Source organism: Anolis sagrei, chromosome Y, assembly GCF_037176765.1.
Source record: "Anolis sagrei isolate rAnoSag1 chromosome Y, rAnoSag1.mat, whole genome shotgun sequence".
NCBI classification, from domain to species: Eukaryota; Metazoa; Chordata; class Lepidosauria; order Squamata; family Dactyloidae; genus Anolis; species Anolis sagrei.
In genome coordinates, this window is record NC_090035.1 from 82,589,546 (window position 1) to 82,661,634 (window position 72,089).

General features: G+C 45.4%; 2 protein-coding genes across 2 annotated transcripts; both read left to right on the forward strand.

Annotated features, from left to right (window-relative positions):
- Positions 1–8,201: 8,201 nt before the first annotated feature.
- On the forward strand, positions 8,202–22,191 carry LOC137095678 (guanylate-binding protein 2-like; the record flags this gene model as incomplete). Its single annotated transcript, XM_067462454.1, has 4 exons — positions 8,202–8,234; positions 8,740–8,908; positions 13,116–13,243; positions 22,027–22,191. Coding segments are annotated over 4 exons (495 nt in total), but the record flags the coding sequence as incomplete, so codon positions are not given.
- Positions 22,192–22,301: 110 nt separating this feature from the next.
- Positions 22,302–46,448, forward strand: LOC137095679 (guanylate-binding protein 1-like). Its single transcript, XM_067462455.1, has 8 exons — positions 22,302–22,333; positions 24,583–24,788; positions 36,953–37,195; positions 37,422–37,702; positions 38,371–38,583; positions 40,226–40,328; positions 41,576–41,784; positions 46,257–46,448. The coding sequence occupies exons 1-8, from the start codon at positions 22,302–22,304 to the stop codon at positions 46,446–46,448; spliced, it is 1,479 nt and encodes a 492-aa protein (XP_067318556.1).
- Positions 46,449–72,089: the final 25,641 nt, after the last annotated feature.

A 72,089-nucleotide genomic window follows, 5' to 3' on the forward strand; every position in this document is an offset into this window, starting at 1 on the left:
CCCATGACTATCAGAAAATACTGTGTTTTCTTATGGTCTTTGGCGACCCCTCTGACACCCCCTCATGACCCCCTCAGGGGTCCCGACCCCCAGGTTGAGAAACACTGGTCTAGAGGCATTCTCTCCTGACATTTCGCCTGCATCTATGGCAAGCATCCTCAGAGGGAGTGAGGTCTGTTGGAACTAGGAAAAAGGCTTTATATATCTGTGGAATGACCAGGGTGGGACAAAGGACTCTTGTCTGTTGGAGCTAGGTGTGAATGTTTCAACTGACCACCTTGATTGAATTAAGGAACATGAAAGGCACTGCAGACTCCTTCAACCAGAGAAGTCAGCCATAGCAGAGCACCTGATGAATCAACCTGGACACAGCAGATTATTTGAGAACACAGAAATGCTGGACCACTCCAACAACCACCATGTCAGACTACACAGAGAAGCCACTGAAATCCACAAGGAGCAGGTGGACAATGTCAACAAAAAGGAGGAAACCATGAAAATGAACAAAATCTGGCTATCAGTATTAAAAAAAACCTCTAAAATTAGAACAGCACAACAGAGAGGAAACAAACAAGGACATCTAATCACCTCTCAACAAAAGTTTGCTCCAGGCACTGCCAGGCAATCAAATGCTAATCAAGGTGGTCAGTTGAAACATTCACACCCAGATCCAGCAAACAAGAGTCCTTTGTCCCACCCTGGTCATTCCACAGATATATATAAACCCATTTTCCTAGTTCCAACAGACCTCACTACCTCTGAGGATGCAGGTGAAACGTCAGGAGAAAATGCCTCTAGACCACGACCATATAGCCCGAAAAAAACCTACAACAACCCACCCCTTGGACTGCTTGCGGCTCAAGGCTATGGCATCCTAGAAGTTGTGGTTTTGCAAGTTCTTTTGCCTTCTCTGCCAAAGAGTGCCAGACTTCAGTTTCCAGGATTCCAAAGCATGGAGCCAAGGCAGTTAAGGTGGAATCAAACTGCAGTCCTTCTATGGTGTTAGATACACCTCCTAGCTTCTCTTCTATGTATTTGTATTTTGCAGTGTGTGCAAAATAATGACAATCGATATCTCTTCTGTGGGAAGGTAACAGCGCTCCATGTTGTCATGCTGGCCTCATGCCTAGGAGGTGCCTATGGACAACGCCGGCTCTTCAGCTTAGAAATGGAGATGAGCACACACACGCACACCCTCAAGAGTCCAACTCGACTAGACTTCATGTCGGGGAAAATCTTTACCTTTATCTTTTACTGCTACTATATCGCTTATTAATATCGATTTTAGTATGACGACTGACCACTGTAGTTTTAAATATATGTGCTTTTTTAATGTTTTATTGTATTGTGTATTTTGATATTTTACCGATTGTATGTGTTTTTAGGGTTGGAAACCGGGCTGAGTCCCTCTTATGAGGTGAGAAGCTCGGTATACAAAACTTAGAAATAAATAAATAAATAAATACGTCATTCTGGAACGCAAGAGGTGTGGACTAGTACTGATAACAGTTTGTGTGTTTGCAATGTTATGATTGGACGGTAAAGAAGCAAGTTTACAATGTGCTGAGTGTTAAGTAGCTTCTGATGTATATAGCTGTAAAATAAAGTAGTTTATAGCCTAAGGTGGCTGTGATTGATCTGTTCCTGCCTTGCTGTGCTGTCAATACCACTGACATATCCGTATCCAGGCCCTGCTTACCCTGCCAGCTCTGTTAACATCTTTGATAATAATCAACATTCCCTAAGGAATTTTGTCAGTTCTGGGAAACTGATGCTTCTGTTTGATGCTTTGCTCTATGTTGATATAATTTATCATGCCGCATTATCACAGGATGTCTGCACCCGACACCACTGGAGAAATTACACTGCTTAGCCGGGATTGCACCACCTGACATCCACCGGGAAGTGGCAGCCAATAGTGAAAGGACCAAGGCAGAGACATCTCCAGCCCATCCCCTGTTTGGGTATCAGCCAGCACACTGATGACTTAAATCTAGAAATAGTTTTCTAAGATCTACAGAGACACTCGCTGGAACACCCCAGCAAGCGAGAGTCCAAAAGTGGCAGGCTCAAACCCAGAACCTCAATCCATGGCTGATACCCAATGAGAGACTCCCCCCTGGGCACACAGAAGACTGGGCAACTTGGAAGGCGCTGAACAGACTGCGCTCTGGCACCACGAGATGCAGAGCCAACCTCAAGAAATGGGGCCACAAAGTGGAATCCACGACATGCGAGTGTGGAGAAGAGCAAACCACTGACCACCTGCTGCAATGCAACCTGAGCCCTGCCACATGATACACCATAGAGGACCTTCTTGCAGCAACACCAGAGGCACTCCAAGGGGCCAGGTACTGCTCAAAAGACATTTAATCAACTACCAAGCTTGCAAACTTTGTGTTTTGCCTGTCTGTCTGTCTGTTTGTTTGTTTTGTTAAAAATGTAATATAACTGTCTGGTTGCTCCTGACACGATAAATAAACTATGCGGATCTTTGTTGCCAGTGTGATGTCTCTACTCTTTACTATTTCATCGAGACTGGACATTGCTCTCCTCCCAAGAAGGAAGCGTCTTCTGATTTCCTGGCCTCAGTCTGCATCTGCACTCATCTTTGCGCCTAGAAATACAAACCCTGTCACGGCCTCCATGTTTTCTCCCTCTGTTTCCCAGTTGTCAATTATTCTTGTCGCCATAATCTTGTTTTTTTTTGTTTGTTTGTTTGTTTAGCTACAACTCAGCTTTTGCGCTTTTGCGCTCCTCAGCTCCTCCTCGCTTTTGGCCATCAAAATGGTATCATCTGCATATCTAAGGTTGTTAATGTTTCTTCCAGCAATTTTCACCCCAGCCTTGCATTCGTTGAGCCCTGCACATCGCATGATGTGTTCTGCATACAAGTTGAATAGGTTGGGGGAAAGTATACAACCCTGCCGCATGCTTTTCCCAATCTTGAACCCGTCTCCTGTTTCGTGGTCAGTTCTGACTGTGGCTCCTTGGTCCTTGTACAAATTTCTCAGGAGAGAGGGAAGAGGGCTTGGGATGCCCATCCCACCAAGAACTTGCCACCATTTATGATGATCCACACAGTCAAAGGCTTTAGAAGAGTCAATGAAGCAGAAGTAGATGTTTTTCTGAAACTCCCTGCCTTTCTCCATTCTCCAGCATCCGGATCTTGGCCATCTGGTCTCTGGTTCCTCTGCCTTTTCTAAACCCAGGTTGTCCATCTGGCCACTCTCTCTCCATGTCTTGCTGGAGTCTTCCTTATCAACTTGACAACTTGACAACTTCTAGATGTCAAGCTATAATTTGTTTTTATATGTTGGGTTATTATTTTTGGCTATTATATGTGTGTATTTGTTGTTATGTATTGGTTGTTGCGTTCAGACATTGAATGTTTGCCTTTTTTGTGATTGGAATCCATCCTGATTCCTTTCGGGGAGATAGGGCAGAATATAAATAAATTATTATGATTATTTTACTGACACAAAAGCACCGTACATCACAGCAAACGAGATCTCTCTGCTGGATTTCGTATGACAAAATCACAAGTCAAACCCTTTCCAAGCGTCTAGGACTGTGTGATGTATTTTTGAGTGATGCATGGAGATCCAAGACAGGTGACCTTTTTTGCTGTTGACAGATCGTGATTTTGTCAATGTTTATTGTTTCCAAATGCCGGCTGAGATCTTTTGGCATGGCACCCAGTGTGCCCATGACCACTGGGACTACCTGGACTGGTTGATGCCCTCAGAGCCTTTGCAGTTCGATTTTGAGGTCCTGAGAACAGCTGAGTTTTTCCTGTTGTTTTCCCTCAATGAGACCGTCACCTGGAATGGTGACATCAATCATCCAAACATTTTCCTTTTCCACAATCGTGATGTCTACCCTAGCTAGTAAAATTAACATAAAAATGGCTACTCTAAGTTTGGCTGATATCCGAACAGAGGGTGGGCCGGAGATGTCACAGCCTTTTTCTTTTCATTACTGGATGCTACTTCTGGTCGGATGTCAGGTGGGGCAATACCAGCTAAACAGTATAACTTCTCCAGTGGTGTAGGGTGTAGGCACCCCGTGATAATGCGACATGTCTCATTAAGAGCCATATCCACTGTTTTAGCATGGTGAGATGTGTTCCACACTGGGCATGCATACTCAGCAGCAGAATAGCAAAGCGCAAGTGCAGATGTCTTTACTGTGTCTGGTTGTGATCCCAGGTTGTGCCAGTCTGCTTTTGTATGATATTGTTTCTAGCACCCACTTTTTGCTTGATATTCAGGCAATGCTTCTTGTAGGTCAGAGCACGGTCCAAGAGTGACTCCCAGGTGTTTGGATGTGCTGCAATGCTTTGGCATTCAGTGGGATTCCTTCCCAGGTCATCCTAAGAGCTCGAGATGCTTGTCTCTTCTTGAGGTGAAAAGTGTCACTGGCATCGGCCGCACAGCAAGGCAGGAAACACACTCAATCACAGCCGGCTTAGGCTATAAACTACTTTATTTTACAACTATATACATTAGGAACCTACTTAACTCTAAGCACATCGTAAATCTGCTTCTACACCGCCCGATGGTCACATCGCGAACACATGAGCTGCTGTTATCAGTACTAGTCCACACCTCCTGCATTCCAGAGTAACGTATGACACACGACACACAATGCTGCATCCATTTGCTCTATACACTTGATTTATGACCTCTCTAGGAATGCCGCTCCCTCCATGGTTCAGTTAGCTCTTTCCACACAGGAATACACTATAGCACATAGCTACTGCATTTTAAACATACATACTTTGAAATCTGCATTATACATTGCAAACAGTTCCAACAAAAAGCACATGTCTGCATTTTTTATGGATTAGGAATCTGCTCGTTTCCTCTGTAATAGGCAGTAAGAGCACCTAAAGCAGTGTTCCTCAACGTGGGGGTTGGGACCCCTGGAGGGGTCATGAAGGGGTGTCAGAGGGGTCGTCAATGACCATCAGAAAACACAGTATTTGCTGTAGGTCATGTGGGTTCTGTGTGGGAAGTTTTACCCAATTCTATCATTAGTGGGGTGAACTATACATCCCAAAACTACTAAATCCCCAAACTCCACCATTATTCACATTTGGGCATATTGAGTATCCATGCACAGTTTGGTCCAGATCCATCATTGTTTGAGTCCGCAGTGCTCTCTGGATGTAGGTGAACTACAACTCCAAAACTCAAGGTCAATGCCCACCAAACCTTCCCAGTATTTTCTGTTGGTCAGGGGAGGTCTGTGTGCCAAGTTTGTTTCAATGCTATCGTTGGTGGAGTTCAGAATGCTTTTTGATTGTACATGAATTAAAATACATCCTGCATATCAGATATGCACATTACAATTCATAACAGCAGCACAATTACAGTTATGTAGCAACAAAATAATGTTATGGTTGGGGGTCACCACACCACAAGGAACTGTATTAAGGGGTCGCGGCATTAGGAAGGTTGAGAAACACTGACCTAAAGCTTCAGAAAGCTTCTGTTCAACCATGTCAAAGCTCACTGCATGAAGGTACAAGTGTAAAAGCATAATCATAGGCTTGGGCGATCAAGGAAAAATTTGGTTCTAAACTCGTTTCGTTTATAGGGAGCACTGGTGTTTCGGTTTTTTTTTACTTACAAAATTTCCAATTTCAAAAATTCAAAATTTACAAAATTTTGTTAATTACGAATCGATTCATTAATGAGGTGGGCGTGGCCTCACCGGCTCCTCCTGGAGGCCACGCCCACCTCATCCCCCTGTCACCCATCGCTCTTTGCAGGCAGCAGGGGCAGGGGAAATGTAAGATTTCTAAAGCAATCTTACAGTTCCCCTGCCCTTGCTGCCTGCAAAGGGCAATGGATGGCTGGGGGGCGTGGCCTCGCCGGCTCCTCCTGGAGGCCACGCCCACCTTGCAAAGCCGGCCTCGCAAAGCCAGCGGATGCAAAGAGGGAGGAGGTGGGGTGGGAAACAGCTGTTCCTCAAGGTCACGCCCCCTGCTTCTAATTACGATTCACTGGCGGATCGTAAGGAAGATGGCGGACACAACCTTCGATATGGGCAAAACACTTCCAGGTTGCTGAAACACGTCAATATCGCTTCTAATTATTAAAAAATAACGAAATTAAAACGAATAACGAAAATAACGACTTGGATCGCCCAAGCCTAATAATCAGGTGTTTTTATACACAAGAACTCTCATGCATTAACATGGTTACATTTTGAAAACTCCCTCCCTTCCCTTGATTGGCCAGCGCAGAGAAGCCAGCCGGTGTCCACAAAGGCACCATCAAGGCAAAGTCCCGTGAAACATGGAAAAGTCCTGAAACCATGAACATGAAAACATGAAAACTGTAAGATAATCCAGGCAAACAAATGCAAGCCCCTTGGCGAAGATGAGAAGTTGCTCTGACACAGGATTGCTCTCAGACATCCTGTTTAATGCCCTTTACAAACATGAAGGTGTTTGGTTCTTGTGGGTTTTTTCGGGCTATGGAGCCATGTTCTAGAGGCATTTCTCCTGACGTTTCGCCTGCATCTATGGCAAGCATCCTCAGAGGTTGTGAGGTCTGTTGGAATTAGGACAATGGGTTTATATATCTGTGGAATGGCTGGGGTGGGGCAAAGAGCTCTTGTCTGCTGGAGCTAGGTGTGAATGTTTCAGCTGATCACCTTGATTAGCATTTGAAGGCCTGCCTGAGCCTGGGAAAATCTGTTGCTGGGAGGTGTTAATCTGTGCCTGGTTTTTTCCTCTCTGTTGTTTAGCTGTTATAATTTTAGAGTTTTTTAATACTGGTAGCCAGATTTTGTTCATTTTCATTTAAAAAACTCTAAAAAATCTCACATTGTTGGCTCATGTTTAACTTGTTGTCCATGAGGACTCCAAGATCTTTTTCACATGTCCTTAAAAATTATTATTATTATTATTATTATTATTAAACTTTATTTGTATCCCGCTAGCATCTCCTGAAGGACTCGATGCAGCTTACATAGGCCAAGGCCTCAAAACACAACACAACAATACAACGCCTAAAGCAAATTAAAAACAGTTACGCAATATTAACAAGGAGTAATAAACAATACATCAAGACACTATAAAACTGGGCTGGGCCAGAGTAATGGGTACAAGATTAAAAGTGCTGATGTGGCAGGAGGTATACGAGGATTATAGGGCAAGTGCAATGTGCGGTGTGCAGCGATCTTATTTCTACTAAAGTGCTTCTGGGACTTGGTATTGGAGATTCCTAATCTGGGAAGGCACATCAGAACAGCCAGGTCTTCAAGCTCTTTCTAAAGACTGCCAGTGTAGGGGCCTGTCTAAGATCTTTGGGGAGGGTGTTCCAGAGTCGGGGGGCCACCACGGAAAAGGCCCTGTCTCGAGTCCCCACCAAGCGCGCCTGCGATGCAGGCGGAATCACAAGCAGGGCCTCTCCGGATGAACGAAGTGAACGTGTGGGTTCATAGATGGAGATGCGGTCACACAGATAGGATGGTCCCAAACCGTTTAGGACTTTGTAGGTGAGCACCTGCACCTTGAATTGGGCTCTGAAAATAAACGGCAGCCAGTGGAGCTCCTTGAACAGGAGGGTTGACCTCTCTCTGTAAGGGGCCCCAGTTAACATCCTGGCTGCTGCCCGTTGGACCAGTTGGAATTTCCAAGCCGTTTTCAAGGGCAACCCCACGTAGAGCGCATTGCAGTAGTCCAATCTAGAGGTGACCAAGGCATGGACCACCCCGGCCAGGTCAGCCTTTGCGAGGTACGGTCGCAGCTGGTGCACGAGTCTCAGAGGCTTTCTTAGAAACAGAGCTGTTTACTGTAAAAACCTGTGCAGGAAAGAAAACTAAGAGCAGGAAGCAAGGCCAACATAAAAATGGGCGTGGAGCAGAAACCCATAAAAGGCTTTGATGTTGGAAGCAGAAGAGCTGTGAGCTGCTTCAAGAGCCTCTCTGTCGACAAGGCAGAGCGGTCTGGGTGCCACGGGCAAACCACCAAGTGCCCAGCCCCTTCGTAGAGGGAACTAGGGCCATCTGTTTAAGAAGAAGGTAGGTGAGACCCAGAGGCGGCCCTAGGTAATTTTCAATGGCAAGCAAACAGTATTTTGCCCCCCCCCCCCCCCCCACCAATCACTGATATGTATTTTCTGTTTGTCGTGGGAGTTCTGTGTGCCATATTTGTTCAATTCCATCATTGGTGGAGTTCAGAATGCTCTTTGATTGTAGGTGAACTATACATCCCAGTAACTACAACTCGCATATGTCAAGGTCTATTTCCCCCCAAGAGCGCCTCAAGAGCACCCCTGGGCAAAATCAACTATACTGCGAATGCTTACTTTGCGTAATGGGTTGAGCCGCCCCTGGTGAGACCCATCCCAGCACTTGCTGACTTAGGTGGACGGGGAGCTCAGCAGCTTGTCTTCATATGGCATTGGGACTGCAATGTCCAGCAGCCCTCTTCCTGGCAGAGTCATCAACCAGGGGGACTCAATGCTCCCATCTGTTTGTTAAGGGGAGGATCTGGCTTTGAGGTCTGGATGCCAGAAATGAAAGAGAAAAGATAGACATATTTAATTTCCAAGCAGGTACTGCCAGCTGCGTGGGAGGTGGTTGTGGCTCCTGGGTCTTCATTCCAGAGACCAGAAGAGTCTCTGCTGCCAGCCCGGTAGGACATGACCCCCTTCCTCTTGTAGGTCCCTCGCCCTCAGCCAGCTCTTCCTCAGCCTTTCTTTGCCAAGTGCTATGGAGGCCCCAATGTGCCTGATAGAGAGCAATGACGGAGAGGAGCTTCGGATCAACCGGGAGGCCCTGCAGATTCTGCAGCGCATCCGTCATCCGGTGGTGGTGGTGTCCATCGTGGGGCTCTACCGGACGGGCAAGTCCTACCTCATGAACCGCCTGGCCGGGAAGAGAACAGGTGAGGAAATGGGGTAGGAGATCTTCACAGGGTGCCCTTGTGGCCCCTTGGTCCCCTTGGCATCGAGGTGCCTTCGTCAGAATTTAAGACACAACTACAGACCTCGTTTTTCCTGCAGTCAATTTTAACCGGCATTTTACACATATGTATTTCTTGTATGTATTTTAATTGTGCTTTGTTTTACCTCACTGTTTCAACAGTGTTGTAACTTGCCTCGAGTTACAAGGAGGGTTGTGTAATACATGAAAAGTACCATATATGCTCCAGTACAAGCCGAGTTTTTCAGCCCTTTTTTTAGACAGAAAAAGCTCCCCTCAGCTTATACTCAAGTCAAAGTTATTTATTATTTTATTCTGTTATTATTATTATATTTATTACTTCACTCTATTATTATTATTACATTTAAAATATTTTACTCCATTATTATATTGATTATTTTACTCTATTATTGTTATTATTACATTTCCATTATTTTACTCTATTATTATCACTATTACATTTTTTATTTTACTCATTTATTATTATTATTATTATTATTATTATTACATTTATTATTTTACTCTATTATTATCACTATTACATTTTTTATTTTTCTCATTTATTATTATTATTATTATTACATTTATTATTTTACTCTATTATTATCACTATTACATTTTTTATTTTTCTCATTTATTATTATTATTATTATTATTACATTTATTATTTTACTCTATTATTATCACTATTACATTTTTTATTTTACTCATTTATTATTATTATTATTATTATTATTACATTTCCATTATTTTACTCTATTATTATCACTATTACATTTTTTATTTTACTCCATTTATTATTGTTATTATTATTATTATTATTATTACATTTCCATTATTTTACTCTATTATTATCACTATTACATTTTTTATTTTACTCATTTAATATTATTATTATTATTACATTTATTATTTTACTCATTTATTATTATTATTATTATTATTATTATTATTATTACATTTCCATTATTTTACTCTATTATTATCACTATTACATTTTTTATTTTACTCATTTATTATTATTATTATTACATTTCCATTATTTTACTCTATTATTATCACTATTACATTTTTTATTTTACTCATTTATTATTATTATTATTATTATTATTATTACATTTTTTATTTTACTCATTTATTATTATTATTATTATTACATTTCCATTATTTTACTCTATTATTATCACTATTACATTTTTTATTTTACTCCATTTATTATTATTATTATTATTATTATTACATTTATTATTTTACTCTATTATTATTGGAAGGATACGTAAGCACATTGACATTGAAGAAGGTCAGAATAACAGTTTAATCAGAATTGGACCATCTTATCTTAAATTACAATGTTATGTAAATATTCAAAAACATTTAACCTACAGATGCCTCAGTTAATGCAATTTTATTGCCATCTATTTTCATTTTGAAATATACAGTACCAATAGCTGCTGCATTTCCCACCCTCGGCTTAGACTTGAGTCGATACGTTTTCCCAGTTTTTTGTGGTAAAAGTCACTATTTAACATTATTTAATCTTGAACAATCCCCCGTTCCTGGTTTGAAGGTGTTGCATTGTTCCCTCGCTACTTCGCGGTTCGCTTCTTGCGGACTCGCTGTTTCGCGTTTTTAAAAAAAATGAATTTAAAATATTTATTTATCATTTATTTCGTGCATTTCTACCCCGCCCTTCTCAACCCCCAAGGGGGGATTCAGGGCGGCTTACAAAGGCACAATTCGATGCCAGCATAAACATAACAATGGATAAAACATGTAAACAGCAATTATAACAATTGAGACAGTCAGTTTATACATCAAAATCAATAAAAACAATCTAATGCTCAGCGTTCGCCATCTCAGAGTCCGCAAATTCATTCCACATTGTCAAGTACTCTCAATTGTGGTCATCATTGTCCTTATCTAACCGCCAGATTGCCCGAAAGCCTGGTCCCACAACCATGTTTTTAATTTCCTTCTGAAAGAGAGGAAGGATGTCGATGACCTAATTTCCCCGGGGAGTGAATTCCACAGGTGAGGGGCCACCACTGAGAAGGCCCTGCTCCTCGTCCCCACCAATCTCACTTGTGATAGAGGTGGGATCGAGAGCAGGGCCTCCTCAGATGATCTCAAACTCTGGGGTGAGACGTAGAGGGAGATGCGTTCGGACAGATACGCTGGACCGGAGCCGTATAGGGTTTTGTAGGTAAAAACCAGCACTTTGAATTGTGCTCGGAACTGGATCGGCAGCCAGTGGAGCTGACATAACAGAGGGGTGGTATGCTCCCTGTATGATGCTCCGGTGAGTAATCTGACTGCTGCCCACAGGACTAATTGAAGTTTCCGAACAGTCTTCAAATACAGTACTGAGGGAAGTAGTGAGGAAACACTGGAGGAGGAAGGAGAGGCAGATTGATGGATGGATCTCTGTGTAGGCTCAGCTTCCTCAACATCTTCACCCTCTTCCTCCTTGGTGTGGCCTGGATCCAGCCCGAGCGGAAAGCCTGGGTTGGTGGCAGCAGTAGCAGCGTAGGCTCAGCCTCCTTGCCCTCTTTATCTTCTCCTCCTCCTCAGCACTGCCACGCAGGCTGGGTGCGAGCTTGAGGTGGAGGGAAAGCAGCATCCAGTCAATGGCCAATCCCAGCTTGAGATCATTGCCGGCCGGAGAGAAATCTCTCTCCCTCTCCTCTCTTTTTCTCTTTTTTGCCCACGCCTGGAAGGAACAGTGGGTGCGTGCTCCAAAGAGAGAGACTGATTGATTGAGAGAGGAGGGTGGATGGGGGGCATACGTATACGTATGTATACTGTACATATACCGTATAGCATCCCTACTTTGCGGATTTTCATTTATTGCAGGTGGTCCTGGAAAGCAACCCCCGCGATAAGTGAGAGAACACAGTATTTCCTGTTTAACTAAAAGGATTTGTTCTACTCCAGAAACTTTGTTTTTGTTGCTACTGCAAACTAGTTTGAATTGTTTGAGACCCAATGATGAGCTACTCCTCTCGACCTCCGAAGAGGGACTCAGGCCGGCTAACAGCAGAGGGTTAAAATACAATAAGATAAACCACAGTAAACATCATAATACAATAGTACAAAAATATATTAAAATACAATTATACAACTTACAAAAGTCAGTTCATTAGAATAAATCATAAATTTATCGCCATCTGCCCGTGTGGTCAGTAGGCCTGGGTAACAACGGAAAAATTTGTTTCTAAAATCAATTCGTTTTTTGGGGTTTTTTGCGTTTCGATATTTAAAATATTTCCGAAATTTTAATTTTAAAAAGTTCGATATTTACGAAATTTCGTAAATGTAAAAAAATTACAAAACAATAACGAATCGATTTCTGAAACAATAACGAATCGATTCGTTAATGGCGGACGCGACCGCGCAATACGCTAAAAAACCTCCAAATGGGACAGGGGGAACTTCTGAAGCTTAATTAAACCAAAAACAACTATAAAAACCCTTAGAAAACCAAAAACAACTATAAAACTTGCCCCAGACATGCGGAAATAATAACGAAATGACCTCAAAACGATAACGAAACGAATACAATAACGAAATACAAAACATTTACGAAACGATTTAAAAATTCGTTTTTTAAAAAAATTGATCCAGACTGGTTCGTTATTGTTTCGTAATTGGAAAATTAACGAATTTTTTAACGAATTACGAAATTAACGAATGAAACTGCCCAGCCCTAGTGGTCAGCAGTCATTGACTCAATCATCATTCTGCAAATGCAGTATTCCAAAGCCATGTTTTTTACCAGCTTTCTAAAAGTCAGGAGAGAAGGGACAGATCTAATCTCCATCAGGAGGGAGTTCCGGAGCCGAGGGGCCACCACCGAGAAGGCCCTGTCCCTCGTTCCCACCAATCGCGATTGCGAAAGAGGTGGGACCGAGAGCAGGGCCCCTCCAGAAGATCTTAGTAACTAGAGCTGAATATGCTACAGGATGATGTCCCTCATGCAAAAGCAAAGTTTTTGCAGTTGAACAAACTTTTCCCATGTTTTGGTGGTAGAATCAATTAGGAAATCATGACATTTATAACCCAGGAACAAAAATCATAGTGTTACATCTTGTAAAGTTGTTGTAGTAAGCCTTGCCCTGTATGGAGGGGAACCCTCCTTTTGTCTCTCGCCAATCTTCCTTCTGGCACAGGTTTCTCCCTGGGGTGTGAGATGCAGGCCAACACCAAGGGCATCTGGATGTGGTGCCTCCCGTATCCGGATCGGAAGGACCAGACTCTGGTGCTGCTGGACACGGAGGGCCTGGGCGACGTGGATAAGGTGGTCATGGAGGGGGGGCTGCGGGGAGTGTATGTGTGTGCTTTGAACCCTCTTGGAAACTACTGGCCACCAAGATCTGGCTCCCTGTGAGGAGGTCCTCAGGTAGACCCCAGCCCCTTAATGGGAGTTGTGTCAACGCTGGCAAACTCCTTGCAGGAATCGCTTCGCTCTTGATTGACAGCAGGTCTCTTTTATTACTATTATTAAACTTTATTTGTACCCCGCTAGCATCTCCCGAAGGACTCGATGTGGCTTAAAAGGCCAAGGCCTCAGCATAACAACAACAAACAATAACAATGCAAGCAAATTAAAAACGTAAGCAATAACAGAAACAAAACATTACATTATTACACAATAAAACCAGGGCCGGGCCAAGGATGGGTACAGGTTAAAAGTGTTGGGTGTGTGAGGTGGTATGTTGGAGTTCTGAGCAAGTGCAATGTGCCATGTGCCATGCATCAATAGGAGCATAGTGTCTAGATCTAAGGAAGTAATGCTCCCCATGCTCTATTCTGCTTTGGTTAGACCACTTTACCTGGAATATTGTGTCCAATTCTGGGCACCACAATTCAAGAGAGATATTGACTCTAAGCTGGAATGTGTCCAGAGGAGGGCGACTCAAATGATCAAGGGTCTGGAGAACAAGCCCTATGAGGAGCGGCTTAGGGAACTGGGCATGTTTAGCCTGAAGAAGAGAAGGCTGAGAGGAGATATGATAGCCATGTATAAATATGTGAGAGGAAGCCACAGGGAGGAGGAGGGAGCAAGCTTCCTTTCTGCTTCCTTGGAGACTAGGACGCAATGGAACAATGGCTTCAAACTACAAGAGAGGAGATTCCATCTGAACATTAGGAAGAACTTCCTGACTGTGAGAGCCGTTCAGCAGTGGAACTCTGTTGTTGACTGTTGGTGTGATAATTATATTTTTTTTCACTGATAAAACAAGCAACAACTATAAAACTTGCACCAGACATGCGGAAATAATAACGAAACGATTTCGAAACGATTTCGAAACAATTACGAAACAATTACGAAACAAATTAAAAAATTCGTTTCGATTTTTAGTTGCTCCTGAATGGTTCAATATCGCTTCGTTATCAAAAAAAATAACGAATTAATAATGAATTACGAAATTAACGAATGAAACCGCCCAGCCCTAGTAGTATGCTCCCTGTATCCCACTTGTGTTAGTATTCTGGCTGCCGCCCGCTGGACCAGTTGGAGCTTCCAGGCAGTCTTCAGAGGCAACCCCACGTAGAGAGCATTGCAGTAATCTAAACAGGATGTAACCAAAGCATGGACCACCGTGGCCAAGTCAGACTTCCCAAGGTACGGCCGCATAACACCAAAACATCAAAACACCAAAATGCCAAAACTTCTTTCCCTAAGCACAAAGCCAAGGACCAGATCTCTGTTTTCCATATAGCAGAACCTGACTTCCTGCACAAAATCTAAGACCCCAAAAGTGGACTTCTTCCTCTTCCCTTGAGAAAGAAGCCCCAAAGTGACCAGAACTATGCTTTCCCATAGCATATCTGTCACTCTCCTTAGGTACAGTATCTCTCTCCTTCCCATGGAGCAGAGCATGGCTGATGAACCAGACTCCTCAGGTCTGCCACACTTTGAGTATTATTAGACAGAGTCTTTTATAGGAATATTCTGCTGATGTCATCCCAAAGTTGTAAATTAATGATAGACGTCTTCCATCCTGGCTCCATCTCAGTTTCCTGGCCGGATGTTGATCTTCTTGATTGGTGTTGATCTGATGTTGACTTCCTTCTTAACATAAGGAAGGTTGCAACCATTTCTGTTATCACTGTCCCATTCTTATCAGAGATTACTTTTCAGATCTCATTAGCAGGTTTTATCCACATTCCAGTAAGCAGGTAGTTACTCATTGCAAGCCTTAATGTTATACTGATGTTTCCAAAATTATTAACTTCAACCACACATCCTTCCATTCATTCCCACGCATCATATTAAATTCATATTTGTCAAATCTGCACATTGAATTTCTTGTGACACACATACAGTACAACATAAGTCAAAATGAACCAGCTGTTAAAAAGTTTCCAATCCAGATCCAATACCTGCATCACCCCTACAGTTTACCTCAATCAACTTTAAATGTGCAATTCTCAGCTGTGTTGCTTTAAATAGGAAAAGGGCTGTTCTATATGTTATTTTAGCAATACAAATGTAGTTTTAATATACGGATCCCAATGTGTTTTTTTTAAAATAATGTATGGCCCAGGAGATTGGTTTCTCTCTTTCTTGTACAAGTCACAACTAAACAGTACATATGCAATATCTTCTACCTCTACCTGGGCACCACAATTCAAGAGAGATATTGAAAAGCTGGAATGTGTCCAGAGGAGGGCGACTAAAATGATCAAGGGTCTGGAGAACAAGCCCTATGAGGAGTGGCTTAGGGAACTGGGCATGTTTAGCCTGAAGAAGAGAAGGCTGAGAGGAGATATGATAGCCATGTATAAATATGTGAGAGGAAGCCACAGGGAGGAGGGAGCAAGCTTGTTTTCTGCTTCCTTGGAGACTAGGACGCAATGGAACAATGGCTTCAAACTACAAGAGAGGAGATTCCATCTGAACATTAGGAAGAACTTCCTGACTGTGAGAGCCGTTCAGCAGTGGAACTCTCTGCCCTGGAGTGTGGTGTAGGCTCCTTCTTTGGAGGCTTTTAAGCAGAGGCTGGATGGCCATCTGTCAGGGGTGATTTGAATGCAATATTCCTGCTTCTTGGCGGGGGGTTGGACTGGATGGCCCATGAGGTCTCTTCCAACTCTTTGATTCTATGATTCTATGATTCTATGATTCATGCCCCACAGATTAAAAAAAAAAGTTCATTCTATGGAATTTGGTTAAACCTTCTATGTTTGACCATTGTATCCAGCTGTTCAAATCTAGTTCTGGTAAATACCCTTCTGGGGTATTTAGACATTTCTGTCTTTAGATATTGGAAAAGTATGTTGAAAATGACTTAGCTGTTTCAATGAGCCAGCGTTAATGGGGGTGGCAATGTCTTTCTGGGCTTCTATAACCAGTATTCTGTAGCAAATAGATCATCGGAGTTGCGGAGTTCTGCAGCATCTGCAGCAAATAGATCATCGGAGTTGTTCCGGGTCGTTGGGGAACTCCTTCAGCCACCTGTGGTGGAGGAGATTTTTGACGACCCAGCAACGCGGTGTTGCGATTTTGCACACCATTTTGCAGACAAAGTCGCTCAGATACGCCTTGAGCTCGACTCCAATTTCATCACAGTGCCAGGGGAGGTGACTGAGGCATCTGCTTATCCGATTTTGTGGGATTCTTTTAGGCTTGTTCTTCCTGACACCGTGGAGGAGGTCCTTGGGGCTGTGAGGGCAATCACGTCGACTCTGGACCGTTGCGCATCTTGGCTAATTAAATCGGCCAGGGAGGGGTTGGTTGATTGGTTTGTGTTGATCATTAATGCATCGTTGGAGCAGGGGTTTTTTCCATCTCACCTGAAACAAGCTGTGGTTCGTCCACTCCTCAAAAAGGCTTCCCTTGACTCCATGGTGCTGAACAATTACAGACCGATCTCCAATCTCCCTTTCTTGGGCAAGGTGCTGGAGCGGGTGGTTGCCTCCCAGCTCCAGGGCTTTTTGGATGACATCAACTACCTAGATCAGTCCCAGTCTGGTTTCAGGCCTGGTCACGGTACCGAGACAGCCTTGGTCGCCTTGGTGGATGACCTCCGTAGAGAGCTGGACAGGGGAAGTGTGACCTTGTTGGTTCTCTTGGACATCTCAGCGGCTTTCGCTACCACCGATCATGGTATCCTTCTGGGACGACTCTCTGGGATGAGTCTCGGGGGCACGGTTCTGTCATGGCTCCAGTCCTTCCTGGAGGGCCGATCCCAGATGGTGAAGCTGGGAGACGTCTGCTCGGACCCCTGGCCTTTGACCTGTGGGGTCCTGCAAGGCTCTATTTTGTCTCCCATGCTTTTTAACATCTACATGAAACCGCTGGGAGAGGTCATCCGGAGATTTGGAGTTAGGTGCCATCTCTACGCAGATGACATGCAACTCTACTACTCATGTCCACCTAATTCCAAGGAGGCCTCTCGGGTGCTGGACGAGTGCCTGGCCGCTGTGTCTATCTGGATGAGGACGAACAAGCTGAAGATCAATCCTGACAAGACAGAGGTCCTCCTGGTTGATCGCAAACCGGATCGGGATATAGGGTGGCAACCTGTGCTGGACGGGGTTACACTCCCCCTGAAGCCACAGGTCCACAGTTTGGGAGTCCTCTTGGATTCATTGCTTACGCTTGAGGCTCAGGCGTCGGCGGTGTCTGGGAGGGCTTTCACACAATTGAGACTCGTGCGCCAGCTGCGACCGTACCTCACAAAGGCTGATTTGGCCAGGGTGGTCCATGCCTTGGTCACCTCCAGATTGGACTACTGTAATGCGCTCTACATGGGGCTGCCCTTGAAAACGGCTCGGAAGTTCCAACTGGTCCAACGGGCAGCAGCCAGGATGTTAACCGGGGCTCATTACAGAGAGAGGTCAACCCTCCTGTTCAAGGAGCTCCACTGGCTGCTGTTTATCTTCCGAGCCCAATTTAAGGTGCAGGTGCTTACCTACAAAGCCCTGAACGGTTTGGGACCAGCCTACCTGCGTGACCGCATCTCCATCTACGAACCCACGCGCTCACTTCGTTCATCCGGAGAGGCCCTGCTCATGATTCCGCCTGCGTCGCAAGCACATTTGGTGGGGACGCGAGACAGGGCCTTTTCTGTGGTGGCCCCCCGACTCTGGAACACCCTCCCCAAAAATCTTAGACAGGCCCCCACATTGGCAGTCTTCAGAAAGAACTTGAAGACCTGGCTGTTCCGATGTGCCTTTCCCGATTAGGAAATCTCCAATACCAAGTCCCAGAAGCACTTTAGTAGAACTAAGATTGCCGCACACTGCACACTGCACTTGCCCTATAAGCCTTATATACCACCTGTCACATCAGCACTTTTAACCTTGTACCCATTACTCTGGCCCAGCCCAGTTTTATTGTGTCTTAGTGTATTGTTTGTGGCTTGTTGTTTATATTGCTTTAATTGTTTTAATTTGCTTAGGTGTTGTATTGTTATGTTGTGTGTTGAGGCCTTGGCCTATGTAAGCTGCATCGAGTCCTTCGGGAGATGCTAGCAGGGTACAAATAAAGTTTAATAATAATAATAATAATAATAATAATATTCGCTGTGCTACCATTTTTGAATCTAGTTCTCCTATTTATTTTATTTATTTATTTCCTATATTTATACCTCGCCCTTCTTACCCCCGAGGGGGGGGGGGGCTTAGGGCAGCCTCACAAACACCATATGGCAGTGTTCCTCGACCTGGGGGTCGGGACCCCTGAGGGGGTCACAAGGGGGTGTCAGAGGGGTCGCCAAAGACCATCAGGAAACAGTATTTTCTATTGGTCATGTGGGTTCTGTATGGGAAGGTTGGCCCAATTCTATTGTTGGTGAGGTTCAGAATGCTCTTTGATTGTAAGTGAACTAAAAATCCCAGTGACTACAACTCCCAAATATCAAGTTCTATTTCCCCCAAACTCCATCAGAGTTTACATTTGGGCATATTGAGTATTTCTGCCAAGTTTGATCCAGATCCATCATTGTTTGAGTCCACAGTGCTCTCTGGATCTAGGTGAACTACAACTCCAAACTCAAGGTCAGTGTCCACCGAGCCCTTCCAGTATGTTCTGTTGGTCATGGGAGTTCTGTGTGCCAAGTTTGGTTCAAGTCTATTGTTAGTGGAGTTCAGAATGCTCTTTGATTGTAAGTGAACTAAAAATCCCAGTGACTACAACTCCCAAATATCAAGTTCTATTTCCCCCAAACTCCATCAGAGTTTACATTTGGGCATATTGAGTATTTCTGCCAAGTTTGATCCAGATCCATAATTGTTTGAGTCCACAGTGCTCTCTGGATGTCGGTGAACTACAACTCCAAACTCAAGGTCAGTGTCCACCGAACCCTTCCAGTATGTTCTGTTGGTCATGGGAGTTCTGTGTGCCAAGTTTGGTTCAAGTCTATTGTTAGTGGAGTTCAGAATGCTCTTTGATTGTAAGTGAACTAAAAATCCCAGTGACTACAACTCCCAAATATCAAGTTCTATTTCCCCCAAACTCCATCAGAGTTTACATTTGGGCATATTGAGTATTTCTGCCAAGTTTGATCCAGATCCATCATTGTTTGAGTCCACAGTGCTCTCTGGATGTAGGTGAACTACAACTCCAAAATTCAAGGTCAGTGTCCACCGAACCCTTCCAGTATGTTCTGTTGGTCATGGGAGTTCTGTGTGCCAAGTTTGGTTCAAGTCTATTGTTAGTGGAGTTCAGAATGTTCTTTGATTGCAGGTGAACTATAAATCCCAGCAAGTCTAACTCCCAAATGACAAAATTAATCCCTCCCCCCAACCCCACTAGTATTCAAATTGGGGCTTATTGGGTATTTGTGCCAAATGTGGTCCAGTGAATGGAAATATATCCTGCATATCAGATATTTCCATTATGATTCATAACAGGAGCAAAATTACAGTTATGAAGTAGCAACGAAAATAATTTTATGGTTGGGGGTCACCACAACATGAGGAACCGTATTAGGGGGTCATGGCATTAGGAAGGTTGAGAATCACTGCCATATGATGTCATCATAATAAAACAATTAACAATACATTGAAATATTAAAAATATTAAAACAATAATTAGAACAATTGATTAACATACGCCTATTAAAATCTGAGTCTAAATTCCAGTCTGAGTCAAATCATTGCCATAAGTGTTAAAATCTTCTTTTACTTGGTGCATATGGATGAGTGGCACTTGATTACAACACATGGTAGCTATTGTTATTATTACAGAATCCTAGAATCAAAGAGTTGGAAGAGACCTCCTGGGCCATCATCCAGTCCAACCCCCCTTCTGCCAAGAAATAGGAATATTGCATTCAAATCACCCCTGACAGATGGCCATCCAGCCTCTGTTTCAAAGCTTCCAAAGAAGGAGCCTCCACCACACTCCGGGGCAGAGAGTTCCACTGCTGAACAGCTCTCACAGTCAGGAAGTTCTTCCTAATGTTCAGATGGAATCTCCTCTCTTGTAGTTTGAAGCCATTGCTCCAATGTGTCCTAGTCTCCAATGAAGCAGAAAACAAGCTTGCTCCCTCCTCCTCCCTGTGCCTTCCTCTCACATATTTATACATGGCTATTATATCTCCTCTCAGCCTTCTCTTCTTCAGGCTAAACATGCCCAGCTCCTTAAGCCGCTCCTCATAGGGCTTCTTCTCTAGACCCTTGATCATTTTAGTCGCCCTCCTCTGGACACATCCCAGCTTAGAGTCAATATCTCCCTTCAATTGTGGTGCCCAGAATTGGACACAATATTCCAGGTCAAGTGGTCTAACCAAAGCAGAATAGAGGGGTAGCATGACTTCCCTAGATCTAGACACTAGGCTCCTCTTGATGCAGGACAAAATCCCATTGGCTTTTTTTTGCCACCTTATCACATTCCTGGCTCATGTTCTCCTTCCTCCCCACGAGGACTCCAAGATCTTTTTCACACGTCCTGCTCTCGAGCCAGGCCTCATCATCCCCCATTCTGTCTCTTTGCATTTCGTTTTTTCTGCCTAAGTGGAGTCTCTTGCATTTGTCCCTGTTGAACTTCATTGTGTTAGTTTTGGCCCATCCTCTCTCTCATCTGTCAAGATCCCTTTGAGTCCTGCTCCTGTCCTCTGGAGTCTTGGCTCTCCCTCCCAATTTGGTCCCTTCTGCAAACTTGATGATCCTGCCTTCTAGCCCTTCATCTCAGTCATTAATAGAGATATTGCACAGGACTGGGCCCATCATCATTTTTTTATTTGACTTGTATACCGCCACTCCCAATTTGGCTCGGAGCGGTAGATTAAAACAATACCATTAACTTTAAAATACAATAAAACAAGATGATGATGATCATCATCATGATCATCATCAAGGAAACTTACTCAATCTCAATCTGAACCTGAGCCAAGATTGTGATGCAGCAGAAAAGGCCAATGTAATCCCTAAGCTGCAGCCATAAGGGAATAGTAACCCTAATCGAATGCTTGGTCCCAAAGCTGTACCCAAATCTCCTAAGTGATTTGGAGACAGAATCAGAAGTCCACACCTCCTAATGGGGCCTCTTCAGGTGTTTTGGGCTTCAGCTCTGAACATTGAACAAGCTAGGGAGATCTCCTGGGGGTTGGAGGCCTGATGTGGAGGGTCCCCCGGGTTGCAAAAGACCCAAGCTCCTGGGTTACTGTAACTTTTGGGGGCTGTCTGACCATGTTCAGAAGTATTCTCTCCTGATGATTCGCCTGCATCTATGGCAGGCATCCTCAGAGGTGGTGAGGTCTGTTGGAAACTAGGACAATTGGGGCTTACTTATCTGTGGAATGATGTCTAGGGTGGGAGAAAGAACTCTTGCCTGTTGGAGGTAGGTGTGAATGGTTCAACTGGCCACCTTGATTAGCATTGAATGGCCTAGCAGTTTACAAGGTGTAACTTCCTACTGCCTAGGGGAATTCTTTGTTGAGAGGTGTGGCTTCTTACTGCCTGGAGGGCTCCTTCTTCTGGAACAGCCTCTGTGCTAGTCCTGCCTAGACCTGGCTGGGAGGGAGTGGAGGGTGCCTTGCAGCCTCAAGGGCCAGCAATCCATCGTTCAATTGACCGGACTTTGACCAGCCGCCGCCCTTTTTTGGCTCCCTCTCTCTCTCCTCTCAGGCTGACAAGCAGAATGACTCCTGGATCTTTGCCCTGTCTGTCCTCCTCAGCAGCACCCTGGTCTACAACAGCATGGGCACCATTGACCAGAGTGCCATAGACAAGCTCCAGTATCCTTCCTTCCGTTGTGCCCCCCCCAGTCCCCTCCCCCACTGCCAGACCTGAACCTAACCTTAGACAAAAGGAGGCTTAGAGCCACAAGCACAGGCCAGCCAGGTGACATGCGCGTCCATTCATGAAACACTAGGGCTCTAACAAATAGAGATAGATCGGACATGGACAAACTTTCTAACTTGGGGGCCTCCTGGTGGGCTGGGTGGGATTATCCCCAAGCCCCCTCCCTGCCCTTTCCTCCCCTTCCTCTGATCTTTCAGAGGCAGAAAGTGAAGGAAAGACGGGAAACGTTTGGATCCCAAAAGGGTTGGCCTTGGTCAGGATGAGACGATGGATGAGAGAGATATTGTCTATCCATGAGACCCCGTATTGCCTACTCCTGGGATAGAATCCTAGAGCTGGATGAGACCCCCAAAGGCCATCCAGTCCAACCCCTGCCATGCAGGAAGGCACAATCAAAGCACTCCCAATAGACAGACAGCCTCTGTGGAAAAGCCTCCAGAGAAGGATGCTCCACCACACTCCCAGGAAGGATGAAATGAGAAAGAGGGAAGGAAGGGTGAAAGGAGAAAGAGGGAAGGAGGGAGGAAAGATGGAAGGAAGGGTGAAAGGAGAAAGAGGGAAGGAGGGAGGAAAGATGGAAGGAAGGATGCAAGGAGAAAGAGGGAAGGGGGTAAGAGGGAAGGAAGGATGAAGGGAGAACGAGGGAAGGGGGAAGAAAGAGGGAAGAAAGGATGAAAGGAGAAAGAGGGAAGGAGGAAGAAAGAGGGAAGGAAGGATGAAAGGGTGGAGGGAAGGAAGAAAGGAAGGAGGAAGAGGGACAGAAGGATGAAAGGAGAAAGAGGGAAGTAGGGATGGAGGAAAAAGGGAAGGAAATATGAAAGAGGGAAGGAGGGAGGCAGGAAAGAGGGAAGGAGGGAGGAAGAGGGAAGGATGAAAGGAGAAAGAGGGAAGGAGGGAGGAAAGAGGGAAGGAAGGATGAAAGGAGAAAGAGGGAAGGAGGGAGGGAGGAAAGAGGGAAGGAAGGATGAAAGGAGAATGAGGGAAGGGGGGAGGGAAGAGGGAAGAAAGGATGAAAGGAGAAAGAGGGAAGGAGGGAGGAAAAGGAAGGAAGGATGAAAGGGTGGAGAGGAAGGAGGGAAGGAGGGAAGAGGGAAGGATGAAAGGAGAATGAGGGAAGGGGAGGAAAGAGGGAAGAAGGGATGAAAGGAGAAAGAGGGAAGGAGGGATGGAGGAAAGAGGTATGTAGGATGAAAGGAGAAATAGGGAAGGAGGGAGGAAGAGAAAGAGGGAAGAAGGGAGGGAGGAAAGAGGGAAGGAAGGATGAAATGAGAAAGAGGGAAGGAGGGAGGGAGGAAAGAGGGAAGGAGGGAGGAGGAGAAAGGGAAGAAAACATGAAAGAGGGAAGGAGGGAGGAAAGAGGGAAGGTAGGATGAAAGGAGAAAGAGGGAAGGAGGGAGGAAGAGGGAAGGAAGGATGAAAGGAGAAAGGGGGAAGGAGGGAGGGAGGAAAGAGGGAAGGAAGGATGAAAGGAGAACGAGGGAAGGGGGGAGGAAAGAAGTATGTAGGATGAAAGGAGAAAGAGGGAAGGAGGGAGGAAGAGGGAAGGAAGGATGAAATGAGAAAGAGGGAAGGAGGGAGGGAGGAAAGAGGGAGGGAAGGATGAAAGGAGAAACAGGGAAAGAGGGAGGGAGGAAAGAGGGAAGGAAGGTGAAAGGGTGGAGGGGAAGGAAGAAAGGAAGGAGAAAGAGGGAAGGAATGATGAAAGCAGAAAGAGGGAAGGAGGGAGAGAGGAGAGAGGGAAGAAAATATGAAAGAGGGAAGGAGGGAGGAAAGAGGGAAGGTAGGATGAAAAGAGAAAGAGGGAAGGAGGGAGGAAGAGGGAAGGAAGGATGAAAGGAGAAAGAGGGAAGGAGGGAGGAAGAGGGAAGGAAGGATTAAGGGAGAACGAGGGAAGGGGGGAGGAAAGAGGGAAGAAAGGATGAAAGGAGAAAGAGGGAAGGAGGGAGGGAGTAAAGAGGGAAGGGAGGATGAAAGGGTGGAGGGAGGGAAGAAAGGAAGGAGAAAGAGGGACAGAAGGAAAGAAGTGAAGGAGGCAAGGTGGAAGGAAAAGGAAGAGAAAGGATAGGATGGTGAGAGGTGGGGGGACTGAGAAAAAAGCCCAAGGGGTTCCCCATGCCAGGGACAGAAGGTTCTTCTCAGATGGAGAATTGGTCACCCTGGCCATCTCCAGGTAGACCAGAACCAAAGAGCACCCAGGGTATTGTGAACATAGGTGGTACACTTCCAGAGAGTAGGAGGAAAGAAAGAGAGATTGGCCCCATAAAAAAGATTCGCCCCATTCCGCCATCCCTGTGTTCCTTGTTCTGACATGGCCAGTGGGCCCTTGAGGGTGGTGGGGTTCAATGGGATCCCTTGATTCCTGAACCGGACCCCCTGTAGCTATGTGACAGAGCTGACGGAGCGCATCAAGGCCAAGGCCTCTCCCGGGGGCAGCGTAGACGGGGGCCTGGAGGACTCCATCGAATACTTGCGCTTCTTTCCCAGCTTTGTCTGGACCCTGAGGGACTTCACGCTGCAGCTGAAGCTGAACGGGAAGCCCATCACTGAGAACGAGTACCTGGAGAATGCCCTGAAGTTAAAGAAAGGTACCTTGCGCCCCACTGGGTACCACCTGATCCTGAAGGCCATGCAGGGGCGGCCCTGGTTGGGACTGGATGGGAGGCCGCAAGGAATCCCAGGAGCTGCAGGTTACGTTTTAGGGCGAGGGACCCAGAAAACCACCCCCGAGTGGTCCTTGCCTAAGAAAATCCTAAGGAATCCATGTGGTTGCCATAAGACAACAGGCAAGAGAAGTTTTGGATGGCCAAGTGCAGCTTGGGCCAAGCCAGTCATTCAAAGACAATTTTTTTAAAAAAAAATCCTCAAAGGCAGGGCTGTCCAAACTTTTGAAGCCAAAGGCCAGTTCACGGTCCCTCAGCCTGTTGGGGGTCCAGACTAAAGTCTGAAAAAGACATGGACGCATTCCTATGCACACTGCATTTGTAGTTCAAAAAACCGTGAAAGAACAATATCCTGTATATATTCGAGTATAAGCCTAGTTTTTGCAGCCCTTTTTATAGGCTGAAAAAGCCCGTCTTGGCTTATACTAGAGTCAAAGGTATTGATTACCTCTGTTATTAGTATCATTTTTATTACATTTATTATTTTACTCTATTTATTATTATTATTATTATTATTATTATTATTACATTTACATTATTTTACTCTATTATCATTATTACATTTATTATTTTACTCTATTTATTATCACATTTATTTTCTCTATTATTGAATTTTATTGCATTTGATTGTAATCTATTATTATTATTATTATTATTATTATTATTATTATTATTATACATTATATTAGAATCCTAGAATCAAAGAGTTGGAAGAGACCTGGTGGGCCATCACCTAGTCCAACCCCATTCTGCCAAGAAGCGGGAATATTGCATTCAAAGCACCCCTGACAGATGGCCATCCAGCCTCTGTTTAAAAGCTTCCAAAGAAGGAGCCTCCACCACACTCCCTCCGGGGCAGAGAGTTCCACTGCTGAACAGCTCTCACAGTCAGGAAGTTCTTCCTCAAGCCTTATGAGGAGAGGCTTAAGGAGCTGGGCATGTTTAGCCTGAAGAAGAGAAGGCTGAGAGGAGATATGATGAGAGCCATGTATAAATATGTGAGAGGAAGCCACAGGGAGGAGGAGGGAGCAAGCTTGTTTTCTGCTTCAATGGAGACTAGGGTCTGGAGAACAAGCCCTGTGAGGAGCGGCTTAAGGAGCTGGGCATGTTTAGCCTGAAGAAGAGAAGGCTGAGAGGAGATATGATGAGGGCCATGTATAAATATGTGAGAGGAAGCCACAGGGAGGAGGAGGAGGGAGCAAGCTTGTTTACTGCTGTCCTGGAGACTAGGACGCAATGGAGCCATGGCTTCAAACTACAAGAGAGGAGATTCCATCTGAACCTGAGGAAGAACTTCCTAACTGTGAGAGCTGTTCAGCAGTGGAACTCTCTGCCCCGGAGTGTGGTGGAGGCTCCTTCTTTGGAGGCTTTGAAACAGAGGCTGGATGGCCACCTGTCAGGGGTGATCTGAATGCAATATTCCTGCTTCTTGGCAGAATGGGGTTGGACTGGATGATGGCCCAGGAGGTCTCTTCCAACTCTAAGATTCTAGGATTCTATGATTCCTGAGTACCCCTTACGGGGTAGAGAAGAGACAGGGTAGAAATACCATAAATAAATAAATAAATAAATAAATAAATAAATAAAGGGCAACCTTTTTTGGAAAATGTGGAGCGGCAGCAGAGAAGGAGAGAAAGGAAGCCAGGCAGGTGCTCAGCCTCCCAATCATGAAGCAGCAGTGATGGCAGTGTGCACCTGGGGCAAGCCAGGCAAAGAAATAAAGAAAAGATTGTGGGGGAAGAGAGAGAGAGAGGGGGGGGGCCAATGGGATGGGAGGGACGAGGCCAGACCCACCTGGAGAGAAGACGACACTTAATCAGGGCCCATCCACCATTTTTGGTGACCTTATCCCCAAGAAGAAAGGAAGGAGTGAAGAGAGGAAGGAGGGACTTCATCACATTGAAGCAGGGAAGTGTTTGGTAGAGTAGAGCTCAGTCATACTCAGTAAGGCTGGGCAACCACGGAAAAATTTGTTTCTAAACTCGATTCGTTTTTAGGGGGTTTTTGCGTTTCGTTTTTTAAAAGAATTCCAAAATTTTTCTCTAAAAAAGTTTGATATTTACGAAATTTTGGAAATTACGAAACAAATACGAAACAATTACAAATCAATTCGTTAATGGCGGACGCGATTGTGCAATACGCTAAAAAAAAACCTCCAAATGGGACAGGGGGAACTTCTGAAGCTTCCCTCTCCCTCTGTTGTTGACTGTTGGTGTGATAAAACATACAACAACTATGAAACTTGCACCAGACATACGGGAATAATAACGAAACAATTTCGAAACGATTTCAAAACAATTACGAAACAAATACGAAACAATTACGAAACGAATTGAAAAATTCGTTTCGATTTTTAGTTGCTCCAGAACGGTTCAATATCGCTTCGTTATCAAAAAAAAAATAACGAATTAATAACGAATTACGAAATTAACGAACGAAACCGCCCAGCCCTAATACTCAGTTTAGAAATGAAACAAATGATTTCCCTACCTTCTTTGAAATGTCATCTGTCACGCGTCTTCAATTCCAGAAACAGAGAGGGTAGGAAAGTGGTGATGCACTCTCCTGCCTTCTCTCTCCCCGCTGGAAAACTGCATAGAATGGAGCTGTGGTATTTAAAGTGAGGTCCAGCTGCCTTCATTTTACAGAAGGTTTATGAAACTTGGGAAACTGCAGTTCCTAAGACCATCTCATGGAGACATGGCATTTAAAGTAAGGTCCAACTGCATGTATTCCACAGTGTAGATGCACCCAGAGAATGGTATGGACTTTGGGAAACAATAACTCCCAGGAGGACTCCATGACATTTAAAGCGGGGTGCAAGAGCATTCATTCCTTACTGTAAATGCAGCAAGAGAAGGGTATGGACCTTGGAAAACTATGACTCCCAGCACTGCACAGCATGGAGACATGGCATAATAATAATAATAATAATAATAATAATAATAATAATAATAAATGGAACTTTGGAACACAAATCGAACTTGGAAAAAGGAGACAAAGGAAGGCCTCATTCTGGCAGCCCAAGAACAAGCCATTAGAACCAATGCCATCAAAGCCAGAATTGAAAAGTTGGCGACAGATCCCAAATGTGGACCCTGCAAGGAAGCGGATGAAACAATGGATCCCATCCTCAGCTTCTGCAAGAAGACTGCGCAGACAGACTCCAAACAGAGGCACAACACCCTTGCTCAGATGATTCATTGGAACTTATGCCACAAACACCATCTGCCTGCCACAAAGAACTGGTGGGATCTCAAGCCATAAAAAAGTTACAGAAAATAAACACACCAAACTCCTCTGGGACTTCCAGATTCAGACAGACAAAGTTTTGGAGCACAACACTCCTGACCTCACGATCGTGTTAAAAAACAAAGTATGGATTGTCAATGTCACAATCCCAGGTGACAGCAGGATTGAAGAGAAACAACTGGAAAAGCTGACACGATGTGAGGATTTAAAGATTGAACTGCAAAGACTCTGTCACAAGCCAGTCAAGGGGGTCCCAGTGGTGATGGGCACACTGGGTGCAGTGCCTCAAGACCTTGGCGTGCACTTAAACATAATTGGTGCTGACAAAATTACCATCTGCCAGCTGCAAAAGGCCATCCTGCTCAGATCTGCACACATTATTCGCCAATACATCACACAGTCCTAGGCACTTGGGAAGTGTCCGATGTGTGATCCAATTCAACAGCCAGCAGAGTGATCTTGTCTGCTGTGGACTCATCTTGTTGTGTTTCAAATAATCATAATCATAATGACATTTAAAGTAAAAACTTGGTGAGCAAAAGGTAATGGCAGAACTTTCTCCAACAAGGGCACTTTTGTCTCCTCCCACAATTTCCTCTCTCACAAATCAGGGAATGTTTCATTTTAAACCTGAGAGCAACAAATGCTATCACATTACAGAATTGGCCAAATATTCAGATCATTACCAAAACTCCACTTCCCCACCACCTCATGAAGTGTTTGAAAAGAATGCTGTATCCCATGCTTAAGGTAGACAAAGAATGCTGTACTCTACACTTGAGCCCAACCTAATGTGATGAACACAATAGCTTCCCACATTTTAAGTGTAGTTGTAACGAAGCGTTAATCCCACCGCTTGTCAACCAAAAATGTAAAGAAGCAGCGCTAATCTCACTAAAATGCCACCAAAAATTATGTGAGGAACCTTCTTTTAAATATCAATTAAGCTGCCACCAATATGTTTAGAGACGCTGGTTTATGTCTCTGTTTATCTTTAGTTGGGTTGTGAGGTGATTTTGGTAGTGTGGAATGCACCAAGCATAACAGCAATGGAGGAGGCAGGTTTGAAATAAAAAGAGAACAAGTTTTATTGTTAACAGAACGTAATTGTTGCAGTTTTGAGAGTTTGAACTTGGCACAAGGCTTGATGTTACAAAATGGCTGGTTTGAGATACTTTCAGGCTTCTGAATGTTACAAATCTACAAACTCCTTCTTTAGTGAAGTGCTTATACTATTCCAGAGTTCCCTATTGTGAATGTCCACACTGTTTGCCCTATACTCGGAACAAACCACTGATCACCAGTCTTTCCTTACTGGCAATCCTGAAAACCCCCTCTGTTAGATTCCTTAACCTAAGTAATCTAACAAAGTAACACCTTCAGCTCTCTTGCTGAAGAAATATTCACAAATTCTAGGAACTACTGAATTCTCACAGCTTCACAACAGAGCCCTAACTAGCTCTGCTCTTCTCCGGGTCTCCTCCACCGGACTAAACTACTTTCCCCCAGAGTCCTTTCTTGACTCTGCTATTTCCCAGAGCCCTTAACTGGCTCTGCTCTTCTCCGGGTCTCCTCCACCGGACTGGAGCTTAACTGCCACTTTCCCACCTTTTTCTCCTTAAGCTCCGCCCACCTTCTCTGAGGCTTTGTCTTGTCACCATGGCAACCTATCCCTCACAGCTAGGCCATGGCAATAAATGTAATACATAAATGCAGTTTAAACACAGTACATTAAACACTCTATAATAAACATTATAAATAACACTTTATAATGAACACATCTCTACACCTTCCTCCCCAGAAATATTATTTTTGCATATTTCTTAATCCTAGAATAGCAAAAATAATCTCACATATTATTTAACAATATATACATATACATCAATTCTGAAAGGGAAACGCATCATAGTTAGGTACATTTCAACTATACATATATACAAACCTTTAACCTATGAAATTCTAGTATCATCTATGGATGTGGTATCAAAGTCTCACATTTTTATACTTATACATATATTCGTAAATATCTATTGCCTATTGTAAAACATATATACCTACCACACTTTATTATAATGGGATTATATCTTATATCTATGGTATGGAACATATACAGTTCACCACTGTAATAACATCATATATTTTATAAGTCTATAATAAAACAGTATACCCATTTTGTTTAAATATTACACTATACTATTTTATACTATATTACACATACATTAGATTTTAAAAGCTAAATCCTTTTCCATGGAATCAGTATTGATGAAACACCTTCCAATGAAACTAACAGGCTAACACTAAACCTATATCTATATAACTTACCTGAATAAAACTATCCTTGTCTAAATGTGTTTCTATCCCATTAACATATATAATTGACTTTCTACCTAGTCTGGTCAATTTATAAGACATTTATCTATTTACCATACCACAACTTTTTTCCATACATATGGTCCCACTTTGTTAATAGCCCACACAATAGTTAAACTCCCACATTTGATCATTGACATGTCTTAGTGTCCAATGTCCCATGGTTCAAACACAACCTCTGTTGTATTGGACCAACTGTCCACAGCAATGTCTCTTTATGATGATCTTTTAGCTTCTTTCTTCCACTTCTTCGTTTCTTCTTTTTAGGTTTCTTCTTTTGTCTGACCTTCCAATTATCAGGAACAGTTTTGTTTCCATCGATTTTCAGGGCTTGAACAATGGCTTGCTTCCATGAAGCATCAGGTTGCGGTGAACAATCTGGAATTCCTCGAGCATCCCTTCTTGGCACTGAAGAGAACTCACTGTCCTTGGAAGAACGAACACGAATATTGTCCTTCTTCATGGCAAGCTCATCACTGCTATCTGGACAAACTTCCAAAGCTAGAAATTGCAGCTTTTTCTTTTTATCATCACCAATATAGTCTGTGTATATTAGTTTTCTTGTCAGTCTATCAGCTTGGCTTTTATTCTCTCTTTCCTCTCCGTTCAAGGATAAAGGAGATCTCTCTTCCGACACATGGCCAAATCTTCTTTTTCTGTTTACTTTCTCTTCAGATGTATGGATCTTTGTTTCACAGAAGACCCCTGGATATTCTGAACTCGCATCAGCTTCTACTGTCACATCCAGAGTTTGTTTTCCTTTAGCTTTCTCTTTTACTTTTATTTTATTGTCTTTGTCAAAATGTTCGGCTGAGGTAATTTCTTTATGTGGCGCTAAAGGAAATACATCTTTTAAGGTCAAGGATTCCTCTTTCTCCTCAGAGTTTATCACTTGTCTTTCCAGACCTATTGTTTCTATACTCTCTTCACTGGCTCTCAAATAATCAGCCACTGGAATCGGCTCTGCTGCAGGGCTTGTTCCTCGTTTGCATGGTCTCTTCTGGCTGTACACTTCTGACTTTATATTTGGAACACCATCTTCAGCAATAAATCTATAGAGTTGTTCTTTTGCTCTTTGTTCCTGTTGAATTTCTTTGACTCCTCCTGTCTTCTTAATAAGCTCAGCAACCGTAGTGCTAGATTCTGGCTTCTCGTCCCCATCTTGTTGTATGGCAAAACACAGGGCTTTCTGTTCAGGGCTTTCATTGTTACATTCCTTCTCCCCATACGCCATCTTACAGTATTTAATCTCTTCAGCCAAATCATTTCCAATTAAACATTGATATGGTATGTCAGGACTGACTGCAAAATCCCACACACCCTTCCATCCTTTATATTCTATTGGCAAGGTCACCACGGGTGTTGGGATCGCGGGACCTAAACCTTTTAATCTTACTTCAGAGGTTGGCTGCTGAAATCTCTGAGGTATTATTTCGGGATGCGCGATGCATACTTCGGAACCTGTATCTCTGAGTGCTTTCCTGTCTTTGTGATCAATATAAATGGTTTCTAAGTAGTCCTTAGATGGGCTGCCTGACAGGATGAACAAACATTGTTTCTCTTGAGGCTCTGAGCTTGAACTCTCCTTTGGAACAGTATCTGCTTCTGCCCTTGGTGTTTCTTTCATTTTATTCACAAAGAGGGTTGTTTTCTCTTTCCTTAACAAGGGACATTGATATTTTAAATGATTACATTCTCCACATAGATAGCACCGTCGTTTTACCTCAGGAGCAGTTGGTCTTATTACACTCTGCCTCCTACAGGTGGTGTCTTCTAAGTCAGCACCCTTTTCTTGCTGTGGGCGCTTTTGTTGTGAATAAAATGGCTGCCTGTTTGTTCTTTTGTCATTTGGCAGATCTTCCCCTTTGAATCCTTCTTTCAAGGTTGTTATTTGATCCGCCATACCCGCTGCCTCTACAATCGTGGATGGCTTGCGATCTTGAATCACCCAACGAATTTCATAAGGAACTAATTGGAAAAATTGTTCCAATTTCAAAAGTTCCCTCAGCTGATGATAATCTTCTACCTCAGACATCTTTATCCAACTATCAAACAGTTGAGACAATCTAGAGGCCACCTGAGCAAAACTTTGAGTTTTATCTTTCTTCAACGTCCTGAACTTAAATCTATAATATTCAGGAGTCAATCTATATTCCTGTTGAACCTGCTTCTTAAACAGATCATAGTCTCTACAAGACTCCTCCGGCATCTGTCCATAAATCTGTAAAAGCTTCTCATTTATCTGAGGCCTTAGGTATATCATCCATTTGTCTTTAGCCAACCCAAAATCTCGACAACATCTTTCAAAAGATATAAGGAATTTCTCTGGGTCATCTCCTTTGGTAAATTTTGGGAATTTCTTTGTCAAATCTGGGGTATCCACTCCAGATCTCCCTTCCTGGACAACACTGGATGTTTGTGCCAAAGCCAACCTTTGTTTTTCTAGCTCAAACTCCATTCTCTTCAATTCTAACTCCCGTTCCAATTCTCTCTCTCTTTCTCTTTGTCTTTCTTCAAACTCTCTTTCCCTTTGTTTTTCTTCAAATTCTCTTTGTTTCGCCTCTCTCTCCATCTCCAATTGTTTTTCCTCCATCTCCAATCGTCTCATCTCTAATCGTTTTTCCTCCATCTCCAGTTTGTATTTATAAGCCATTTCTGACATAGGCACTGGCTCTGTCTCTATCTCAGAGCCCGAACTTTCTCCTTGGTCTCCCTCTCTTTCTTCAGCCAGCTTTCTCTGCCGCCTGGTAGCCATGTTTTCAACAACTTTTACCTCACAACTTATTTTAAAATTAAACTTAAGGCACTCGATTAGTTGTTACACGAATCCCGTCGTCTGCCACCAAAAATGTAACGAAGCGTTAATCCCACCGCTTGTCAACCAAAAATGTAAAGAAGCAGCGCTAATCTCACTAAAATGCCACCAAAAATTATGTGAGGAACCTTCTTTTAAATATCAATTAAGCTGCCACCAATATGTTTAGAGACGCTGGTTTATGTCTCTGTTTATCTTTAGTTGGGTTGTGAGGTGATTTTGGTAGTGTGGAATGCACCAAGCATAACAGCAATGGAGGAGGCAGGTTTGAAATAAAAAGAGAACAAGTTTTATTGTTAACAGAACGTAATTGTTGCAGTTTTGAGAGTTTGAACTTGGCACAAGGCTTGATGTTACAAAATGGCTGGTTTGAGATACTTTCAGGCTTCTGAATGTTACAAATCTACAAACTCCTTCTTTAGTGAAGTGCTTATACTATTCCAGAGTTCCCTATTGTGAATGTCCACACTGTTTGCCCTATACTCGGAACAAACCACTGATCACCAGTCTTTCCTTACTGGCAATCCTGAAAACCCCCTCTGTTAGATTCCTTAACCTAAGTAATCTAACAAAGTAACACCTTCAGCTCTCTTGCTGAAGAAATATTCACAAATTCTAGGAACTACTGAATTCTCACAGCTTCACAACAGAGCCCTAACTAGCTCTGCTCTTCTCCGGGTCTCCTCCACCGGACTAAACTACTTTCCCCCAGAGTCCTTTCTTGACTCTGCTATTTCCCAGAGCCCTTAACTGGCTCTGCTCTTCTCCGGGTCTCCTCCACCGGACTGGAGCTTAACTGCCACTTTCCCACCTTTTTCTCCTTAAGCTCCGCCCACCTTCTCTGAGGCTTTGTCTTGTCACCATGGCAACCTATCCCTCACAGCTAGGCCATGGCAATAAATGTAATACATAAATGCAGTTTAAACACAGTACATTAAACACTCTATAATAAACATTATAAATAACACTTTATAATGAACACATCTCTACAGTAGTACTCAGTGGAATTTAGTAAATGTGATGAACAAGGAAGGGAGGAAGCAAAGAAGCAAGCAAGTTTGTAGGGAGGGAGGCCTGGAGAGAGACGTCCGGTGGAAAGTTGAATGGGGGCCACATTTGGCCCCTGGGCCAGACTTTGGATATGCCTGTTCTAAGGGGTCATAATTTTAAAAGGGAGGAAGAAACACAAAGTAGCATTTTGTCACAATGTTCATTATTCTAAAAGGTTGTGAAGAGATTCTTTTTCTTTGCATTCCTTTCTTTGGAATCCGTTTGCTGAATGCCCAAATGAACTTCCCAATTAACTATCTGAGCGACAGGGAACCTGCATGAGCATCCACTGGAATGGTGAAATCTTGCAGCTGGCACCCCTTGGCTAAAACTGCCTCCTTGGCCTACTCAATCCTTCTCTTTTCTGCTACTTCCCAACCAACACTTTGGCCTTGGGACACAAAAAGGTGAAGTCGAACATGACCCCCGCCCCCCATAAGAGATAGTAACTTATAGTTTTGCTAAGGGCAAGGACGCCAGGCTGGATAATAAGGGTTAAGCCTTGGTCAGTTTGGTGTGTATCATTTAATCAAGGCTTTGTGCCCTATTTGCATATGTTTACAACAGAAAGTAACCAATTTATTACTGAAAATCATGCCACAAAAGTATTTGAATTTTCCCACCTGAGGCACACCTGGGCTCCTGATGGTCCCCCATCTCACAAACAAGGGACTCTCTTTCCCCCTCAGGGATATATTTCCCCTTATGGACACTGGGGGAAGGTAGTTGGGTTTACTCTCTGTATTATGATTTCTATATTTTCATATTTTCTCCTGTATTTCCATATTTCCCTTCATGTATTTGACCTTGCCCTGACCCTTTTGCCCCCTTCCCCTCTCCTTGGGGGAAATCTACAAGGAAGCTGCCCTGCCTCTGGAAAAGCCATCAGCGATCAGGAAAAGACCCTTCTCTTTGGACATTCTTTGCATGGACAATAATCAAGGAAATCCTTCTGACTTCGGAGTTGGGTCACCATTAGGATTTAGGCTGGATTATAAGGGTTAAGCCTTGGTCAGTTTGGTGTGTATCGTTTAATCAAGGCTTTGTGCCCTATTTTCATATGTTTTCATATATTACTGAAAATCATGCCACAAAAGTATTTGACTTTTTCCACCTGAGGCACACCTGGGCTCCTGAAGGTCCCCCGTCTCACAAGCAAGGGAATCTCTTTCCCCCTCATTGAGATATTTCCCTTTATGGACCTTCCTATGAATAATATGAACCATGGACACTGGGGGAAGATAGTTGGGTTTACTCTCTGTGTTATGACTTCTATATTTTCATATTTTATTTCTATATTTCCCTTCATGTATTTGACCTTGCCCTGACCCTTTTGCCCCCTTCCCCTCTCCTTGGGGGAAATCTACAAGGAAGCTGCCCTGCCTCTGGAAAAGCCATCAGCGATCAGGAAAAGACCTTTCTCTTTGGACATTCTTTGCATGGACAATAATCAAGGAAATCCTTTTGACTTTGGAGTTGGGCCACCATTAGGATTTCCGTTTGGCAGACTTTTTAATCATATAACCATGGGGGGAATATAACCTTAGGAAAGTCCTCTTTTCCTCCAAACCGTTTTTCTTTCAAACATCTCCAGAAAGAACTTCCACCCAAGTCTTCCCCTTTGTGTCATATCTGATGCCGACATGAAAACCCGGATTTCTTTAACATATGTTTATTGCCTTCACTCATGAACAAAATAGAATGGCTTGGCTGACAGACCCCCCCACCCGGGACAAACTTGTCATAATCCACTCCAGAATGCATTGTCTCCCTTCATCCCGCCTCCCTCCCTTCTGATTCGCTGGAGCGTCGAGGCAGCAGGAGCCTCCTGATAGGCTCTGGCGCCCCTGCAATTGACCCTGATGCATGGGGGACGGCCAAGCCTCCTCCCAGCTGTTTGCACATCAGCCAATTTTCAGCTCCTGCCAGATCTTAGAACAAAGCCATGCTCACAAGGCAAATTTCTTGAACACAGGTTTATTCAGTCTTTACAGGATTCGTAGAAAGAGAGATCTGAGGGTTTCCCACCAAAGTCCAGCAATACATCTCCCTTGGTTCCTCCCCCCTTCTTCCCCCCTTATCTCAAGTTGTGGCTACATTTCATTCCCACATCAACAAAGCATCTCTTCTGCCAGATGGCTCCCCTATCAAACCATAAAACACAACGATGTCAGGAGGGAGACTTCGAGGCCCGGAGGAGGCTTTGGCTGTGTTTTCTTAACTCGAAGGCCACATCCTGACACCAATCCCCTTCAAGCTGGGCGGGAGGGGGGAGGGGGAATTTTGAAACTCACAGCTCTGTAGTTTCTATAAAAATGGCCTTTATTTCTGTAACCACATGCTCTGCTTGGCGAATGATTGCTGCTCTGCATCCTTTTCAGCTGAATCGCTAATAAACCTCGGTGGCACTTCCTTCCACTTGGTGAGACCTTTTATTGGGAAAAATCAGGGATTGGGTGCTTCTCTCTGTCTCACCAGGGTAACGAACTCTTCGATGAGTCTAATTGGTCTCTGCCTCCTGGCAAAGACCCCTAAATTCCTGCTCTAAAACAAAGGGAGTCCAGTGGGGACCACTTCTCCCTGTCTCCTCCTTCCTGTGCAGGGGACACCCCCGACGTCCAGCTGTTCAACTTGCCCCGCAAATGCATCCGCTTCTTCTTCCCCACCCGGAAGTGCCTCATCTTTGACCGTCCCACCAGTCGGAAGAACCTGCACCGCTTGGAGCAGATGGAGGAGAGTGAGCTGGAACCCGACTTTGTGGAGCAGGCCAACCAGTTCTGCAACTACATCTTCTGGACCTCCAAGGAGAAGACTCTCCCAGGGGGACATGTGGTCACTGGGCACTGTGAGTCCCTCCCTCCTGCCCCCCTTCCTCTGAGCCAATGCCGCAGTTGTAGCATGATGCGGTGCTATCTCTGGCCTCCACTTTGTTCCTCTGAGGTTTGTGATGGTTTGTGAGCATAAAGGCCAAAGGGGCCAAGGACCTGTACCTCTTCCCCTTGGCTTCTTCCACACTGTGCTGGGCATCATTATCTGACACCTGCCTTACGTCACTGCCTTCCTCCTCACAGTACTGGCCAAGTTGGCAGAAAGCTATGTGGAGACCATCTGCAGTGGGAAGGTGCCCTGCATGGAGAGCTCAGTGCTGGCCTTGGCGGAGATGGAGAACACAGCCGCAGTGGAGGAAGCTGTGTCCTGCTATGAGAAGCTGATAGGGCAGAGGCTGAGCCTGCCCACAGAGAGCATCCAGGAGCTGCTGGGGGTCCATGCTGAGTGTGAGAAGGAGGCCCTCCAGGTGTTCATGAAACGTGCCTTCAAGGACGATGAGCTACGCTTCCAGATTAAGCTCATGGTGAGTTGCCCCCCAAGATGAGCCATTGATAAGGCCTGAAAAGGGGGGGGGGGTCTCATGGGGAAGGGATCCCCAGGGGCAGAAGGGGCACCAGTCCCACTGGCAGCACTCCCAGCCCCACGGGATTGGTGTCTACAATAAGGTTTACAATAGGAAAAAGCAGTAAAATAAAGCAGAAGCAAAATGCAGCAGTTTAACCGAGCAGAAGCTTCCAAACACAACAGCAGAGCAAATGAGCTTTAGCTATTCAAGGAGCAAAGGCAGGCCTTATTGGAAGGAACTAAGTTTCTATATAGGAAAGTTAAGTGTCTCACTCTCTGTCTCTAAGTATCTCAAGACATCTTTCATGCTGTCACCCTCCTCTCTGGGTGCGGATTTCCACGTGACTGTGGACTTAGGAAGGGAGGCATGTCCTTGAGAGTTATGAGTCTTAGCGAACAGGAGATAGCAGGGAGAAGAGAGAGACAGGCACCGAGGATAACCTATAACACTAACACCAGCTGCCCGCCTACCCTTGACATCAGAGTGGGTTGTAACCTTATGGAGGGCATGATCGATCTTCTGGCTGAATATGGCTGCTGGAGAAAGCGCTCCATGCCCCTTGGCAGCCCTTCTGCGGCTCTTGGGCTCTCAGCCATATCCGTCCTCTGTGCCTCCTTTTCTGCCAGAAAACTCTGGATGACCGGAAGGAGGAATACTGCCGAAGGAATGAGCAGGAATCCTCTAAACACTGTCAGGCCCTGCTGGCCTCGCTCTCCGTGGAGCTGGAGGAGAAGGTGCACAGTTGGGTCTACTCCCAGCCCAACGGACACAAGCAGTTTGTGGAAGACCTGAAGGATGTTGAGGAACGATACTACCGGGAACCTAAGAAGGGGGTGATGGTAAGGAAGGAAAATAGGAAGGAAGGAGGGAGGGAAGCAATGAGGGAAGGAAGAAAAGAACGATGGAAGGAAGGGCTGGGCCATGAAAGACAGTCATGCAGGGCTACCCTGGTGATTCTTGGCCAGATCAGAGAAGTTCACGCATCCAGGCATAAAAATAAGTAAATATTATTAGGGCTCGGCAGTTTCGTTCGTTAATTTCATAATTCGTTATTAATTTGTATTTAAATTAGCTTACGATCCGATATTGAGCCATTCTGGAATAGTGTGAGGAGTTTTTTAGATTCGAAACAATTTTTTCAATTTATTTCGTTATTGTTTCGTTATTGTTTCAAAATTGTTTCGAAATTATTTCGTAATTATTTCGTAATTATTTTCGCATGTCTGGTGCAAGTTTTATAGTTGTTGTTTGTTTTATTATCACACCAACAGTCAACAACAGAGGGAGAGGGAAGCTTCAGGAGTTCCCCCTGTCCCGTTTGGAGGTTTTTTTAGCATATTGCGCAATCGCGTCCGCCATTAACGAATCAATCATGAAATTTACGAAATTTCGTAAATTTTGAAATTTTTAAAAGGAAAATTTCAGAATTATTTAAAAAAACGAAACGCAAGGGCCACCTAAAAACAAATCGAGTTTAGAAACAAATTTTTCCGTGGTTGCCCAGCCCTAAATATTATGCCAAGGTAGCACACTCCCAACCAAACCTGCAACGCAAACATTAGTGGCAACGAGTGGGTCTCAGTGGAGGAATAAGAGGGCCGCAGCTGGTATGTCAGCATTCATGTTTGTTTATTTATTTATTTATTTATTTATTTAAAAGTTTTGTATACTGACCTTCTCACCTCTCTTGAGGGACACAGACCGGTTTCCAACCAAAATATCACATACAGTCAATAAAATATCATAATTCATATTACAATAAAACATTAAAACAGCAATTACATTCAATAACTATAGTGGTCAGTTGTCACTAAAATAGTTGCTCGTCACCCTCCATCCATATCTCAGGGTGTTGGCTCACTCGTCGAATGCCTGCCTCCATAACCACGTCTTCACCTGTTTCCTAAATGTCAGGATAGAAGGGGCGATTCTGATCTCCAGTGGGAGAGAGTTCCAGAGTCAAGGGGCCACCACCGAGAAGGCCCTGTCCCTCGTCCCCACCAGACACGCATGCGAGGCTGGTGGGACCGAGAGCAGCGCCTCTCCAGACAATCTTAATAATCTTGATGGTTCATAGGGGAGAATACGTTCGGAGAGGTAAACATAGAACTAAAGAGTTGGAAGAGACCTCCTGGACCATCATCCAGTCCAACTCCATTCTGCCAAGAAGCAGGAATATTGCATTCAAATCACCCCTGACAGATGGCCATCCAGCCTCTGTTTAAAGGATCATGTTTGCATTGATGTTTGCATCATGTTTGCATTGATGTTGCAGATTCCCAAAGAACAGCCCTCCAAATTCAGAAGCTGAGGGAAGTGACCTTGTGTTGGTAGCCAAAGGTTGGGGAACGGGTGCCCCCATGGGCCCCCCAGAATCCCCTCACTGGTGCCAGGAGAGGGGGTCCTTGGGGCAGATCCTTTGGCAGTGTCCAGTCCAGGCCTTTCCTGACGGTCCTCCTGAGCTCTGCTTCCTCCATCTAGGCAGAGGAGGCCCTGAAGCAGTTCCTGGAGGGCAAGGATGCCATCAGCAGAGCCATTCTCCAAAGCGACACGGCCCTCAGTGAGAAGGAGAAGCAAATGGAAGGTGAGTTCTTGTGGGTTTTTTCGGGCTATATGGCCATGTTCTAGAGGCATTTCTCCTGACGTTTCGCCTGCATCTATGGCAAGCATCCTCAGAGGTGAGGTCTGTTGGAAGTGGGAAAATGGGTTTATATATCTGTGGAATGACCAGGGTGAGACAAAGGACTTTGTCAGTTGGGCTAGGTGTGTTAATGTTTCAATTGACCATCTTGATTGGCATACGATGGGCTGACTGTGCCTGGAGCAAACTCTTCTTGAAAGGTAATTAGATGTCCCTGCCTGTTTCCTCTCTGCTGTTTTTGCTGTGGCATTTTTTGAATTTTTTAATACTGGTAGCCAGATCTTGTTTATTTTCATGGTCTCCTCCTTTCTGTTGACATTGTCCACATGTTTGTGGATTTCAATGGCTTCTCTGTGTAGCCTGACATGGTGGTTGTGAGAGTGGTCCAGCATTTCTGTGTTCTCCAATCATATGCTGTGTCCAGGCTGGTTCCTCAGGTGCTCTGCTATGGCTGACTTCTCTGGTTGAAGGAGTCTGCAGTGCCTCTCATGTTCCTTGATTCGTGTCTGGGCAATCCTGCTGCTGCCTTTGGTGGTCCCTATGGAGACTTCTTGTCCACAGCTGCGTGGTCTACGGTAGACTCCTGCAGAAGTGAGAGGATCCCACTTGTCCTTTGCTGAACAGAGCATTGGTTGGATTTTCTTGGTGGGTCTGTAGATTGTTTGTAGGTTGTGTTTCCTCATCAGCTTCCTTCTGCGGTCAGTGGTTCCCTTGATGCCTGGCAAGAACATTTTTCCTTGGGGTGGATCTTCATCTTTGCTCTCGTGGCTTGTTCTCGGTCTTGCAGCTCTTCTGGTGTCTGAGGTGGAGTCTCCTTTGGCCTGGAGAGCCCAGTTGAGGTGGTTCAGTTCATCTTGGAGGAGGTGGGCTTCGCAGATTCTTTTTGCACGGTCTGCCAAGGCTTTAATGGGGCTTCTTTTTTGACTTGGGTGATGGTTGGAGTTTTTATGTAGATATCTATCTGTGTGTGTGGGTTTTCTGTAGACGGTGTGACCCAATTGTTGATCTGGTTTACGGAGGTGAGCCCCACTTCTGGCCCGGAAAGAGGAACTGGTTACAGGCCTCACCTTTCAGCAGTTAAAGGCCCAGAGCTGCATCAAGTGAACATTGTGTGGGAGGTGAGGGTCTGCAGAGGTTCACCCTTCTTTCCATTCCTCCCTTTCCTCCCTTTTCCTCCATTTGCTGGGCAGAAGCCCGGGCACAGGCAGATGCGACCCAGAGGGAGCAGGAGGTCCAGCAGCAGAAGCAGGCTGAGCTGGAGCAGAAGAAGCAGGACCAGCAGAGGAGCTGCCAGGAGAACATCCAGCAGCTGATGCTCAAGATGAAGCACGTTCATGAGCAAATCCTGGAGGAGCATAAGAAGATGCTGGAGAGCCGGCTGGCGGTAAGCATCTCCAGAGTCCCAGTGTCCGGACCCTTTAAACCCCCCCCCCCTCCTTTTCGCCCCTTCCACTACAGGAGCCCCTTCGGTCTGTGAAAGGTGTTGCACCTCAGAGTAGAGCCACCTTGCTTAAGGCACCAAGGGACACACCAGCAATTGATTTGTAGTTTTATTTAAAATAAAAGATAAAAAGGTCAAAAGGCAAAAGTATATTTCAAAAGATCATAGAATCCTAGAATCCTAGAATCCTAGAGTGGGAAGAGACCTCCTGGGCCATCATCCAGTCCAACCCCATTCTGCCAAGAAGCAGGAATATTGCATTCAAATCACCCCTGACAGATGGCCATCCAGCCCCTGTTTAAAAGCTTCCAAAGAAGGAGCCTCCACCACACTCCGGGGCAGAGAGTTCCACTGCTGAACGGCTCTCACAGTCAGGAAGTTCTTCCTCATGTTCAGATGGAATCTCCTCTCTTGTAGTTTGAAGCCATTGTTCCATTGCGTCCTAGTCTCCAGGGAAGCAGAAAGGAAGCTTGCTCCCTCCTCCTCCCTGTGGCTCCCTCTCACATATTTATACATGGCCCTCATCATGTCTCCTCTCAACCTTCTCTTCTTCAGGCTAAACATGCCCAGTTCCCTAAGCCGCTCCTCATAGGGCTTGTTCTCCAGACCCTTGATCATTTTAGTCGCCCTCTTTCTCTGGACACATTCCAGCTTGTCAATATCTCTCTTGAATTGTGGTGCCCAGAATTGGACACCATATTCCAGGTGTGGTCTAACCAAAGCAGAATCAATCCAAGGTAACATAGGTAAACAAGATCTATGAAGACACAGGCAAGGCAAAGTCCCTTAAGTACAAGACAAAGTCCTTAAAACATTTATTTATTTATTTATTTATTATTTTATTTATTTACTTTATATCTATACCGCTTTTCTCAGCCCTCAGGCGACTCAAAGCGGTGAACAACATCAGTACAAAACATCACAAAACAAGTATAGGGCAATTAAAATCAATTGTAACATAAATCATTAACATCAGTATAACAATCATTAGTGCCTCAACAGTAAAATCAGAATCCAGTCTCGTCACCCATTATTCCGTATTCCTATGTTCAATTACACTGTTTAATCAAATGCTTATTCAAACAGCCAGGTCTTCAATCTCCTCCGAAACACCAGCAGGGAGGGGGCCAATCTGATATCTGCAGGCCGAGGGGCCACCACTGAGAAGGCCCTGTCTCTCATCCCCACCAAGCGCGCCTGTGATGCAGGCGGGACCGAGAGCAGGGCCTCCCCAGATGATATTAGTGTCCTAGCCGGTTCATAGGAGGAGATACATTCGGAGAAGTAAGTAGGGCCAGAACCGTTTAGGGCTTTATAGGCTAACGCCAGCACTTTGAATTGTGCCCGGTAGCAAACTGGTAGCCAGTGGAGCTGGCGCAACAGAGGAGTTGTGTGCTCCCTGAGTGCCGCTCCTGTTAGCAACCTGGCTGCCAAGCGCTGGATCATTTGAAGCTTCCGAGCAGTCTGCAGAGGCAACCCCACGTAGAGAGCGTTGCAGTAATCTATGCGGGATGTAACCAGAGCGTGGACCACCGTGGTCAAGTCAGACTTCGCAAGGTACGGGCGCAGCTGGCGCACAAGTTTTAACTGTGCGAATGTTCCCCTGGTCACCGCTGAAACCTGAACATGAAAAGCTTGGTTAAAGTGTGAAGTTGCTCTGACACTGAGGCACATTCAGACAGTCTGTTTAATACTCTTGGGCCAGCATGAAGGCATTCCTATTGCCTCGGGCCTCTCTCTCTCTCTTGCCTCCCTGCGATCCTGACACTCCTTCACACTTTCAGTTCCAAGCGATCAGCCCTATCTAAATCACCGGCCCAGTCGAAGTCAAATCCCTCATTAGATGGCTGAGAACTATCCTCCGCCCTTCCTTCATCAGGCCCCTGGCATTCACTCTCAGTAGTTTCACCTTCCCCAGTGTCAAGCCTTGTTGTGGGAAACAACTGAACTCCTGGCCCCCCGATCCTGGTCTTCCTTGTCTAACACAGGAACATCCTTGCTTTCTAGGCCTGGGTAACAACGCAAAAATTTGTTTCTAAAATCGATTTGTATTTGGGGGTTTTTTTGTTTCGATATTTAAAATAATTACAAAATTTTCCCTTAAAAAAGTTCGGTATTTACGAAATTTCGTTAATATTTACAAAACATTTTGTAAAGATGGCGCCCTTTTTTTTTCAATATTTTTTCAATATTTTTTTAATTTAATTATTAATTTAGTAGAATAGGGAGGAGAAATTATTATTAAGGAGGGAAGGCAGGCACTCACTCTGGCGGGCCCTCAAGCGCTGCCGCCGAGTCGGGCCCGGCTCCTCCAAAGCTAAGGTTTCAGTGCGGAATTGGGAGAAGGGGGTCCCCAAAGGCCATCTAGTCCAGCCCTCTGCTATGGTCTCAATGCGAAATTGGGAGAAGGGCTCCCCAAAGGCCATCTAGCCCAGCCCTTAGCTAAGGTTTCAGTGCGGAATTGGGAGAATGAAGCACACCCACCGCAAAGGTGAGGAAGGAGGGACGGGCCGCCTTCCCGCTGAGGGTCGCTCGCCCTCTCGCTCGCTCGCTTGCTCAGCCGGCGCCTTCCCCGCCCTCTCCTCCTCCTCCTCCTCCTCCTCCTCCTCTTTCAGGCTCTGACTGGCTAAGGAGAGGAGAGAGAGGAGAGCTCCCAGCAAGCATCTAGCCTAGCAGCCATCTTACGTATTTCCGAAATGGACGGAAATACAAAAATATTTGGCGCATGCCGTTTCGATATTTAAAAACACTTCCGGGTTTAAAAATAAGTTTTGTAATCGTTTTGTAATTGCTAAAATTAACGAATATTTAACGAATTACAAAATTAACGAACGAAACCGCCCAGGCCTATTGCTTTCCATCTGATCATCCCCATCAGAATCATTTTATTTCGGTGACTTCTACCTCGCCCTTCTCACCCCGGAGGGGACTCAGGGCGGCTTACAAAGGCACAATTCGATGCCGGCAACAACATAACAGTAGAATAAAAACAATATAGCAGCAATTAAACAATTAACAATCTGCATTACCACAATAAAACCAATAAAACTGATTTCACCTAATTAACAGTCAGCGTTCGCCATCTCATAGTCCACATTCCAATTCCACTTTGTCAGTCCTGTCAGTCCTAGTCATCTAATTGTCTTTATCTAGTTGTCAGATTGCCCGAAGGCCTGGTCCCACAACCACGTTTTTAATTTCCTCCTGAAGGAGAGAAGGGATGTTGATGACCTAATTTCCCTCGGGAGTGAGTTCCACAGGTGAGGGGCCACCACTGAGAAGGCCCTGCTCCTCATCCCCACCAACCTCACTTGTGATAGCGGTGGGGTCGAGAGCAGGGCTTCCCCAGATGATCTCAAACTCCGGGGTGGGACGTAGATGCGTTCGGACAGATACGCTGGATCATTGATACCATCACTCTGTGATTCCAGCTGAGTCACAACAAAAGGGTTCTTTGGAGAGAAACAGAGGTCCCTTTGCAAGGGTGGCTCCATGCTAGGGCACTTGGTCTCCCAGTCGCCCCCCTCTATATTATTATTATTATTATTATTCACTTTATTTGTACCCGCGCAGCATCTCCCAAAGGACTCGATGTGGCTTACAAAGGTCAAGGCCTCAACACAACACAACACAACAATATAACACCAAACGCAAATTAAAAACAGTTAAAGCAATATTAAACGACATGCAATAAACAATACATCAAGACATAATAAAACTGGGCCAGGCCAGAGTAGTGGGTACAAGATTAAAAGTGCTGATATGGCAGGAGGTATACGAGGATTATAGGGCAAGTGCAGAGTGCGGTGTGCAGTAATCTTAGTTCTACTAAAGTGCTTTGAGGACTTGTTATTGGAGATTCCTATTCTGGAAAGGCACATTGGAACAGCCAGGTCTTCAAGCTCTTTCTAAAGACTGCCAGTGTAGGGGCCTGTCTAAGATCTTTAGGGAGGGTGCTCCAGAGTCGGGGGGCCACCACAGAAAAGGCCCTGTCTCGTGTCCCCACCAAACGCGCTTGTGACACAGGCAGAATCACGAGCAGGGCTTCACCAGATGACCAAAGTGAACGTGTGGGTTCATAGATGGAGATGCGGTCACGCAGGTAGGCTGGTCCCAAACCGTTTAGGGCTTTGTAGGTGAGCACCTGCACCTTGAATTGGGCTCGGAAGATAAATGGCAGCCAGTGGAGCTCCTTGAACAGGAGGGTTGACCTCTCTCTGTAAGGAGCCCTAGTCAGCATCCTGGCTGCTGCCCGTTGGACCAGTTGGAATTTCCGAGCCGTTTTCAAGGGCAGCCCCACGTAGAGCGCATTGCAATAATCCAATCTAGAGGTGACCAAGGCATGGACCAGCCCGGCCAGATCAGCCCCTCTCCCTAGCTTCTGCCCCACTCTCTATGGGTCCGCTCTCTCTCCCTCCCTCTTCCTGCAGGAGCAAGAGGCGCTGGTGAATGAGGGGCTCCAGGTGGAGGCCGGGCGGATGAAGGAGGATGTCCAGGACTTGAGAGAGAAGAGCGCCAGGGTCAAGGAGTTCTCCTGGACGAACACAGCCATGCTGCTGCTGATAGCTTGCAGAAACTATTGGCCGCAGATCATCGAAAAGGGTGTTGGACTGTTCATGTGATCAGGGTCTCCTTCCGCAGCCCCCTCCCCTCTCTGCTTCTTCCACTGCTGCCTTTTGTCCTTCGCTGTGGCCTTGTCCCTGTGGCTCTTTGGGCCAAATGCACTAGGTTTGATGTCGATAGGAACTTTAGGAGGGTTGTCTCCAAGGGGAGAGGACCCTTAGTTCCCACCAAAGAGGGAACGCTACTTTGGCAAGCCTTCAGAGAAGCCTGATTCCAACAATTTTATTAATAGGTTCTTGTGGGTTTTTTCGGGCTATATGGCCATGTTCTAGAGGCATTTCTCCTGACGTTTCGCCTGCATCTATGGCAAACATCCTCAGAGGTGGTGAGGTCTGTTGGAACTAGGAAAGTGGGTTTATATATCTGTGGAATGACCAGGCTGGGACAAAGGACTCTTGTCTGCTGGAGCTAGGTGTGAATGTTTCAACTGACCACCTTCATTAGCATTTGAAGGCCTGGCTGAGCCTGGGGAAATCTTTTGTTGAGAGGTGTTAAGCTGTGCTTGGTTGTTTCCTCTCTGCTGTTTTGCTGTTGTAATTTTAGAGGTTTTTTAATACTGGTAGCCAGATTTTGTTCATTTTCATGGTCTCCTCCTTTCTGTTGAAATTGTCCACATGCTTGTGGATTTCAATGGCTTCTCTGTGTAGTCTGACATGGTGGTTGTGCGAGTGGTCCAGCATTTCTGTGTTCTCAAATACTATGCTGTGTCCAGGCTGGGTCCTCAGGTGCTCTGCTATGGCTGATTTCTCTGGTTGAAGGAGTCTGCCGTGCCTTTCATGTTCCTTGATTCGTGTTTGGGCATTGCTGCGTTTGGTGGTCCCTATGTAAACTTGTCCACAGCTGCATGGGATACGGTAGACTCCTAGTTCTAACAGACCTCACTACCTCTGAGGATGCTTGCCATAGATGCAGGCGAAACGTCAGGAGAAATGCCTCTAGAACATGGCCATATAGCCTGAAAAAACCCACAAGAACCTATTGATTCCAGCCAATTTTATTAATATTAAAAATTGAAATGAGACTCTTGCCAAAGCGAAGAAGAGGCATCGAGGTTTAATGAGCGATACAGCTGGATTGGATGCAATGCAGTGATAGCTCACATGCAAGGCATCCCAGTACAGAGATCAGAGGCATTTTTATAGGAAAAATTCTGTTGATGTAGTCCCAAAGTTGTAAATTAATGGTAGACTTCTTCCATCCTGGATCCACCCGAGCTTCCTGACCAGGTGTTGATCTTCTTGATTGGTGTTGACAAACACAAGGCTTGTGTTGACTTCCTTCTTAACATAAGGAAGGTTGCAAACATTTCTGTAACCACTGTCCCAGTTCTTATCAGAGTTTACTCTTCAGATCTCATCAGCGGGTTTTAATCTCAAAGCAGCAAGCAGGGAGTTAGTCATTACAGGCCTTAATATTTTACTGGCATCTCCAAAATTATTAGCTCCATTCATACATCCTTCCATTCTTCCATTCATTCCCACACATAATTATTAAATTCACATTTAACAAATTTGCACATTGAATTCCTTATTACATATTCCCCCTCTTGCATATTGATTTCAATTTTAAATCGATATGCAACATATAGTAAAGGAACCTCTGATTGCCCTTTCAACAGCTGGCCGCTTCCTGGATTGATTTACCCAAAAGGAGCGGGAAGGAGTGATAGGTTTGGGTGTCAGGGCAAGAATAAGGAGAATACATGGGGGAATACAGAAATCCACAGAAATTCATATCCAATATCTCCTTCCCCATCCCACCCGCCAAAGAAATTTAATAAAGAGATTATTTTCAAGCAATATGAGTCCATCGTTCATTTTGAGGGAAGTTCATGAGTGGGAAAGATGTCCTCGTGAGTCCAAAACATTAGGCAGAGCTCTTAAAGCCCAAAAGGAAAGTCTGTTGATTTCCCACTGAGCCATTGGGTGGAATTCTGCTACTCTGGGATCGAAGCTAGTCCTTGGGAAACTACAACTCTTATGAAGGGCAGGTGGATCTGGAATTGGTTAAATGGACGAACCCAGAGGATGCTCACTAATGCTTCCTCTTCATCTTGGAAAGAAGTGACAAGTGGAGTGCCCAAAGCAGGGTTCCGTCCTGGGCCCGGTCCTGCTCAGGATCTTTATTAACGACTTAGATGAAAGGCGAGAAGGCAGGATCATCAAGTTTGCAGACGGGACCAAATTGGGAGGGATAACCAAGACTCCAGAGGACAGGAGCAGGATTCAAATCCATCTTGACAGATTAGAGAGATGATTGGCCAAAACTAACAAAATGAAGTTCAACAGGGACAAATGCAAGATACTCCACTTTGGCAGGAAAAACGAAATGCAAAGAGACAGAATGGGGGACGATGATGCCTGGCTCGAGAGCAGGACGTGTGAAAAAGATCTTGGAGTCCTCGTGGACAGGAAGTTAAACATGAGCCAGGAATGTGATGTGGCGGCAAAAAAAGCCAATGGGATTTTGGCCTGCATCAAGAGGAGCATAGTGTCTAGATCTAGGGAAGTCATGCTCCCCATGCTCTATTCTGCCTTGGTTAGACCACACCTGGAATATTGTGTCCAATTCTGGGAACCACAATTCAAGAGAGATATTGACAAGCTGGAATGTGTCCAGAGGAGGGCGACTAAAAGGATCAAGGGTCTGGAGAACAAGCCCTATGAGGAGCGGCTTAAGGAGCTGGGCATGTTTAGCCTAAAGAAGAGAAGGCTGAGAGGGGATATGATGAGGGCCATGTATAAATATGTGAGGGGGAGCCACAGGGAGGAGGAGGGAGCAAGCTTCCTTTCTGCTTCCCTGGAGACTAGGACGCAAAGGAACAATGGCTTCAAACTACAAGAGAGGAGATTCCATCTGAACATGAGGAAGAACTTCCTGACTGTGAGAGCCGTTCAGCAGTGGAACTCTCTGCCCCGGAGTGTGGTGGAGGCTCCTTCTTTGGAAGCTTTTAAACAGAGGCTGGATGGCCATCTGTCAGGGGTTATTTGAATGCAATATTCCTGCTTCTTATCAGAATGGGGTTGGACTGGATGGCCCAGGAGGTCTCTTCCAACTCTAGGATTCTAGGATTCTAAGTCCCAAGATCCAGCCGTTCCCCAAAATGGCTGTTAGTGCCTTGGCAATGTGACCAAGACTTAACCCCTACTGTGCAGTCTGATGCCCTTGCCCTTTGCAGAACTATAAGTCACTATCCTTATTTGGGGGGGGGGGGTGCTCGACTTAAGGTTGGAGAAGAATATTGTGCTTCCTTCGCCTGAGGGCAGTGCTGGGAGATGTTCTCCCAGGGCCTTACCACACATTTCACAGGCACAGTAGCTGCTCTGAGGCTTCTTCTGGAGAGAGAAAACAGGGTTTAAGTAAACATAACAACATCATCAACAGCAACAATAATTCCTTGGGGGCAGCACCTGGGTATGCACCCCATGAGCAAGGCCTATTCCCTCAGTCCAAAGTGCACTTGGTCTTGGGGGCAGGGGGCAATGATGGACCTTGGGGCCCAAGCACCGCCCACTGAAGGCATTGGAGAGGGGGGAGCCCAGATCACAATCCCACTGGACAGACAGACAGATGCAGATAGATCGATAGGCACATGTGCATACTTGTCAATGGTCTGCTATGTATTGGTCTTCAGTTGTATCCAGAACTCACGTATTGGATGCCGATTCTGCTATTTTGTTGTGTTTAATGGTGCTTCTCTCACCATGAGCGGCTTTTTTGTATCTCCACCCACTTGAGTCCGTACTGCCTCTCTTATACATTATTTGAGCACCTCATACAGGATGCATACATATATTGGTGCTGATATCATCGTATCTGGGCCCTGACTGATGACAAGGGATTGCGGGAGGCCTCTCTGTCCAGCTCTTCACCTGTCTGCCAATATCTACCTGTCTGAGGTTTTAAGCCCTGCTTTGGAATTATGCTTGTTTGACCATGCACTGTATGCTTCCCTTGGATCAGACATGACTGTTTGCTAAATAAAAGTATCTGTTGCCACCTTTCACAACTGCGTTCGAGAACTGCCTTGCGAAACTTGTGTTGGTTCAATATTGCATTTGTGCGCATTCAGAAAAAGACCTACAAGTCACTCTAAACACCTTCACAGAAGCATACGAGAAGCTCGGCCTGTCGTTGAGCATAGAGAAAACCAAAGTGCTCTTCCAGCAGACATCAGCCAATCCCTCCCCAATGCCAGAAATAGAGCTCAATGGTGTAACATTAGAAAACGTTGACTATTTCCACTCCCTTGGCAGCCACCTCTCCACCAAAGTCAACATTGACACTGAAATACAACACCGCCTGAGCTCTGCGAGTGCAGCATTCTTCCAAATGAGGCAGGGAGTATTTGAGGACTGGGACATCCGTAGGGAGACCAAGGGGCTTGTTTATAAAGCTATTCCCCTCCCAACCCTGCTATACGCCTGCGAGACATGGACTGTCTACAGACGTCACATGCAACTCCTGGAACAATTCCATTAGCGCTGCCTCCAAAAATCCTCCAAAAATCTCTTGGGAAGCCAGGCGGAGAAATGTCACCGTGCTGGAAGAAGCAAAAACCACCAGCAGCATTGAAGCGATGCTCCTCCACCATCAACTCCGCTGGACCGGCCACATTGTCTGAATGTCCAAAGATCATCGTCTCCCAAAGCAGTTGCTCTACTTCAAACTCAAGAACAGAAAACGGAATGTTGGAGGACAGGAAAAGAGATTGAAAGATGGGCTCACAGCCAATCTCAAAACTTGTAGTATAGACACATAGAACTGGGAAGCCCTAGCCCTTGAGCGCTCTAACTGGAGGTCAGCTGTGACTAGCAGTGCTGCAGAATTTGAAAAGCCACGAATGGAAGGCAAAAGGGAGAAACATGTCAAGAGGAAGGCACATCATAGAATCATAGAATCCTAGAGTTGGAAGAGACCTCCTGGGCCATCATCCAGTCCAACCCCATTCTGCCAAGAAGCAGGAATATTGCATTCAAATCACCCCTGACAGATGGTCATTCAGCCTCTGTTTAAAAGCTTCCAAAGAAGGAGCATACACCACACTCCCTCCGGGGCAGAGAGTTCCACTGCTGAACGGCTCTCACAGTCAGGAAGTTCTTCCTCATGTTCAGATGGAATCTCCTCTCTTGTAGTTTGAAGCCATTGTTCCCTTGCGTCCTAGTCTCCAGGGAAGCAGAAAGGAAGCTTGCTCCCTCCTCCCTGTGGCTTCCTCCTCCCTGTGGCTTCCTCTCACATATTTATACATGGCTATCATATCTCCTCTCAGTCTTCTCTTCTTCCGGCTAAACATGCCCAGCTCCTTAAGCCGCTCCTCATAGGGCTTGTTCTCCAGACCTTTGATCATTTTAGTGATCAAGCCAACCCTGACCGGGATCGCCTCCCACCTGAAAACCAATGTCCTTACTGCAGGAGAACATGCAAGTCAAGAATAGGGCTCCACAGCCACCTATGGACCCACCACCAGGACACCGAACTTGGAGGACAATCTTACTCAGACAACAAGGGATCTCCTAAGTCAAGTAAGCAAGTAAGCATGTACATTTGCCTTCATAGAGCTCAAGTAAGTAAGTAAAACTTTATTTCTACCCCGCCCTATCTCCCTGCGGAGATTTGCGGTGGCTCACCACATGAAAGGCAAACATTCAATGCCATAAAACACAACAACAAACAATTCAAATAGAACATTCGACAAAACAAATCCCATAAAAACAATAAAGACAAGACACGCAATAGTAATTAAAAAAAAAATAAGGTTAAAAGCCCCATCCAAATTCCATTCCTTATTTCATGAAGCTGGATCTTTAAACATTCGCATCTCCATATGCCTGAGTACATAGGAAGGTGTTTATTTGCTTCCTAAAGGAAGAGGACAGCGCTGGGGCCATTCCGATCTCCTTCGCGAGGGGGTTCCAGAGACGGGAGGAGGCGGGGCAACTGCAGAGAAGGCCCTCTCTTTCTCTCTCGTTCTCACCAGCCAGGTTTGGGACGGGGGTGGGACCGAGAGGAGAGCCTCCTCTGCTGACCACAGCATCTGGTCAGGTTCATATGAGGATATGTGCTTGGGCAGGTAGTCTGGACCCAAACCATGTAGGGCTTTAAAGGTAACCAGAACTTTAAATTTCACCTGCAAACTGGGAACCAGTGAAGCTGTCATAGCATGGGAGTGGTTCTCTCCCTGTATAGTGCTCTGAACTAGCTGGAGCTTCCGAGCACTCTTTAAAGGCAGTCCTACATAGAGCGCATTGCAATAGTCCAATTGAGATATTACTGATATCGAGCAGGAATTTCATAGAATCATAGAATCCTAGAATCCAAGAGTTGGAAGAGACCTCCTGCGCCATCATCCCATCCATCCCCATTCTGCCAAGAAACAGGAATATTGCATTCAAATCACCCCTGACAGATGGCCATCCAGCCTCTGCTTCAAAGCTTCCAAAGAAGGATCCTCCACCACACTCCCTCCGGGGACAGAGAGTTCCACTGCTGAACGGTTCTCACAGTCAGGAAGTTCTTCCTCATGTTCAGATGGAATCTCCTCTCTTGTAGTTTGAAGCCATTGTTTCGCGTCCTAGTCTCCAAGGAAGCAGAAAACAAGCTTGCTCCCTCCTCCTCCCTGTGGCTTTCTCTCACATATTTATACATGGCCCTCATCATATCTCCTCTCAGCCTTCTCTTCTTCAGGCTAAACATGCCCAGCTCCTTAAGCCACTCCTCATAGGGTTTGTTCTCCAGACCCTTGATCATTTTAGCCGCCCTCCTCTCGACACGTTCCAGCTTGTCAATATCTCTCTTGAATTGTGGTGCCCAGAATTGGACACAATATTCCAGGTGTGGTCTAATATTCCAGGTGTGGGGCGTCAGTGGGTGTGGGCGGGGCTTCGGCAGAGGGGGGTGGGAGGAGGAGGAGTGCAGGTGTGTGTGTGTGTGCGGCGAGGCAGAGTGAAGGGGCGTGGGGTTGCGTGTGTGTGTGTGGCGGGGGGAGTGAAGGGGTGTGGGTTGCGTGTGCATGTGGGGCAGGGCGGGAGAGGGAGTGAAGTGGCGTGGTGTGTTCTGGTGTGATCGTGCTGGGCAGGGCGGGGGAGGGTGCATTGGCCGTTTGCCCATGTGCGCACGCCAGGGACTTTGCGCCATTGCGCATGCTCAGTTGTTTTGTCCTTTTGTGAGTGTGTTGTTGTGTTGTTCAGTATTTTGAATCGATTTCGGCATACCTTGTGGGTTGAGGTATGTGCATGGGAATTTTGTTAAATTTTCGTTGAGGGGTTTTTGAGTTTTGCTGTCCCGTTGGACGGCCATAACAGATTTATAGATATAGATTTATTTATTTATTACTCAAACTTCTATGCGGCCACTCCCCTGGGTCTCGGAGCGTCTTACAAGAACAGGCTAAAATCCAACATAATTTAAAAAAAATTAAAACAATTTAAAAACAGCATTATCAAAGATCAAAGGCCTGTCGAAACAGGTATGTCTTACGTGCCCTGCGGAAAGCTGGTAAGTCCCGCAAGGCACGGACTTCAGGTGGCAGAGTGTTCCAGAGTGATGGTGCCACTGCTGTGAAGGCTCTGCGCCTGGTTGCTGTTAGACGCAAGGTCTTGACACTGGGAATTTCCAACAAATCTTGGTCCTCAGAATGGAGGGATCTCTGGGGTTGGGAGGGGGTGAGGCGGTCCCTCAGGTACATCGGCCCCAGACCATGCAAGGCCTTCAAGGTGAGTCCCATCCCTTTGAAAGTGATCCGGTGCTCAATGGGTAACCAATGCAGCTGCAGGAAGATTGGGGTGATGTGGCATCTCATCGGAGTTCCCGCAAGAAGCCGAGCAGTTGCATTTGGTACCAGCTTGAGCTTCCGGATCACCGACAGAGGAAGGCCAATGTAGAGGGCGTTACAGTAGTCCAGTCTTGAGATGACTGTGGCCTGGATCACCGTAGCAAGGTCGTCCCTGGGCAGGGAGGGGGCCAGCCGTCTAGCCTGCCGCAGGTGGAAGAAAGAAGGTGGTTCTGCTCACGGTGGAGAGAGACCTGGGCCTCCATCCTCAGCAGAGGGTCCAAAAGAACTCCCAGACTCTTGACCAACGATGATGGGTGTAGCGCCTCCTCTCCATCCAGGGTAGGCAGCTGGACATCCCCACTGCCCGGTTGACCCAGCCATAGAATCTCCATCTTTGCTGGATTCACCCTCAACCTGCTGGCACGCAGCCATCCAGTCACAGCCTCAAGGCACAGATGGAAACAATCGGGTACAGAGTCCGGTCGGCCTTCCATCTTCAGCACCAGCTGAGTGTCATCGGCGTACTGGTCACACTCCAGCCCAAAACCTCGAGCCAGCTGAGCAAGTGGGCGCATACAGATGTTAAACAAGAGAGGGGAGAGAATGGCCCCCTGAGGAACCCCACAAGGTAAAGGAAACCTCTCAGGCCTCCCCTCTCCACTCACTGTCCACAGTTGTGAAGGAAGGAGGACAGCCCATTCAAAGCTCTCCCCCTGACTCACTCCAACAGCAGCGAGGCAGTGGGTCAGAAGATTGTGGTCGACTGTGTCCAATGCTGCTGTGAGATCCAATTTGTAGATCATCGACCAAGGCGACCAATGCCATTTCAGTTCCGTAACCAGGTTTGAAACCAGATTGAAATACATCCAGATAATCATAGCCCCAAGTAGCAAAGTCGGTTAAACCCAGACTGAAGATTGACAGATCACAGGTTCAAATCCAGGATAGTGCAGATGAGCTCCCTCTATCAGCTCCAGCTCCCCGTGCAGGGACACGAGAGAAGCCTCCCACAAGGATGGTAACACATCAAAATATCTGAGCATCCCCTGGGCAACATCTTTGTAGCCAATTCTCTCACACCAGAAGCAACTTGCAATTTCTCAAGTCGCTCCTAACACGACAAAAAAAAATAATAGAATCTTAGAGTTGGGCCATCATCCAGTCCAACCCCATTCTGCCAAGAAGCAGGAATATTGCATTCAAAGCACCCCTGACAGATGGCCATCCAGCCTCTGTTTAAAAGCCTCCAAAGAAGGAGCCTCTACCACACTCTGGGGCAGAGAGTTCCATTGCTGAACAGCTCTCTCTCACAGTTAGGAAGTTCTTCCTAACGTTCAGGTGGAATCTCCTTCCTTTCCTGTACTTTGAAGCCATTACTCCATTGTTTCCTAGGTTTGCATAAGCTGGGCCTAACAGCGGGAGCTCACCCCACTCCCCAGATTCAAACAACCAACCTTTCGGTCAGCAAGTTCAGCAGCTCAGCGGTTCAACCGGGGACTCCGGGTGCATCTATCCTGTAGAATTAGCACACTCTGAATGTACTTTAAACTGCTCCGGCTCAATGCTATGGGTTGCTGGAAATTGCAGTTTGGCATTTTTGGACCTTGTAAAATCATATTATGTCATTGAGTCATGGCAATTCAGCTGCATTAATTTGGTAATTACGGAAGGAAGTCCAAAAGGAAATTTAATTTGGGCAAAGTCCAGGGTAAACAGAGCTCTGCAAAATTGACATCACCAGCAAACGGCTTTCCCTGTGAGTTGCTCTCGCCAGTTCAGAGTTGGAGAGAAGGCGCACGAGACGCCATTCGGAGGCCCACCAGAGAAAAAGGATTTGGAGATGGCCGGGAAAATAAGTTGCCCTGAGAAGCAAAGCAATGGGAAGAGCCTGCTGTTTGCAGGTGAGTTCCTGGGAGCAGGAGAGAGGGGAATAATCTCTGCAAACTCTGTTCCAAATTGTCCTAAGTTCAAATACAAGTCAGGTTTCCATGCTCTGAAAAGCTCGGCACCAGAAGTTATCTGTGTTGCAGATTTTGGAGCATTAACCTATGATGAGGCTTGGCTCGAAAGCAGGATGTGTGAAAAAGATCTTGGGGTCCCTGTGGACAACAAGTGAAACATGAGCCAGGAATGTGATGTGGTGGCAAAAAAGCCAATGGGATGTTGGCCTGCATCAAGAGGAGCCTAGTATCCAGATCCAGGGAAGTCATGCTCCCCATGCTCTATTCCACTTTGGTTAGACCACACCTGGAATATTGTGTCCAATTCTGGGCATCACAATTCAAGAGAGATATTGACAAGCTGGAATGTGTCCAGAGGAGGGTGACTGAAATGATCAAGGGTATGGAGAACAAGCCCTATGAGGAGCGGCTTATTTCCCTCTTTCTCTCCCTCCTTCTCTCTTTCCTTCTTTCTCTCTTTCCTTCCTTCTTTCTCTCCTTCCCTCCTTCTTTCCCTTCCTCCTTCCCTCTTTCTCTCCCTCCTTCTCTCCTTCCTTCTCTACCCTACTTTCTTTCCTTCCCTCCTTCGTTTCGTTCTTCTTTCCCTCTTTCTTTCCCTCCTTCTCTCTTTCCTTCTTTATCTCTTTTAGGGCTGGGCGGTTTCGTTCGTTAATTTCGTAATTCGTTAATAATTCGTATTTAAAGTAGCTTACGATCCGATATTGAACCATTCAGGAGCAACTAAAAATCGAAATGAATTTTTCAATTCATTTTGTAATTGTTTCGTAATTGTTTCGAAATTGTTTCGTAATTATTTCCGTATGTCTGGTGCAAGTTTTATAGTTGTTGTTTGTTTTATCAGTGATAAAAAAATAAATTATCACACCAACAGTCAACAACAGAGGGAGAGGGAAGCTTCAGAAGTTCCCCCTCTCCCATTTGGAGGGTTTTTTAGCGTATTGCGCTGTCGCGTCTGCCATTAACGAATCGATTCGTTATTGTTTCGAAATTGCTTCGTAATTGTTTTGTAATTTACGAAATTTCGTATATTTTGAACTTTTTTAAAGAAAAAATTCGGAATTCTTTTAAAAAACAAAATGCAAAAACCCCCTAAAAACGAATCGAGTTTAGAAACAATTTTTTCCGTGGTTGCCCAGCCCTAATCTCTTTCCATCCTTCTTTCCCTTCTTCTTTCCCTCTTTCTTTCTCTCCTTCTCTCTTTCCTTCTTTCTTCCCTTCTTCTTTTCCTTCTTTCCCTCTTTCTCTCCCTCCTCTCTTTCCTTCTTTCTCTCTTTCCCTCCTTCTTTCCCTTCTTCTTTCCCTCTTTCTTTCCCTCCTTCTCTCTTTCCTTCTTTATCTCTTTCCCTCCTTCTTTCCCTTCTTCTTTCCCTCTTTCTTTCTCTCCTTCTCTCTTTCCTTCTTTCTTTCCTTCCCTTCTTCTTTTCCTTCTTTCCCTTCTTCTTTCCCTCTTTCTTTCTCTCCTTCTCTCTTTCCTTCTTTCTCTCTTTCCCTCCTTCTTTCCCTCTTTCTCTCCCTCCTTCACTCTTTCCCTCTTTCTCTCTTTCCCTCCTTCTTTCCCTCGTTCTCTCCCTTTTCTCTCTTTCCTTCCTTCTTTCTTTCCTTCCCTCCCTCTTTCCTTTCTTCTTTCCCTCTTTCTCTCTCTCTTCAACCCAGGAGTTGAAGTCCAAAACACCTGGGACTTGACGTCCAATACTCCTGGAGGACCAACCCAGGAGTTGAAGTCCAAAACACCTGGAGGACCAACCCAGGAGTTGAAGTCCAAAACACCTGGAGGCCCAACCCAGGAATTGAAGTCCAAAACTCTGGAGGACCAACCCAGGAGTTGAAGTCCAAAACACCTGGGACTTGACGTCCAATACTCCTGGAGGACCAACCCAGGAGTTGAAGTCCAAAACACCTGGAGGACCAACCCAGGAGTTGAAGTCCAAAACACCTGGAGGCCCAACCCAGGAGTTGAAGTCCAAAACTCTGGAGGACCAACCCAGGAGTTGAAGTCCAAAACACCTGGAGGACCAACCCAGGAGTTGAAGTCCAAAACACCTGGGAGTTGAAGTCCAAAACTCTGGAGGACCAACCCAGGAGTTGAAGTCCAAAACACCTGGAGGACCAACCCAGGAGTTGAAGCCCAAAACACCTGGGAGTTGAAGTCCAAAACACCTGGAGGACCAACCCAGCCTTTGGTCCTCCAAGTGTTTTGGACTTCAACTCCCAGAAATCCCAGCTAGTTTACTAGCTGTTATGAATTGTGAGAGCTAAAGTCCAAAACACCTGGAGGACCAAAGGTTGGGAAACATTGGTATAGAGGTAGCCTGGACTTTGTTGCCTGGAGGCACCCTCTGTTTGGGAAGTGTCAACTGGCACTTGATTGTTTGCTGTCTGGAGTTTCCCTATTTCTGAGTAGTGTTATTTATTTACTGTCTTGATTCTGGTGTTTTTTAATACTGGTTTTGTTCATTGTCATGGTTTCCGCCTTTCAACAGCCTTCAACAACACGTAGAACCTCTCTTGCTCGTAACTTGGGGACTGCCTGTATTTCCCTTCATTGTCCATCCTTGGGTTCAATAACCGGGACATTGCAATGGCTGGGTCCCCGTTTTCCGAAAAGCAAAAGGGATGTATTTTGGAGACCTAGAAGCTGCTTTGAGATGGTGGCCACATTTGCTGGGTTTCATGCCTTTTTTGCCTTGAATTGATCTTTCCCTTCTCTCTCTCTCTCTCTCTCTCATGATAGTATCGGTCATAAATTTGTGCTTCTTGTTGACTGGAGCCCAAAGTGGACCGACAACCACTATCTCGGTCGACCCATCAAACCCAATTGAAGGAGGAAGTGTCAGCCTCGTCCCTGCATGCATCCCTGCAAACACTTTGTTCTGCAGTTGGATCCGAGGGGGAGATGCTCCTGCCAACACCATCCTTGTCTACTACTTCTCTTCATCCCTTACACAGAGACCAGGAGCAAACTACACTGGGCGAGAGACTATGGACTCCACTTGCTCCCTTCACATCACAAATTTAGCAGGAAACTACTCTGGAACCTATCTGTTCTCACTAGAGAGTGCTGGAGGAACTATAAAAGGGGAAGTGGACATTATGGTCTCAGGTATGTTCTAGGTGTTCTTCATGCGCCCTCACCTATCTCTATCAGCCCGTGGGGATCTAGAACTTAAAAGAGGAAGTTTCCAAACTTAACTGCTGCAAATGTCTATGTGCTGAGCAGGGCCGTAGCCAGAAAATTTTTTTGGAAGGGGTTGAAATTTGGGGGGGGGGGGGGAAATTTCACGAGGGGGGGGGGGTTGAAACCTGCCTCCTAGCTCACGCTGAAGCCAAGAGCACATCTGCAGGGGGCAAAGCATCCTTCCATAGCCTGCAGCTCCGCCCTTGTCAACCACCTCCACCAAGTCTGGCCTCCTTAATGAGAGCATTCAACATCCCCCCCGCCCAACTTGGTTGCTTCACTACTGTTCTGTCGCACGCTGGGCCTGTAAATAATGGTCTTTAGAACAGGATGTGCAACCTTTGCCCAGCGGGAAGCCAGGGGGCCTAAAGAGAAGTTCTCAGAGGTTTCCACCACAAACAGTCTTTAGATGGCTTGAGAAGTACAACAAAGTCTTTTATTAATGAACAATCAAACAGAAACTTCTCTTGTCTTCAGTAAAGTTAAGCAAATGATTCCAAGCTTTTAGGCAACGGGTGAATTCCTAATCTTGCCCACGAAGGACAGGCAACTGTCTTCAATCACTTCTTCTTTAAAGGAAAATCCCCTTTTTAACTTCTCCCAGGCTGACTGTAATCCAACCCTGACTGATGTGGGCTCCGCTACCGGGTCGAACTGCGTCTCGAACGCCGAGTGGACCTACCAGCGAGGCAGTAGATGTTCTCCAGCTGGAGTTCTTTGGTCTTTAGGGCTGTTTTCCTGGAAATTCTTTGGAGACTCTTAAGACCTTTCTCCCCCGGAAGGTCTTAAGGGTTGAAGCTTTTGTACAGGGGAAGCTTGCACACATCCTACACATAAGCTTACCTTGCTGAGACTAACTAAAAATGGCTCCCTTCCCTTCCCAATTGCCCTGAGCAAGGGGCGGGACCAAAACTTAACGATGATGGACAGGTGACTTGCCCTATGACTGCAACCAAAGAAGCCACCTATCTGCAGAGTCCCTGAAACCTAGGAAGGCAAGCAAACATTTAATACAAAGCAAATAAAGTTGGAGCTCCTGGTACAGCTGTGCCAGAACAACTACATCGGCTATTGCTGCAAGTAATGACAGTGTGAATAAATTGCTAATATTTGCTTGAGATAGTGCTTGCAGTTCTGGAGGGAATCTTGACTTTTTACATCTCATAGACTTAGCAGCATGCGGATTAGGTTCACCAGTTAAAATTCATGAGTAAACCAGGTTTTTTAAAAAAATCTGAAACATTTCGGGGGGGGGGGGGTTTGTCTTTCACCTGAGTTTTTTGTTGAGTTCCAGGGCCAGAGAAGCAGATGGCGGAAACAGAAGAACGGCCTGCCTCAGGGGAGCATGCTCGCTCCATCAATGTTCAACATTTACACAAATGACCAACCACTGCCAGAAGGGACAAAGAGCTTCATCTATGCTGATGATCATGCCATCACTGCTCAAGCAGGGAGCTTTGAGATGGTTGAACAGAAGCTTTCCGAAGCTCTAGGTGCTTTTACTGCCTATTACAGGGAAAACCAGCTGATCCCCAACCCATTAAAACACAGATATGTGCCTTTCATCTCAAGAACAGAGAAGCATCCCGAGCTCTGAGGATTATGACCTGGGAAGGAATCCCACGGGAGCCTTGCAGCGCACCCAAATACCTGGGAATCACTCTGGACTGTGCTCTGACCTACAAGAAGCACTGCCTGAACATCAAGCAAAAAGTGGGTGCCAGAAACAATATCATATGAAAGCTGACTGGCACAACCTGGGGATCACAACCAGACACAGTGAAGACATCTGCCCTTGCGCTATGCTACTCTGCTGCTGAGTATGCATGCCCAGTGTGGAACACATCTCACCACGCTAAAACAGTGGATGTGGCTCTTAATGAGACATGCCACATTATCACAGGGTGTCTGCGCCCCACACCACTGGAGAAATTACACTGCTTAGCCGGTATTGCACCACCTGACATCTGCCGGGAAGTAGCAGCCAATAGTGAAAGGACCAAGGCAGAGACATCTCCAGCCCATCCCCTGTTTGGGTATCAGCCAGCACGTCAATGACTTAAATCAAGAAATAGTTTTCTAAGATCTACAGAGACAGTCTCTGGAACACCCCAGCAAGCGAGAGTCCAAAAGTGGCAGGCTCAAACCCAGAACCTCAACCAATGGCTGATACCAAATGAGAGACTCCCCCCTGGGCACACAGAGGACTGGGCGACTTGGAAGGCGCTGAACAGACTGCGCTCTGGCACCATGAGATGCAGAACCAACCTTCAGAAATGGGACCACAAAGTGGAATAATCCACGACATGTGAGTGCGGAGAAGAGCCAACCACTGACCACCTGCTGTAATGCACCCTGAGCCCTGCCACATGCACAAGGGAGGACCTTCTTGCAGCAACACCAGAGGCACTCCAAAGGGCCAGGTACTGGTCAAAGGACATTTAATCAACTACCAAACTTGCAAATTTTGTATTTTGTCTGTTTTTTTGCTTTGTTCTGTTAGAAATGTAATATAATTTGGCTGGTTGTCCTGACACGACAAATAAATAACCTGAGTTTTGCCCTTCTTTTCCAAAGGCCATTGCCTGTGAAGCTCATGCATCCTTTTGCACTTGGATGCATAAATAATTTTGCATTTGGATGCATCCTTCTGCACTTGAATGTAAATAATTCATTTGCAAAGTAGTTTTTTTTTTCCCCGTGCCAGGAGCAGCTTGAGAAACTGCAGATCTTGTGATTTTATTTGCAAACAGAGGTACCTACCTCATTTTGTCCCCTTTTTCTTTCTCTGCAGAACCAGTTAGTGGAGTCTCCATCACCAGTATTCCCAGTGAGATCCTGGAAGGCGACATCACGACCTTGACTTGCAGTGCCGCAAAGGGCAGTGAGGTCTCCTTCTTCTGGTTCAAAGGGGACCGGATCTTGGAAAGCGACGATCGCGTCTCTTTGAGCAACAATAGCCGTGTCGTAACGTTCAACACGACAGTCCGGCAAGACTCGGGTGTCTACACCTGCTTGGTCAAGAACAGCGCTTCTAGTAGCAATGGCAGCCACACACTCGATGTTTTCTGTAAGTCTGGCTTTCTTCTTGGAGGGAAAATAAAATGGGAATGGGAAATGTGAGCCTGGAGGGGTTTAGGAGGTAACTTTTGTAAGAGGGCATAGAGCAGTGTTTCTCAACCTTCCTAATGCCACAACCCCTTAATACAGTTCCTCATGTGGTGGTGGCCCCCAACCATAATATTATTTTTCTTGCTACTTCACAACTCTAATTTTGCTACTATGATGAATCATAATGTAAATATCTGATCTGCAGGATATATTTTCATTCACTGAATGAAATTTGGCACACATTTATTTATCGTGTTGTCCGCAACCAGAACATTGTGTTACATTTCTAACAGAACAAAGCAAACAAACAGATTAAAAAAAACACAAATTTTGCAAACTTGGTAGCTGATTAAATGTCCTTTGAGCAGAATCTGTCCCCTTGGAGTGCCTCTGGTGTTGCTGCAAGAAGATCCTCCCTTGTGCATGTGGCAGGGCTCAGGGTGCATTGCAGCAGGTGGTCAGTGGTTGGCTCTTCTCCGCACTCGCATGTCGAGGATTCCACTTTGTGGCCCCATTTCTGAAGGTTGGCTCTGCATCTCGTGTTGCCAGAGCGCAGTCTGTTCAATGCCTTCCAAGTCGCCCAGTCTTCTGTGTGCCCAGGGGGGAGTCTCTCATCTGATATCACCCACGGATTGAGGTGCTGGGTTTGGGCCTGCCACTTTTGGACTCTCACTTGCTGAGGTGTTCCAGCGAGTGTCTCTGTAGATCTAAGAAAACTATTTCTTCATTTAAGTCATGGACGTGCTGGCTGATACCCAAACAGGGGGTGAGCTGGAGATGTCTCTGCCTTGGTCCTTTCACTATTGGCTGCTACTTCCCGGCAGATGTCAGGTGGTGCAATACCGGCTAAGCAGTGTAATTTCTCCAGTGGTGTAGGGCGCAGACACCCCGGGATAATGCGGCATGTCTCACTAAGAGCCTCATCCACTGTTTTAGCGTGGTGAGGTGTGTTCCACACTGGGCATGCATACTCAGCAGCAGAGTAGCACAGCGCAAGGGCAGATGTCTTCACTGTGTCTGGTTGTGATCCCCAGGTTGTGCCAGTCAGCTTTCGTATGATATTGTTTCTGGCACTCACTTTTTGCTTGATGTTCAGGCAGTGCTTCTTGTAGGTCAGAGCATGATCCAGAGTGACTCCCAGGTATTTGGGTGCGCTGCAATGCTCCAGTGGGATTCCTTCCCAGATGATCTTCCGAGCTCGGGATGCTTGTCTGTTCTTGAGATGAAAGGCACATGTCTGTGTTTTAGATGGGTTAGGGATCAGCTGGTTTTCCCTGTAATAGGCAGTAAGAGCACCTAGAGCTTCGGAAAGCTTCTGTTCAACCATCTCAAAGCTCCCTGCTTGAGTGGTAATGGCACGATCATCAGCATAGATGAAACTCTTTGTCCCTTCTGGCAGTGGCTGGTCATTTGTGTAGATGTTGAACATGGATGGAGCAAGCACACATACCCAATAATTGGCACACATACCCAATAACAATCACATTTGAATACTGGTGAGGTTGGAGGGACTGATTTTGTCAATTGGGAGTTGTAGTTGCTGGGATTTATAGTTCACCTACAATCAAAGAGCATTATGAACTCCACGAATGATGGAATTGAACCAAACTTGGCACACAGAACTCCCATGACCAACGGACCATATTTGGCACAAATACCCAATAACGATCATACCTGTATACTGGTGGGGTTGCTGGAATTGATTTTGTCATTTGGGATTTATAGTTCACCTACAACCAAAGAGCATTCCGAACTCCACCAGTGATATAATTGAGCCAAACTTAGCACACAGAACTCCCTTGACCAACAGAAAATCCTGGGCATTGACCTTGAGTTTGGGATTTGTAGTTTACCTCCATCCAGAGAGCACTTTGGACTCAAACAATGATGGATCTGGACCAAATTTGGTACCAATATTCAATATGCCCAAATGTGAGCACTGGTCTAGTTTGGGGAAAACAGATCTTGACATTTGGGAGTTGTAGCTGCTGGGATTTATAGTTCACCTACAATCAAAGAGCATTTTGAACTCCACCAATGATAGAATTGAACCAAACTTGGCACACAGAACTCCCATGACCAACAGAAAATACTGGGCATTGACCTTGATTTTAGGAGTTGTAGTTCACCTACATCCACTTTGGACTCAAACAATGATGGATCTGGATCAAATTTGGTGCCAATACTCAATATGCCCAAATATGAACACTGGTGGAGTTTGGGGGAAACTAGACCTTGACATTTGGGAGTTGCAGCTGCTGGGATTTATAGTTCACCTACAATCAAAGAGCATTATGAACTCCACGAATGATGGAATTGACCAAACTTGACACACAGAACCCCTATGATTATCAGAAAATATTGTGGGTTGTTGTAGGTTTTTCCAGGCTATATGGCCATGTTCTAGAGGCATTTTCTCCTGACGTTTCGCCTGTATCTATGGCAAGCATCCTCAGAGGTAGTGAGGTCTGTTGGAAATAGGGAAAAAAAGTTTATCTATCTGTGGAATGACCAGGGTGGGACAAAGGACTCTTGTCTGCTGGAGCCAGGTGTGAATGTTTCAACTGACCACCTTAATTAGCATTTGATGGCTTGGCAGTGCCTGGGGGAATCTTTTGTTGAGAGGTGATTAGATGTCCCTGATTGTTTCCCCTCTGTTGTTTTGCTGTTGTAATTTTAGATTTTTTTTTTAATACTGGTAGCCAGATTTTGTTCATTTTCATGGTTTCCTCCTTTCTGTTGAAATTGTCCACATGCTTGTGGATTTTCAATGGCTTCTCTTGGCAGTGCCCAAGCACTTCCGAGCCATTAAATGCTAATCAAGGTGGTCAGTTGAAACATTCACACCTAGCCCCAGCAGTCAAGAGTCTTTTGTCCCACCCTGGTCATTCCAAAGATATATAAACCCCTTTTTTCCTAGTTCCAACAGACCTCACAACCTCTGAGGTTGCTTGCCATAGATGCAGGCGAAATGTCAGGAGAAAATGCCTCTAGAACATGGCCATATATCCTGGAAAAACCTACAACAACCCAGTGATTCCGGCCATGAAAGCCTTCGACTATACAGAAAATATTGTGCTTTCTGATGGTCTTGGGTGACCCTTCTGACACCCCCTCATGACCCACCCAGGGATCCCAACCCCCAGGTTGATAAACACTGGCATAGAGATATAGGGCCATGTTCTAGAGGCATTTCTCCTGACGTTTCGCCTGCATCTATGGCAAGCATCCTCAGAGGTGAGGTCTGTTGGAAATAGGACAAAATTACAACAGCAAAAACAGCAGTGAGGAAACAACCAGACACAGCTTAACACCTCTCAACAGGAGATTTCCCAGGCTCAGGCAGGCCTTCAAATGCTAATGAAGCAGAGAGGAAACAACCAGGCACAGCTTAACACCTCTCAGCAGGAAATTTTTCCCAGGCTCAGGCAGGCCTTCAAATGCTAATGAAGCAGAGGAAACAACCAGGCACAGCTTAACACCTCTCAGCAGGAATTTTTTCCCAGGCTCAGGCAGGCCTTCAAATGCTAATGAAGGTTGAAACATTCACACCTAGCTCTAGCAAGGAAGAGCTCTTTGCCCCACCCCAGCCATTCTACAGATATATAAACCCTATTTCCAAGAGACCTCACTACCTCTGAGGATGCTTGCCATAGATGCAGGCGAAACGTCAGGAGAAAAACTGCCTCCAGAACATGGCCCTATAGCCTGAAAAAACTCACAAGAACCTAGTGATTCAAGCCATGAAAGTGATATCGAGCTCTTTTGGGGGATCTTCCGGAGGGAGAGATCCCTTAGGACCGCTCAAAAGGGTCCCCAAACCTCGGTGAGACCAGCGAAGCCAATCCAAAGAACGCAAAAAATATTTTAAAAATTAATCTCACTGGAGGCAGAAGAGGTTCAGTGACCGAGGCGTTTATTCTGCGATTCAGCTGAAAAGGATGCGATTGTAGTGATCATTCACATACAAGCATGATTTTACAGAATTTCCAGGCAATTTTATAGTGTACAGACAAAGGAAAACAGTTTCAAAATTCCCGCCCGCCCACTGCCGGCCGGCTTCACCCTGATTGGTTGGCTGCAGAGCAGCTGGGAGGAGCCTTGGCAGCACGCCCCGCCTCCAGACCAATCAGCGGGCTCCGCTGCCTCTGGGAGGCCAATCAGCGCCTTCCTAGCGCCTCCAAGGATGGACCAATCGGCAGCTAGGAGGCAGGACCTTTAAAGCCCTAAACGGTTCTGGCCCTGGTTTTGACCTTTAAAGCCCTAAACGGTTCTGGCCCTACATACCTATCCGAACGTATCTCAGCCTATCAGCCCACCAGGACCCTTAGATCTTCAGGAGAAGCCCTTCTCTCTATCCCACCTGCTTCACAGGTGCGGCTTGTGGGAACGAGAGATAGGGCCTTTTCTGTGGTGGCCCCCCGGCTTTGGAATGCCCTCCCTACTGAATTAAGATCAGCCACCTCGCTAATGGCATTTAGGAAAAAAACTAAAAACCTGGATGTTTGGGCAAGTCTTCAATTGATCTTCGACGTGATGTTGTCTGACCATGGATTAGCAATCAAGATAACGAATTGGATGATGATTTTAACTATGAGATGTCCCGATCTGTATTGGTGGCCCAATACTATGTATGTTTTTATATGTATTCCTAATTTTAATTTTATATGTTTAAAGTGAATTGTATATTTTAACATGTTGTAAACCGCAATGAGTCGCCGCGCAGGCTGAGATATTAGCGGTATACAAGCATACCAAATAAAAAATAATAATAATAAAAATTAAAATAAAATAGGACGAAGCTTGACAGCTGACAGAGGAAATGATGACAAACAGCTGATCTTCTGTAAAATAAAATACTCAAAACAAACCAATTTATTCCCGGGTGTAGGAGCCCAAAATGAGAAAAGGGAGATAGCAGTTAGGCTTAGGATTAGTAGCAGAAAAATATAAAATTGAAACGGTGGCGATCCGCCATTTTATGATTTTTCGCAGATAAGGAGGTCTGAAATGGCGGTTTCCGTATCCACGGTTTGGGCGAACGCAGATTCAGGGGCCGGGGGTCGCCCGAAGGCGCCTCCCGCGGGCTCACGGCTCTCCGGAGCCTGGAAAAAGGTTTATTTTAGTGTTGTTATGGTTAGAGTCAGAAAAAGATACAAAAGTGTCAAGCGGAAAGATAAAAAGTTGCAAGTTTCAAGTACCTTTATTAGGGAAATGATACAAAGTAGGGAGAAGGGAAAGCAAGGGAAAGTTGCAGGCATTCCTGGCTTTGAGCTGGCTGCGGGGGCACATTTCATCAGTTGATCCACAAATTTGATCCAGGAACTGCGGAACTCTCCGCTGCGGCTCACACCAACGTGAAGGCGGGGCTCTCTGCCGCGCTCGGGCTGAAAAGCCTTCGACAATACACTGGCATAGAGAGTCAGTAGAGTAATCCTTTGCTAGACAAATGCCTATTCACACCTTGGTCACTTTCAGGAGTCTAAGTTTCTGAAATTTGTTGCTGCTTCAAAACAAGTTTGGAGTGAGTTTGGAACAATATCATGTGATGGTAAGCCTTTCCATTCGTGGCTAGGGAGTTTCAAAAGCACCTTATAAGACTCGAGCAATAATCCTCTCATGACCCTATAAGTAAGTCAATTGCAAGCTTGACATCACCAACACTAACATTATCTATCGTGCTGCCTAGCTAATGACTTCCAGATCAAAACGAAAGCATCATCCAAGGATTTTCAGCTGCTGAAAACCGTCCTTGCTTCTACCCAGAGTTTTCGTTTTGGGAGGCCTTGCCATTGCAGTTGCCACTTTGAGTCTCCTTGAGGAAGAGAAAGCAGGAGACAAAGACGATAAGTGAATAATAAGTCTCCTTTGCCCCTGAGATGTAAATGTGTTTAAGAATGTAATTCTGAAACACATTTACATCTCAGGAGCAAAGGGGACTTGTTATTGTAATTATTTGTAAAGCGCTTATGGGTCATAAAACCATAGAATCCTAGAATCCTAGAGTTGGAAGAGACCTCCTGGGCCATCTAGTCCAACTCCATTCTGCCAAGAAACAGGAATATTGCATTCAAATCACCCCTGACAGATGGCCATCCAGCCTCTGCTTAAAAGCTTCCAAAGAAGGAGCCTCCACCACAGTCCAGGGCAGAGAGTTCCACTGCTGAACGGCTCTCACAGTCAGGAAGTTCTTCCTCATGTTCAGATGGAATCTCCTCTCTTGTAGTTTGAAGCCATTGTTCCCTTGCGTCCTAGTCTCCAGGGAAGCAGAAAACAAGCTTGCTCCCTCCTCCTCCCTGTGGCTTCCTCTCACATATTTATACATGGCTATCATATCTCCTCTCAGCCTTCTCTTCTTCAAGCTAAACATGCCCAGCTCCTTAAGCCACTCCTCATAGGGCTTTTTCTCCAGACCCTTGATCATTTTAGTTGCCCTCCTCTGGACACATTCCAGCTTGTCAATATCTCTCTTGAATTGTGGTGCCCAGAATTGGACACAATATTCCAGGTGTGGTCTAACCAAAGCAGAATAGAGCATGAGGAGCATGACTTCCCTAGATCTAGACATGAGGCTCCTCTTCATGCAGGCCAAAATCCCATTGGCTTTTTTTGCCGCCACATCACATTCCTGGCTCATGTTTAACTTGTTGTCCATGAGGACTCCAAGATCTTTTTCACACGTACTGCTCTCAAGCCAGGCCTCATTGTAAGTGTAAGGTTTTCTTTGACACACACACACACATACTTGATCCTGTTACGACTTACTGTAACAGGCCCAAGACCTGCCTTTCCTGCATCCATCCCTGTAGGGTCCAATGATCCCTTGACCCATCCCGATAAAACAATGTACCCAATGGGCTCCATCCTCAGTCTCTCCTGCAATGCGGACTCCAACTACACTTGGTGTTCTAACAACCAAACGCTCAACCAGAGGAGCAAGTTGCAACTCTTTAATCCGGCTTTAAATGACACTAGGAACTACATTTGCATGGCTTCCAATGTGGGGACTGTCTTGATTGGATCTCAAGCCCTTCCCTCACTTAAAACGAATCCACCTCGCTACCCATCTCTGTGCCCTGATCCTTCCCCCTTTTCTTTTCCAGATGGGCCTGATAATGTTAACACTGAGGGTTTGGTAGGGATCACAATGGTACCCAATTCCTGGGCAAACTTTTTTTGCGCCGCCGACTCCAACCCTCCAGCACAGTTTCGGTGGTTTTTCAATTATAGCGATACGAATGTGACTGGAAGGTTCTACAGCATTCATGCAACGACCTGGGACGATGCAGGATATTACATGTGCATGGCTTACAACAACAGAACCAAAGGGACGGGTACTGCCACAGTCACTGTCAAGTGGTGGAATGGTGAGTATCCACAACCAGTGACCAGCGGATACTTGGGTCAAACACTTTGTCCATTTCTGCTCAATCTCTCTGTTCCATCGTGGAAGGTAATCTCAAATCCTTCCATAGAATCATAGAATCATAGAGTGGGAAGAGACCTCATGGGCCATCCAGTCCAACCCTATTCTGCCAAGAAGCAGGAATATTGCATTCAAATCACCCCTGACAGATGGCCATCCAGCCTCTGTTTAAAAGCCTCCAAAGAAGGAGCCTCCACCACATTCCGGGGCAGAGAGTTCCACTGCTGAACGGCTCTCACCATCAGGAAGTTCTTCCTCATGTTCAGATGGAATCTCCTTTCTTGTAGTTTGAAGCCATTGTTCCATTTTGATGCATACGGCAGTCTTGCTGCTGTGGCCATACATGGCATCCACGCTGGAGACATTGGAATGACCAATGGTTGAGTTCGGGAGGGGTGGGAATAGGGCTGGACACATTTATGGTAGGTTTCTCCCAACTTTTCATTTTGCAACATTTTGCAATATTCTCCCTTCTTTTTGCTGTGCAATGCTTTGCAGTGTTCCCCCTTCTTTCTGGTGTGAAATGTTGGATGTCCACACAAAATGGGAAGGTGTGTCATGAGGTTGGAAAACCCCATCTTGAGCATCCTGACCCACAATGCTAGCAAATTACCCCCAGTTTGATCCTTTGCTGGGTTGTTGTAGGTATTGGGGGGGCTATGTGGCCATGGTCTAGAGCAGTGATGGGCAACCTTTTGAGCGTGGTGTGTCAAAATTCACCAAAAAGCTGAGCATAATTCAGGTGGTGTGTCACTTCAAGAAAAAAACCATAATTTCACAATATTTAGTTTAAATAACAAAAAATATATAATTGTAATTCCCACTTTCTCTCTTATCATGTTGTTCTACCTCTCTTTATGTAAATAATATCCTTTTTGGAGTGTTTAATAAAAATATAATTTTAAAAACCCAACAAAATATTATTTATTTTTAATTTAATTTAAATGTATTTCTAGCATTTAATATGCTATTTAATGTATTTCTAATAATAATGATGATGATGGTGATGATGATGATGATGATGATGATGCAATAACAATAAAGTAACATTGCAAAATAATATTTTGGTATTTAATTTACCATCTCATTTAAGGCATATATATATATAGGCATATATTAAAAATATTTAAAATGCACTAAATTAAAATGCATTAAATTAAATGTCAAATTAAAATTCAATTTACCATTTCATTTAAGGCATTCTGAAATATTTGAGTAATATAGCAAAATATTATTTATCATTTAATTTAATTTAAATATGTAACTCCTTAATATTTAGGAAACAATGCAAAATAATTGTTGTAACTCAGCGTGTGCCTCCTGTATCTACTAGTGCTAGTAGGAGGAAACGAGGCTTGGAAGAGGAAGATGTTCAGCAACAGCTGAAGCGCATTAGGGACTTGTTCTTAGAATCTACTGATGAAGAAGACTTTCAGGGGTTTACTCATGAGGAAATGGAGGTGGAGGATTACCGTGGTGTAAAGCGAGTAGCACGCAGTTCAGACAGTGATGAGGAATCCATTTCCAAGCGTCTTAAAGACATTGCAGATAGCGACGGGTCTGAAAGTGAGGATGAAGAGCTGGACTGGACCAGGGTCCAGGAGGTTTTGGATGTGGTTAATGCTCCAACTTCCAGCGATGAGTTCCAAGGGTTCACAGACCCATGGGTTTCGGATACTGCTTCGCAGGATGCAGCTCGGAGTGCAGACTGGCAACAGTGGAGAGAACGCAGTTCACCTGTGGAACTAGAGGCACCTGGGGGTGAATCTAGTGATTCTGATGGGATTTAAGGAGTAGCCTTGGGTCCATCTTGTTGCAGAGTTCAAAGTGTCGTGTACCCGTGCATCTTGCTGTTAACTCTTGCCTTGAGTCCTTGCATCCAGAACCGTGTCTTCGTGATCGTGCTGATGACTTTGCCTGACCTGGAATCATGAGTCTTGTCTCCTGCCCTGACCCTTGGACCGTCTTGACCATTCTTCGCTTCTGCCTATCTCCTGTGACTACGTTAGACCGCTCCTCCTGCTGATTATTGCCTAGTGATTTCTTGGACTGCCTTTATTCTGTGTTTACTGCGAACTGTTTGCCAGTTTTCCTTTCTGCAGCCCTGACTGCCTGGGCTGCGGCTTTGTTTACATTCCTGCCAGCCGCAGACTCTTTTGTTTACTAGCTCTGCTGATAAGAGCCTTTTGAACTGTT

Excerpts from the sequence above, each read along its gene's own strand:
- LOC137095679 (XM_067462455.1), top strand. The coding sequence starts at position 22,302 with ATGGACAAACTTTCTAACTTGGGGGCCTCCTG. Across the intron at positions 24,789-36,952 it reads TGCCCTGAAGTTAAAGAAAG|GGGACACCCCCGACGTCCAG; the intron begins GTACCTTGCGCC and ends CTTCCTGTGCAG. Across the intron at positions 37,196-37,421 it reads ACATGTGGTCACTGGGCACT|TACTGGCCAAGTTGGCAGAA; the intron begins GTGAGTCCCTCC and ends TCCTCCTCACAG.